The sequence below is a fragment of the Pelecanus crispus genome, chromosome 9 (assembly GCF_030463565.1).
Source record: "Pelecanus crispus isolate bPelCri1 chromosome 9, bPelCri1.pri, whole genome shotgun sequence".
Taxonomy (NCBI): domain Eukaryota; kingdom Metazoa; phylum Chordata; class Aves; order Pelecaniformes; family Pelecanidae; genus Pelecanus; species Pelecanus crispus.
In genome coordinates this window covers 39,528,339-39,595,226 of record NC_134651.1, presented here as the reverse complement: position 1 = coordinate 39,595,226, position 66,888 = coordinate 39,528,339, and the positions used below count along the sequence as shown (strand labels likewise).

Genomic DNA, 66,888 nt, shown 5'->3' with positions numbered 1-66,888 from the left:
GGAAATGCAGTTTGTGGTGCCAGACCCCGGGCTGACCGACCAGAGCAGCTGGGAGGCACGTCTCGGGGCTCCGGGGAGATGTGCTGAGGACGGGGGGAGGCGGGATGGAGACAGCTGTCGCAGCAATGCGGGGTGCGGCAGCGTCGCCGTCGTGGGTCGGGGAGCCCCTGGCCGGGGGGGTCCCGCCCGGGCAGCCCTGCGAGCTGGCTGGAGCCAGGAAATGGAGACTAATCCCTGCCCGCCCTGCTGTGTGCGGAGCAAGAGGGAATCAAAAGCAGCTGAAAATCCCGGATTTCCCTTTCTATTTGGTGGAGGGATGGGGGAACAGGGGAGGAGACGGATAAGCTATGGGGCGCAGCTCCACCTTTTCCCACCACACAGGGCTCGACGCCTCTGCACCCGCAGCCCTTGCCCCTGGGGGGAGCTGACCCTGCCCAGTTATTTTGGGGTCAGCATGAGCCAGGGCCCTGTCTCCAAGCGTCGGGACCCTGGCTGCTGCTGCCCGTCCAGCCTGTCGCATCATGGCACCAGACTCCGTCCAAAACCTACAACAAACCTCGATTTCCAGGGGCCCTCGATCGCTAAACCTACCCACGGCCCCAGCCCTCTTGCTGCGGGCCCGCTCCAGAAAAGAGATTTGCAAAAGGCGGTGAATCTCGGCCGGGGCGAGGAAGAGGGGAAAGGGAAGCTCTCCGGGCGTTTGGCTTTAGCAAAAAGGTGACTGAGTGCGTGCCCCGGCTGGCGTCGCACCTGCGTGCCGCCGGGTTGCGCGCCCACGTGTAATGGAAACACTGACACGGCTCCCTGCCAGCGCGTCGCAAATAGCAATGGGTAATTAACCATCGATATGCATATAATGCTCACTGCTGAGGGAGAAAAAATTGACCTGCAGTGATGCTGGCCGCTCGGGAATGGATTAATGGGCCCATCCTTTCTGCGCCGTGAGAGTCAAAGATGGGAGAAGCTCATCGGGGCTGGGTGCTGCCTCGCTGCTGCAGGAACGCTCGCTGAAGCTGGATGAGACCCTTGGGGAGCAGCGCGTTTCACTCGCCGCCTGGTCCCTGACCCTCCTGCAAATGCTCGGGTCGTGTTTTCTAGCTTTTTTTCCCCTGCAGTGAGTTGGGCAGAAAATTCTTAAACTCTAATTTCCTACCAAAATGAGGTTAATGCCATCATGGCGTCTGTCTGCCTGTGTCCTCTCTCCCCAAATGACTTCTGAACCTGCTGGCCTGCTTCATGCAAATTTGGCTGAGGGCTCACAGATAATTAAGGCTGTGCAAATACGATGAAACGAGATGGTTGAGAGGAGGAAAAGAATCTTGTAAATGCCCCAAAACATCTGTAGCATGAGTTCATGTATTATTAGACACCAGAAAATCCACGTGGGAGATGCTTCTTACAAGCGCTTTAACCACAAAAACATTTTAATTCTCAGTTCATACATTTTTAGGCACCAAAGACCGTCTCGAGACCCAAAACCATAGGAAACGACACAAGTAGTTTCAGTGCTCACGGGATGACCTTTTTATTTTTAATGAAAACTGAAATTCTTCGGCACTCAACGTGATCGCCGGAGCCAAGACTTGAAGGAAAAACAGCATCAATCATGGAACCGAAGGTAAAAAGTCAGGAGGGTCAGCAGCGCCGCGGCCGGACTCAGCGCCACGGTGTGACTCAGCGGCGCTCGCCGAGTTTGTTGATATTTGTGCCACTGTAACCGAGAGATAAATCTGGCCCTCGGCCATCGGCGTACAGTATTGTTTGGAAGAACACTGCTCCTCCATGCCAAAAACCCACAACAAAAAGTATTTTGCTGGCCATTGAGAGAGGCGCTGGGATAACTTCCCCCGCTAAAACAATGCGGAGCGGAAACCTTTTAAAGTGGTAATTACCGAAGGGAAAATAATTTTTCTTTTTTTTTAAACATCCTTCGTCTGAGGGTCTAACAATACCTGGGAATACTAAAAGACTTTTACAATTCCTAATTGACTTTTCAGCCATGTGACTGTTTGTTTCATCTCTGCAGTACCCATCTCGGGGCTGGGCAATGGAACTTTCCCTTTCCAGCCCTTGCCAGCCTCTTCTCCTGACTCTCACGTGGCTGACACCAGTAAGTGTGTACTCAGGCTGTTAAAGCAGAATATTTTCATGTCCACTCACTGCGTCCCAGCCCGGACCCAGGTGCATTTGGCCCAAATGACTTGGCAGGAGCTGCACGGTGTCAGCAAGCACCCGGGCGCGCTGGCTGCTGGTCCAGCTGCTGGACGTCTCTCCTGCCGCGCTCCTCCTGCAGCTCCTCTCCCTCATCCCTGCGGCTGTTCCGGGCCCTCTCGGCTGCTCGCTTTCGATCACATCAGCTCTTTGCTCCGCCGGAGCCTGGCTCCAAGGTTTCACTCCTCACTTCAAATCAAGTCAGCTTTCCTGCAGCTTTCACGGTGGCTTTCCGACGCGTCCAGGTTTTGATGTATGCTTTCCCTGACGTTTGTGCAGCCGAAGGAGATACAGGACCATTGTTGGAACATCCTTTTCCATATCCCCCACTAAGGGGCTTTGTTCCTGTTTAGCTGGATTTCTTATTTTAAGTAACCTCAGTTATTTACTTGCGGTATTAACGCTATGTGTGTGGTACACCTTACTGTTGCTTCACTTATTTCCAGGATCTGGCATTTAAATTGGTTCCACCTTATTCCTATACTGGGGTAACTCTCTGTACTAAACTTAGGCTGCCTGTAAATCTGTTTTATTTTGCTACCTGTAGCTCTTCAGGTCAGCTTGGCACCGCGGCCTGGCGTCCTGCGGCCTGTTTGGGTCGCACATTTAAACTGAGCTTTGGATAGAATTTAATCTTGTGCAACGTATCGACTCTGTGCGCCGCTTCCCTGTGCTTTGTGCTATGGCATCACTTTTCTCTTGGACTTCCTAGCAGCTTCGTGGCCCCGTTCCCCGTTCCCTCCCCTACGTGCGTTCAGACACGTCGTTCCAGTGATAGGGGAACGTATGGTGCTGATCAGGCTCAGGGAGCTGAGTCTGAGCGTGCTGGGGCGGCGTTTCCATCGGTCGCGGTAGTCATGCAGATGCGAATATGCATCCCTGTCCCCAGGGAGGACAAGCAGCGTGGGGTCGGAGCACATCCCCAGCTGTAAGTGCAGGCGCTCGGCGGTGCCCCGTACGTGCTGGTGGGAGCTGTCACCCAGGCAGAGGGCCGGGGGTGAGCCCCTCTCCACCTTCTCTAGCCCAGGAGGGGGGCCAGCAGCGGGATGACAGCCAGAATAAAGCTGCCCTCCCGCTCCCCCGGCTGGAGAGCGAGACCCAAAGGCTGGCCCGAGCTCCCCGTCTGTCTGTCTGCGTGGTGCAGGTGCACGTGTCGCTTCGTGGCTGCAGCAGCGCAGCCCGCCTGCGCCGGCCAGGGAAGGCACAAGTGGGAGCAGGGCTAGAGAACGTGCCGGGAGAGGAGCTGGTGATGAGGACAGGCGCTCTGCCGAGCAAAGTTTCTTCGTTATCCGCTGGGATTTCTCTACTGATTGGTTGCCAGAGCCTCTTGTTTCTGAGAGTCTCCTTTTACACAATTCAGCTGAACGTGTCATTTTGGCTGGTTATCGTTGGTGGAAAAACGCGCTGCCTGCCCTTGAATGTATTTTTGAAAGGTGAGCAGAGCCAGAGTTTTGTTCTGTTTCTTTTCCACCCAGGCTCACAAGCCTGGCCATGGAGAGCACTTGCTGCTGTGCGGGTGATTTGGAAGGGGCTGCGCTAGGCTGAAAGGGGCTTTGGGGAGGGATGGGGCTGCCCTGCCCTACACAAGCAAACGCCCGAGCATCCCAAAGCCGTAGCGGCGGGTGATGCTGCTCCCTGTTTCATAGGCAGTCACCAGCGGGTTGTTGCAGTACGTATTCTGCGTATTTATCGGAGCAGTGCTTTGAACTGAGCCAGTGCTCCCAGTCCGGCCCCAGTAGCACAGTACAAAGGTGCTGGAGGGGGTACCAGCTGCGTGCACAGAAAATCCAGCCCATAACCTCCCTCGCCAAAAGTTGTAGTGAGGGGAATAAGCGGTTCTATGATGCTAAGTTGTGCCCAGTAGATTCCTTGACAGGTCAAGTTTCTTTTGGGAAGCGATGCAGCTGGGAGGCAGATTAACTTTGTGCATCTGCATAGCCCCTGGCCGCTCTGTGTCTGAGCACAGCGGGACGGGGGGCTGGCAGCGCTCGGGGTGCCCTCCGGGAAGCGAGGGGCTCAGGGTGCTGCGCTGGCTGTGGGAAAGGGGCTCCAGCTTTTGGGGGACCCTGCAAGGCTCGGGGTGCTTTGCCAATGAAACTGCCGCTGTCGGACCTTGCCCAACATCAGTGATCACAGATACGTGTTTCCAATATGCAATGAAATCTCACTGGGTAGTTATTTTTCTGGTAGATGAGAAGGGCTGTTTTGATTTCAGAAAGGAGTTTCCCCTATCTTCAGGGGCTACACCCATTCCCGTCTGTCCCTGCCAATTTTTGTGGCTTCATAACCTTTCTCCTCTTTTCTACCAGTGATTTTTCTTTCCCCTACTGTTATGCAGAGGACCCGTGCAAGCAAGGATGGAAATTACAATAACTCTGAGCACCTGGGAGGCTTGAACTCGTCGTACGCTGATCGCTAAGCAACACAGAAAAAATGTTTTTCCTGTTTTGCTTTTGGTTACAAGCACCTTAGGTGGTAGTTGTTAAAAGAGCTGACTGAAACATTCTGGCAGAAAGGTGATAGGGAGATAAAAGCTGCCTTTAAAGACAAACAGCTCAAGAAATAATAGCCTTTACCAGAGGAGCTCTGGCGTGTCTGCAGCGTGTCAGGCTTCAGCAGCTTAATGCCTGCTGAACTCTGCACTCGGGGGAGCGCCGCGGCCAGCAGCGAAGGAGCACGTGGAAAAGGAAAAGGCTGCGACCCAGAGCCGCAGCTCCCGCTCGATGTGGGCATGGTCCGTAACAAAACTCGCTGGGTGTTTTACGATCCTCTCAAAACAGTGGGCTCTGGGCAAGCTTTTGTGTTCATCTTGCTGCATCCCCCTGCCACAGTGCCCTACAAAATGCTGTAAAGTCTCTTGGTGCTTTTCACAAGATGGACCCTGTTGTCTTTGGCTTTCTGGGCGTATCTTAATGTAAGTAGTTATATTTTCCCACTTATTTTTCTGAGTATTTTCTTTCCACTGTAAATGGCTGCGTGGCACTTTGCTGCGAAGGAGTCAAGGCGCCTTTCCCCAGAAATGCCCGCACAAAACATGCTGTGGTCACTTGTTTCTTAGAAAGTGGCTTGGTTTTCCCCCCCTGACCCCTGTGTTGGCCTTGTTCTGCTGAGTTTTTGGAGGTCAGCAAGCTTGAAAAACAAAGGTGTGGGTTCTCACTTGGTGCCCTAATGGAAGATGCTCAAATGCTATGGCCAAGTGGATGGCATAAGAAGTAGGATCGAGGAGAAATATTCCTGCAAGCTCTTGAGTCTTCAAGGTTTGTGGCATAATTGCGTCGCCGTTGCCAAGCTCCAGGAGTCGGCAGTCTCCGCAGGAGATGCTGTAGCCCAGCGGTGCGCAGGGGCTGCAGGAAATGAAACACAGAATAGCTGGATGGAGAGTTTTTAGATCCTAATTGCCCGGGGATTTGGTGTGCTTCCTCTGCTAGGAACTGACAATAATTAGGAGCTTGCCTTGCTGTGTTAGACGTTTGGCGTGCTTCAGAGAGGCTGGAGGAGGGCTGCGTTCCTGAATTAACCCGGCACTTGATCGGTAGCTGCCCATGGGGGGCTGTGGGGAGGAGGGGGTTTTGCAGCTGGAGAACAGGTGCCACGGGCAGAAGGGGCACAAAGTGCAGGAGAGCCCGGGTCAGCCTTCGTCCGTGCCAGCATGGGGAGCTCATAGTGCCTGAACGGCCAGGGAAACGGCCCCCAGAAACAGCCAAAACCTGGAGGCAGAGCGAGCGATCCAACTGCCCTGGATCTGAAATACTTGGCGGAGAATTTCCTAAAATCCACGCTTGCTCTAAGCCGTGGCAAGTGGTGTATGGCTCACCCCTAAAATCTGGTTAAAGAGGGGCATTGATTGCGTTTGCAAGTGAGAATTGGGTCTGTGAGAGACTGAGGGCTGGCTGTGACCTGTTGGTCCCCAAATTTTGGGAGCAACTGCTCCAATCTAACATCTGGATACAGATTGTACTAAATGGAGCGGTGACATCGTTTTCCCTTCTTGCACAGGCTTGGAGGTTTTTTTCCTGGTCCTGAAGTAGAAGAGAGAGTACTGGTTTATTATTATTTCTTATAAAATAATCTTCCAGTTGAGCCTGGGCAGTAGAAATGAAAATCTTTCAAATTAAAATCTGAATGTCCAAAAAGTTTTGATTTAGGACTCAATGCAAGTGTAATGAACAGCCTGACTTTTAGTTAATAATTCTTTTCTATCGGTAGGGCTTTTCCTCCCAAGTGCTTTACAAAGAGCAACAAAAAGGGCTTCCCCAGCCCTTACAATAGGAGGAAGTGTTATCGTCTCCATTTTATAGCGAGCAGCCTGACACAGAGCACTGCTGGGATTTACTCGATGTGCCTTGGGAGTTCGTGCCAGAGCTTGGGACAGAGGCCGGATAATGTTGCAACTCCCACATAAACCAGCCCGGTTCCCATTGGAGGCTGCTGGTTTGGGTCCCGGCTCACTCGCTTGTCGAACGGCGAAAGCTGGTGGTGTGCGATGCTCGAGAGGGGCTCAGCTAGAGGTGCCTGGGGCCGATTCTTGCCTTCTGTGGTCGGGGCTGAGATCAGCTTTTTTCAGTTGTCTGCTCTGGCATCTGTCCCGCTGGAGGCTCACCAAGGCTCAAAGAAAATAGAAAATACGGGTTTTGCGAGGCGGTGCCAGCGCGTGCCCTGGGGCGGTGGCAGGAGCGTTGGGGGTGTTTGCAGGCAACCCATGCCATGCGGGAGGCAGCAACCCCTGTGAAAGCATTCCTGAGCCATGCTTTGGGGTGGGCGGCCTCGCTCGCTCAGCCTATGGCCTGATTGGGGGGGGGGGGGGGGGGGGAAGCCCCAGCAATATAGAGCATAGGAACTGGGTCACCGTGAGTTTTGTCCTGTAGGAAATACGCTGGAAAGCGTTTCTCGGAAGTGGAGCAGTGAGATGAAAGCAAAGGAGGGCAGTCGCTGGGAGGGCTGGAGGATGGAGCTGAGGGGGCTGCTGAAAGGCTGCGGGTACGAGCTTGGACGTGCCGGGGAGAGACGACTCGGGGTCCGCGCTGAGCCCGGTTATTAAGAAACAAACTCGGGTCTGAATCTGCAGGTCCTGACCCAAATGGATTGAGCTAAACCAGGAAACTGGCTTAGAGTTTGCAAAAGCCCCTCTGTGTTACCCGCTCCACGTTATTTACCGTGCAGGGAAGCCTGCGGGCTGGAGACTGCGACAGAGGAGCGTAGATTTGTGATCCGTAGATGCTCCGGTGTTGGCCGTATGGGTTTGTATTTATTCAGCCGAGTGCTGATTGCAGAGTGGCGGAAAGAAACAAAGGAATTTCCCGCAGCACCCGGTTCCTGCTCCTGTCTTTGCTCTTGCGCCTGCTGAAGTCGATGGGACATTTGCAGCTGACGCCAATGCAAAATGCTCAGTGTGTTGTGAAAAGCTTTTGCTGAGTTTGCCAAGTGTAAACTGATATTATTCTTTTTAATGAGTCACTCAATTGTTGATCGTTTTCTTAAATCCCCTGCTCCTGGAGTCACGTGCATATAAAAAAAATTGCATTTTTCAACAATTTCTAGACCTTCAGGGGTGTAGGGGAGAAACCCGAGGGTGTGATCCTGTGTGTTCCCTTTTGGTTCTCTGCTTAGAGGCAAATAAGAAGCCCTGAAAAGTTATTTGTTTCAAATCTCACGGTTTTCAAGAGCCTGGCCTCTGACGGCTGAGTGTTTTGGGGTTAGCTACGCTGAGCAAACATCCTGAACTTGGGCTCCTGACCCCGCTTTGAGTGTTTTGCTTTTCAGACCCAGAAGGTTCCCAGGAGAGGAGAAAGGAAACTGGCTGGCTATTTTTAAACCCTCGCAGTTGCCTTCCTGCCTTATATTATTTATTATCCATTATCAGAAGTGTTTCTCCCCTGAAACCATCTTTAGTGGTCAACCAAGGGACCGGTGAAAATTGCCCATCAAACAGAGAGCTGCATCTTTCCGTAGAGGTCAGACGAAGCTGGAGGGCTTTGAAGGGTTTTGCCAACTGAAAATGCGTAGTGCTGTTATTTATTGTGTGCACTCGAGCAGTGCCAGGCAATTCCAGTGGCGGGCCATGATTACACTGCCCTAAGAGATAAACACTGAAGAAAAGCGCAGCCTCCCTCCCAAAGACCTTACAGCCCAGAGAGGCAACACTGATTTCTGCTAGAGAACCGGGCGCTGCCTCCGATTCCCGTATGTACTGAGTGAAACGATGCGCGCCACCGATCTCATTTCGTAGCGCATCTTGCAGTATCACGGTTTCCGCATGACGTGCCAGCGGGTCTCAGAACACCTCTGTGCGGAGCGTCGTCACATCCTTTCCGCAGCGGAGAAAGCTCCGGTGGCATGACCAGCGCCGTGGGGTGACCTGGGCAGGGATCAGGGCCGTGGCTCCGCACCTGGGCAGTGTTAAAATCCGCATCGCTCCCAAGAGAGCGTCCCGAAGGTGTGGGGCTGCCTTGGGCAGCGCAAGGCCCTGGTGCGGGGCTGGGTCCCCTTTCCCAGGGTGTCCTGGGAAGTCCCCTTGACCCTTTGCGGCTCCAGATAAGCAGGACAGTAGCCCACATTGTCCTTGCTCATCCTCCTGCCGGTACACTTTGACGTTTGAAGCGTATTGCATCCCTGGCAGCTTTGTTAATCCTTTCCTGCCCGGGCAGGAGCTGCTGGTGCCCTCGGCAGAGCTGGACGTGCGAGCCTCGGCTCCATGTTCTCATTGGAAATAAAGCCGCGGGGCTGGAAGGCCCTGGCAGGCTGATGTTATTTCAGCTGCGCAGGGAGCTGAGGCATAAAAGTCTGGGTTTTGGTGTTGTCAGCAAGCAACCGCTCGGACCCTGTGATACGGTTTATCGGCGGCGTGTGAGGAGGGAGGGGGAAGAGCCAGGGGAGGGTGAGAGCACGCTGCGCTCAGCGCAGAGGGACGGTAAATGACAAACCATCATTTTTCTTTGGCTCTGAAAACAAAGTTAAGTTGCAGGGTTTTAACATCATCTTGTAGGCTCAGAGCCATTTAAAGCGGGATCTGCAGTCCTGCTGTCCCCCAGGCCCATTTCTCTTTCCCCGAGTCCCAGCTGGGTGAAGTGCAGGTGCCCTGGTCCCTGCTCCCCGCTTTGCCTGCACATCAGGGGCCTGGCACGGCGAAGGGGTCAGACCCTGCTCCCGGCACCGACTCGCTGCGGGGCCTCGGTCGCATCCCCTCCTCTCCCCAAGCACCGACTCGCTGCAGGGCCTCGGTCGCATCCCCTCCTCTCCCCCGAGCACCGACTCGCCGCGGGGCCTCGGTCGCATCCCCTCCTCTCCCCCGAGCACCGACTCGCCGCGGGGCCTCGGTCGCATCCCCTCCTCTCCCCCGAGCACCGACTCGCCGCGGGGCCTCGGTCGCATCCCCTCATCTCCCCTGGGCACCGACTTGCCGCGGGGCCTCGGTCGCATCCCCTCATCTCCCCCGGGCACCGACTCGGTCGCATCCCCTCATCTCCCCAGGCACCGACTCGCCGCGGGGCCTCGGTCGCATCCCCTCATCTCCCCCGGGGACGGTGCCCGCCGCCCCCACGGCAGCTGTGACCACGTCACCCCGTCAAGTCCAGCTGTGGAGAGCGAAGGGCCAGGCAGCGCTCCGAACGCACACGCGGCACTGTTGGCAGCGGGCTGAGCTCATGTGATGAGATAAAACTTGTCTGTTCGGACAAAAACACGTGCTGTTAATATTCATGCACTTGAATTTAACACCTTTTGTTGTTGGGTTTTGGGTGGTGGCGCGTGAAGCCGGGACTGGGCGCTGGGCGCACACCTGGCGATGGGAGGATCCTCTGCAGAGCCGCTGCCGCCCCGCCTCGTTAAACCCCCGGTGCTCACCCCTTCCCCATCCCGGTGCCCCCCGGAGCTTCGCTCCTGGCAGCTGCGGGGCCCCGCAGCTCGCTCCTCGCTTTTTTTTTTTTTTTTTTGGGAGGGGCCTCGGGGGTTTTTCATAGCTCGGCCGCCTCCCGCGGCTCCGTGCCCCGTCCCCCCGTCCCCTCCCGCGGCGGGGCCGGGCCATGCCGAGCCGGGCCGGCCCCCGGGGCGGGCTGAGAGGCTGCGGCTGGAAATCCAGTGCCTGGTTTTGCAGCCTCGCCCGGCCCCGCGGTGACATCAGGGCTGCTCGGCGGCGGGGGCGGCTGCGGGCTCCCGGCGCCTGCCCCGCTGCTGCGGGCGCTCCCGCCCCGCTCCGCCGCCTCCCGACCCCCGCCGCACCGGGCCCCCGCGGCTTCTCCCTGCCGGGCGGCGGCTCCGCACCGGCCTTTTCCCTCGGCACGCACGCTTTTCCCGGACATCCATCCCTCCGTCCGTCCCTCCTCCTCCAGCCCGGGGGCTCCCGGCGGCGCTGGGGATGCGGCGGCCCTGCCCATGGTGAGCCGCCGGCGCGCCCCGCCGCGCCATGCCGCCGCGCCCGCCCCCGAGAGCATGTTCGAGGGCTGCCGGCGGGCGCGGAGCCTCTGGGGCGGCGTGAGGCTGGAGGTGGCCGGCGAGAGCAGCCCCGTGGTGCTGCACAGCTTCACCCAGCTCGACCCCGACCTGCCGCCGCTGGAGGTGAGCGCGGGGGCGGCGGTGGGTGCGGGCCTCGCTGCTGCCATGAGGTTTTGGGGGGGGTCCCTCTCTAGTTTGGGGTTCTCCGCCTCGCTGGCAGCCTGGGAGAAGCCGGCCCGGAGTTTGGTTAAGGGGGTGGCTGTGGGCAGCCTGCTAGGCGTTCTGCTGTTTCATTTTATTTAATAAACGGCCGCCCCGGCTTGGGTTTTTTTGCCGTGGGTCTCCGTGCCATCGGCTGTGGCAGGCAGGCTGCCAGGCTCTCTGCTGGGAGAAGCCGCGGAACCGGGGAAAGGGGGTAGATTGCTAAAACCGGGGGCTTTTAATATTTCATTTGAGACTTTGGCTGCTGGAGGCAGGAGGCTGCTCGGATCTGAAGCTGCTTGCAAAGGCTTCGGGCTTGTCCAAACCACAAAAGCATCTTCTGGGAAGGTTATGGGTATCGGGAGGACTTTGCTGGAGGATGCGAAATATTTGTGCTGCTTCGGATTCGACCTCGGGCGGTTCAGAGTCAGACCGGTCCCTTGGAGGTCTCGGCCCGAGTGGTTTGTTGATGGCAGTTGGGCGTAGAGGCACCCAAAATAATCTGAGTCAGAGCTGCGCCTTTCGGCACAGATGATGGATGATCGTCTTTCGGAGTGCCAGGAATGTCATTGATTCCGAGCAAATGGTGCTTTAGGAGCAGCTCAGCTGGAGGAAGGTTTTGGCCTTCAGAGGTGCTGCTTTCACGGCAGCGTCCGAGCCCTGCGGGCTGGCCTGCGTGGCGTGCTGGCGGTGCAGGGGTTAATACCAGCAAGGGTCAGCAAGTCTGCCTTTGCTGGGATTTAGAGCCAGCTGCAGATGTGCTTCCCAGCTCTGGATGCTTCCCGCTGGAGCGGGGGGGCGGCGGAGGCGGGGAGAATCACCACTAAAAACCTTCGGAGTTACTGTGCAGATATCCGGGGAGGGCAGCCAGCGTTTCGGGGGGTGAAGGCTGCTTCTCCCAGCCCTACACCCATAACCTGCGATGGAAGGTCGTGGTCAGCCACGGATGGGAAGGGATTATCTCAGGCTCCGGCTGTATCGGTTCACCTCTGGCCTGGTGGCAGGAGCTCATCGGCTCTGCCGAGAGTTCATGAAAGCTCCATCCAGCTTTTTTTTCCCCCTTTCCCCTCCCTGTTTCTCTCTCCTGGGGGTGGGCGTACTGACATTGTTTGGAGTACATCATCTGGTTCGTGTTATGCCTGGCAGGAAGTCCAGCCTCTCCGGCCCTCCGCGCTGGGGAGGCCGAGGGGCCGCGCTTTTGGCAGGGAGAGCAAGAGGAGCGGGGAGGAAAAGAGGGGATGATGCAGCGTGCTGCTCCTTACCCCAGGGGAGAGGCTGCCTGGCATGCGTGAGCCCCCGCGTATCCCAACCGGAGAAGGCTCCGGAGCTCGGGAGAGGGTTTGGCAGCATCTCGGGCGATGGGGCTGCAAAGGAGAAGTCACTGGGGCTGAGGGAGGCTTTGCATGGCCCCCGCTGGCCCTGAGCAAGGCCCCGCTCACCTGGGCACAGCGCAGAGAGACGCCTGCCCACCAGACCTCCTCCGAGGTCGTCTTTGCCCAGATTTCTGCTCCGGGCTGTACGTGGGTCCATGGTGCGTAATGGTCAGAGCGCAGTCCTGGCATCTGATTGCTTGGGCTTTCCTCCCAGCCCTGAGCAACTTGCAGACAAATTCCTCCTTTCTCTGTACCATCCGTTTGCAAGTGATGGTAAGAAAAGGGGCATCCCAGAGTGGTGCACGGTGACCCGCTGCCTCCCGAGAAGCTCGGAGATGCTGGGAGAGCTGCTAACTTCTGCTGGGTTCCCGTGCGAGGGCCTCCACGTTGCTCACTAAGCTGTGCCGGGTGCGTTGCGCCTGCCAGCATTACAGTGCACGACTGGGGAAAGGGAAAAAAAAATAAGAGTGTCAGTGTTGTGACAACTGTCCCAGCAGCAGCCTGGTGTGGTTATAATCCTCGGGTAGAGTTAGTCTGCAAGATGCACACTGGGAGGAGGAGGCAGATTATTTGAATAACAAAACCCCCCAGAGACCTTCAGTGTTTTGCTAACCCCCGTTAATCGCCCCGCAGCGCTGCTGCCGGTCCCCAGGTCCGCGGTAGGAGCCTGGGGCTGCCGCCTCCGCCAAAGGGAGCTGTGCTTCCCGGGCTTGGCGTGTCCCCTGCGTGGGGACAGAGCTGGTTTCGGTGGAGCTGTGCCAACTTATGGGGCGGATAGTCCGGTCCCACAGGGAATAGAGGATCCCTGGAAAGCTGCTGGGCAGGTTGTGGGGAATGCGGATCTTGTTTTCCGCTCCTCGGCTGAGCCCCCGCGGATGTCGGCAGGGCAGACCTTTGCCTGTATCCCGCAGCAACGGCATCGATCACCCAGGCATCGCTCTGAGGTCCTGCTCGAGGTTTCACGGCTACATGTTGCCAAATGTTCTCGCCGTGATTTTTAACCACAGGGAATGGAAAATTTAAACTGACTGTCTCAAGCGAGGGATCGACAGAGCGGCTTTGCAGGCCTTTTCCTTTGACCTTTCCAGTTCCAATCCATCCCAAATCGGCAGCAAGTGTCAATCCTTCCTGTCCAGTGGCAGCCACAAAGTGAATTTGGTGGCCCTCCTCCTGGTCCTTGCTGGACAAGCCTGCCCTAAACACGTCTGCAGCTGACACAGACTGAGACTCTCACGAGGATGACATTGCCAAACCTCTAGACAAGTGGCTGGGCTGACGCATATCAAAACAGCTTGTGTCCTTGCTATTCTGGCTCTATTTGTTTTCTGAACAATCAGATTTTCAGTTGCTAAACACATCCTCAAAAACTTGAATTGCTCAGCCCAGATGCCTTGGAGGTCAGTGCTTGTTCTTTACAGCCGGGAAGGAGGGGCAAAGATATCTCTTAAAAGCCATTTTCTTTTAGCTTCCTATGGTGCTTTTGGAAAAGAGGATCCTTTTCTCCCAGCCTGTTCTCCTCCCCCAGGCACAACCTGATATGCCCCTTGCAATTTGCCAGATGAACATCATCTGTTGGTGTTTCTGGGCTGTACCACCTTCTTGGGTACCTTCTGGCTCCCTTCCAGAAGGGTTTGGAGCTGGCGGTGAAGCCGGGAGCAGGCTGAGATGCTGATTGTTGGTGGCTGCTGTAGGATGGGAATAACAGAGGTGGGAGGGATTTTTTTTATTATTATTTGATATGGTGAGAGAGAAGCTGGAGAGAGCTTTCTAAATGTGTTTGTATAAGGTTCACGTTACTGGGAGGCTGCCGTGCCATGTTTCCATAAGGGTGGGAAACCCTCCGGTACTGGGATCTCGCTGAGGTTTTAGTGGATTTAGTACCTGCAGGCTGTTTATCCGCAGGCTGGGTGGGCAACCCCCCAGGCACCCCCGCGCCCCGGCTTCGCTCCCGGGGCTCCCTGCAATGGGGCAGGCAGGAGGTCCTGTGCTGCGGCTCGGGGTGCTCCGGGCCCCCCAGATCACACCGTTGCTCCGCTACAGCCGTCTGTTTTCTAGCTGTCGAGGTGGGATTACTGGGCAGGGGCAACTACGTGTGGTCTCGGAGGATTTCCATGCTTCCGTGTGCCCGGCTTTGGGGTGGGATGAGCAAAAAGAGCGTCAGGCCAGCTGTGCCTGCAGGGATGGGTCTCGCTCGGCCAGCACCACCATTTCGGAGCTGGGGGGGTTGGCTGTGACCACCTCACAGTTAGGGCCAGAGCACGGCCTGGGTTTGGGGCCGCCTGAGTTGGTCCGGCCATAGGAAGGGCTTTACCACTAGCAGCTCCTCCATCACCCTTTCTGGCTCTCTAAGTGCCAGCCGCTCTGTCCCCGAGGGACGTGTAATTGAAGGAGCAGAGAGCTCATTTAGGTCACTCTAGACCACATTTAAAGGCTGGGTATCCCCCGCTTGTACTTTCTCTAACGCCGTCATCTCCAGGGCTGCCTAGTGACGGCCTTTGAAGCGGATGTGTTCCTTTTATTTAAATACATACTTGCAACGGGGCTGTTTCAGTTCTCAAGTATTTCTTCATCTCCCACGGACCCAGCAAGAGGGGAGAAAAAAATGTCGTTGCTAAGGAGCGGGATTTGGATACAAAGCTGGCCGAGCTGCTGGCGGGGGGCCCGGGGGGCTCCAGCGCAGCTCGTGGCGGGTCAGAGTTTGTGCATTGCTTTGGTGGGGCGGCACCTGCAGGGTCTGGATGGGGGGGGGGGGTCGGGATTTGAAGCATCACTTGGGCCTTGGGGAGAAAGAGTTGAGTTGTAGGACTCATACTCTCCATAGATTAACCTGTTCATCCTGCGCTGTTAGTGTGTGTGGTGCTGGGTTAGACCCAACAGCAGCATCCTCGCCCTGTCCAAAATGTCTGTCCTTTGCTGCGGGGCTCTGTGGGACCTTCATTTGCAGCAAGAAGCGTCTGTAGGCTGAGAGGTGAGGCCAGCATGAGGGCTCTTACGAGGAGGAACTTGGTGCTCGGGGAGACCTGTTAAGCATCGCACTGAAACCGTATCGCAGCCTCCGGCTGGAGCGTGCCTGCCTGGGAGAATGCAGCAGGGGAAGAACTGAGCTGTTCGGCTGCTTCAGTCGTTGGTTTGTGTCGTTCCTGGCCCCACGTGAGGACTCACCCGCGCGTCGCAGCAGCCCCAGCCCGCCTGGCGCGGGGAGCTCCAATAAAGATGCGTTTGGACTTTGCTCCCGAGTCATTAGGGAAAGGGAGCGCTGAGCTCCGGCATGGAGGAATCCCAGCCGCTCCCCGGGAGCTCTGCCGCGCAGGTCGGCCGCCCAAATGGAGACGCGGGGAGGGGATCGGAGCAGGGGCAGAGGTGCAGGGGTGCTGCACGGCGAGCCTGCTCTGAGCGCGCTGCGGGCTAGCGCGGGAGCGGGTTTGCTCGCATATGTAAGCTGGTGTTTGCAGAAGGGCTTTTGTGGATGGGCCTTTTGTTCTCTTAACACCGGGGAACAGCTCTCCCAGAGGCAACAGGAAAGTCCTTTCCTAAATCTCTGCGTGGGCCATGCCGTCACGTGGGCTGCAGGGAGCAAACGCTGGTCTCCTCCAGTGCAACGAAGTGGCAGCTCCGCAGCACCTAAAACCTCTGTCTCTCTCCATGTGATTGTGCTCGTTTTGTTTTACGATGTTATGCAAATAGTCTCTAAAGTCTTTGGTTACGTTCCCGGGGCTGCGTTGGTACAGCTTCTTACAGGGCAGAGCTTTTGCGTTAGGTAACCGCCGCGAGTTTCTCTCTAACATACCTGAGGGTCAGGAGTTACGTGGCAGCTAAATGTCAGTGGCGATTAAGCGCATGCAGAGAGAGGCACATGCGTGGCCCGTTTCACTTGCACAGCATGACAGCAGCGAGTTTGTTTTCATTACACAGTTGGATTTCGACGAGCCCTGCTGCCAAAACCACGCTGGGACGGGGAAGGGCCCCTTCCCGCTCCACACATGGGGAGCTGGGTGCCCGTGCGACGGGGCGGGCACGGCTGCCTGGCGAGCCCCGGGGTCGGCGGAGGCAGGAGGGAGATGGCTCCGGCTGCCAGGCACCAGCCGAGTCCTCGGAGCTGACGGGGGAGGAAAAAAGTTGGTTTGATTTGCAAACAGAGCAGATTGGGGAGGAAACTCATCGGAGGCAACTTCATCTGGAATGCTGAGGCATTATTTTTAGAGCGGCTTTTCTTTCTGCTAACCACACTTCAACAAACAGCAGCTGAGCTGAGGGCCTGTGTGGAAACCTGCTTTTCAAAGGGCTCGCTACCTGTCTTACCAGAACTTTTCATGTGATGGAGCAAAACCACGCAGCCTTTCCCAGCTCTTTGCAGTGGTTGGGTCTCCATGGAGACTCGCAAGCTGAGAGCCTGCGCTAGGCTCCGTGCTCGAGCCAGCGTTTTCGTTTGTGAAATGATGTGTTTGGTTTGGGTTGGCTTTTTAGAGTTGGAACTAACTTCAGGAAACCACCATTTAGCCAAGCTGGGCAAAGCGAAGCACGTTGCCCGAGACTGGCAGGGCAAAAACTCAGCTGTGGGAAGCAAACAAGGATGCCAAAGTGCAGACCTGCGTGTGGTTGGGGGGTTCGGGACCTCACCTTCCAGTTTAGGCCAAAACCCCAGGGATTTTGTTGAAAGACACTTGGCTAAAAGCAGCGGCCTGCTGCCGGCGAGGTCTGGCTCCGTGCATCGGAGCAGCAGCAGAGCCGCTGAGCTGCGGGAGCTGGGACATGGGGGGGTGTGAACTGGGGCTGATGGCGTCACCCCCCTTCCTCCCACGCTGCGACCCCGACGATCGCTGCAGACTTTTCAGAGCGAGGCTCGTGCTTGGTTTGGTTTATCATCTTAAAGCAGCCCGGCTTTTCTCCCAGCATTGCTGTTTGTTTGCTTTTGATTATTTTTTTTTTTTTTTTAATGGATATTTGGTCCCAGCTGCAGCTCTGCTGGGCAGGACCCCTTGGCTGGATCCCCGTGCTGAGCAATGCGGCGGCGGCGGTGCCCGTCGCTGTGATTACTGGGTTTCTAGACAATGTGGTTTACTAGATGCAGTCGCGGTTGCGACAGCAAGAACTGGCATTAAGACGGGCCAGGCTGGTCCCTCCCTCGCAGCGCGCTGGGGGTGACTCAGAGCGTAGCTATGGCTCACGCCAGTGTCATAACAAACACTTATTCCCTGAGGTGCTTCTTCGGGTGGGGGGTATCCCACAAACTCCATCTCTCCCCATCCTCATTCCCATGGATTTCAGCGTGTTCCTCAGCAAAACTCCGCTCTGGGAGCATGGGGCTGTTTGAGGTTTGACCTGTCTTAGTCCAGGCATCGTCAAAGGAAAGGAGGCAGGGAAGGAAGGCGGGCACCTCTGCCCTCTTAGCACTGAGGCTGTCCCATGGTTGTTGTTCACATCAGCTTTTTGGGTATCCCGGGGTTCGTCCCCCAAAATCATTTTAAACGGGAGGGTGAGCTGCAGGGATGCTCAGCTGTGCCTGGTAATCCCAGGGGATGAGCGGGGCAGGGTGGCAGGAACAGACGAGTCAGGGTGGGAGCGTGCCTGTACTGGCTCGCCAGAGTGCCGTGGCCAGGAGGAACAGGCTTACTTGTGCGGTGTTTTACCTGCCGTGAAAGAGCTCTAGTAACGTGAGGGAATGCTCGCCTGCAAATGCCTGCAGTGACCCAGCGCCGGGTTGAAATCCCGATGCCTGGTGTCCCCGAGCAGACGCAGGTGTGCTGCTGCAGACGCCGGTACTCCTTCGTCATCAGCCATCGCTGGGAAAGGGCCGTGTCTTAAGCAGCGGGAGAAAATGTAGTCCCAAAAGTCTGTGCTGAATCGGGGTAGGTGGGAAAGTGGAGCAACCCTGCGTGAAGCTGCCTGCTCTCTCCCTGCTGCCCCCGGGGGTTTGGCTAGCAGCTGGCGGAGGGTTGGCTGCCGGCAGGTCCCGTCTGGCTGATGCTCGGCCAGGGTCCACGGCAGGACCTGCACCCACAAGTGCAGGGCTGAGGGTCCGGGGAGGGAATTCATCCCACCATCCATGCCCCTGCCTGGACACCCGCGTTCCTCGTGCCGCAGCCGCTCTCCACCCTCCAGATGCGCAGGATCTGGCACACCCAGCGCTCCGGGCAGGGCCCGGGTCCAAACCTCGCTGCTTGGGCTCCCAGTGTGCATGTTCAGGCACTTGACAGCAGCTGGATTTTTTTTTTATTGGATTTTTTTTTTTTTTTGAGCTGTTTTCTCCCCAAAGGTGCCAATTAAACTTAAGCTCTCAGTTGCTTCAGCTGTGGAAATCAGACTTAGTTGACTGGGCGTCCTGATTGCAGGCCCCCCAGGTGTCGGCTTGTTGACTCCTGCCTCTGTACCTGCTTATGTAGCACCTACTGCCTCGTTGACACCTATTTAAGTAGTGCTCTCAAGGTGAGATTTTCTTGATTACAAAGCAAAAGTGCTTGCTCTTCCCCCTTCCAGCTTCCCACAGGCACCCCAGGGAGGGGAACCAGGTAGGAGAGGACTATCCAAGAGAAAAACCTCTCCCGGATCAGCCCGCAGCAGCCCTTCCCCGGCGCGAAGGGGATGGCCTGAGATCCGCAGCTGGGATGCGGTGGGACACGCCGGGGCTGCGGGTGTCAGGAGGAGGCTGGGACGAGATGGGCTCAGCCCGGACCTCCACGCAGGGCGGCCCGGGAAGCTCGCCGGCAGCAAATGGAGGTGTCCTACGTCATCCCGGCCGGGGTGGGAGTCGGGCGCGAGGGGCACGGCCGGAGAACAAAGGCTCGCATTTATTCCTCCCGTCCTTTCACCAGCAGCCCCTTGCTGCCTCCCTGCACTGGATTGTTCCTGCATTTTCTCTGCCTCAGCTGTTTACTGGGTCACCCCGATGCAGAGACGCACACAAAGAGCGAGCCGTCCGGCGAGGACGTCCCTGCACCACCGGCACCACGAGCCCCTCTCCGGCCCCGAGGAGCACAGTGGCGACATTGAACCGGGCTGGGAGGGCACCCGAGCCTGCCCTGCTCCGGGGTCAGGGTGGACCGGGGGCATCCGGAGCCCGCCAGGCATCCTCCTGCGCAGGCTGGGGCGATGGGATTTTGGGGAGGGGTCTCAAGAAGTCTGGGCTTGTCGGCTTTGCCCACGCTTCAGTTGCGCCAACTTTAATGGAGGGAATGTAAGTTGATGTAAGGCAGTGTAAACACATGGGTGGACACATTAATTTCACGAGGGCTTGTTTTGGTTCAGTTTATCTAAGCTAAGGATGTGTCTGAGCTAAATCGAAATTACCTTGTTCAAATTGAAACAAAGGGTGATGGCACAGTTACCGTAAGCCAGACAGAGCTGTGGCTTTTGGACAGCCTCCAATTTGTCCATCCCAATCTGCGCACCTTCAAAATCACAGAAGGACAGGACTTCGCGCTCTTTTTCCCTCCGCAAGCTACAGCAGGTGGATTACTGCATAGGCAGTCATTTACAGCTGCTCAGGAATGGGGTGCGGTGAAACTCCCTGGGAATGTTGGTGTGGGGCCGGTGGGATGGTTCAGCGTGGCATGGGGGGCAGAAAGCTGCTTCCTGGGTCTGGGCTGATGTTTTATGCCTGGCAGCTGCTGGAGCCGTCACCGTTGCGTTGCCCTTTCTGCATATCCCGTGTGCCTTGCTCGTGCCGCAGGCGTGTGCCCAGCTGCGATCTTCATTCATGCGGGTCAGGGACATGCTGGGATCAAGGGGGAGGTTTAACAAAAGAAGCTGGTTTTAGAGCAGCTAATACTTCTTAAAATTAAATTTTTGGCTGTCCGGACTGGCATATGGGCTACAAGCTGAGAGCAGGAGAATTATTCAAGGCTTCGTGTCTCTGAGAATGTGAAGACTTTTGGGATAGATGCACTCACTAGCTTGTAAATGCTGATGCACGCAAGGGACAAGCATCACGCTGGGGCTGCAACAGCGAACGAATCTGTGTCTTCTGGTTAACATGTGTTAAGACATGACTGACATTTCAGGAATGAGCATGCCAGTGGGTTTCAAGGTACGTCAGCTCCGAATGCCAACCTAATCACCATCCCTTTCCAAATACATATGGCAGTTCTTGCTGCCGCAGAAATAACGTACTTGGTGCAAAAGGGCCCTGTTCAGCAGTGGAATCAATAGAGTAACATTAGATCAGGCTTGAACTGTAATCTCTTCTGGACGCACACCCTGTTTTTCTTCGCATTTGAACAAGGCATTGTAGAGCTGTCATGTTGCATGTGACTTACAGGTGCTGCTGTGCACACACCAGAAAATAATCTGGTTTTGAACTTGTTTCTGTTAAGTTTTTTGCAGATTTTTCTGTTCCATCTTGGTGAAATACAGACCTCTGTTCTGAGCTGAAATGACTTACTGTGAACCACTCAATCTTTATTTACCCTTACAGAGCAATACGTATTAATTTTTTTTTTTATACACCAGTTGTCAGCAGTCATGTCGTTCTGGTTTCACTTCCAGCGATTGCCCTCCGGGCTCTAGGTGAGTTTGTAGCGGAGCAGTTGCTCTGTAAGCGAAGGCCAGCTGTGTCCCTCGTATGCAAGCCTGACTCTGCGTAGGCGTTGGCGCTGAGCGTGGATGCTGCCAAAACGCACGCCGAAGCGATCACGAACACAGAGCGAAGGACTGTGGAGCAAGAGCTAGAACTGCTGTGTCGGCGGGATCTTTTTTCCATCCACTTAGAGAGGAAGCAAAACCTGCTGCACTCAGTTTTCTTCTAACCTTCAGCAGCCTGCAAAGGGAGCCCTTCCAGGCACGTCCCCTGGTAGGAAACCCGAGGGAAGCCCTGCTTTGGTGGTGTTCTCACATAGGATGCAAATATCTAGGTAGAGGTGGTCTTCATATACTCCCGGGTGTAGGAAACACAGGATTTGGAGTTAAGCAGTCATCTCTGGCTCTGCAAGTTGCAGGCGGAGTTTGCTTTTCCCTGGGGAGTCCCCCTGGCAAGGCTGATCCCCCAGCACCTGCATCACCCCCTGCATCAGGGGGCCTGATCCTCCCCCTTGGAGGCCGGGGGCGATGGAGTGGACGTGGAGCGTCTTCGCGGATCTTTGACTCTTGATTTCCAGACTGTAAAAAGAGGGACAAAGTTTCTGCATGTGGGAAGGCTCTTAGTTTTCTTTGAAAGCAAAACAAAAGCAAATGGGGGAGGAATCCTGTGTATCTGCTCTGTCTCGTTCTGGACCTGAGCGCTGAGCTCCTAATCCTCGCTCCAGCCACTGACTCACTGTGTGCGAGTCACAAGATGCCTTTGTAACCGATCCACCAGCCACTGCTTTCTCTTCTTCCTAAGCCATGAGGGTGGAGAAGGCTGCCTTTGAATATTGTCTCTAACCCCCTGGGTTGCAGACGCAGGATCAGACCTGCCGTCAGTCTCGGGCAGCCCCGGACCCCGAGGGAGGAGGTATAAAATCCCCACAAGAAAAGGGTACAGGGTGATGTGCCGCCCTCCTTCTGCCCCGTCCTGGTGCCTGGGAGCGCATGGCCCGGGGCTGTTCCCCGTGGGTGCTGGCTGCAGCTTTCCCTGCTGAAACACCTGAAGCAGAGCGAAAGCAGAGCTAATGGTGTCAGGAGAGCCCAGCTGCAGAGCCCAGCGGCTGATGGGGTGAGAACAGGCTCTCAGCTGTCGCCACTGTCTTGGTGTCCTGGCAAAAACACCCCCTTTTCACAGTGGGTTTAAGTTTAGCTTCTGGCCCTTTTTCTCTTCTTTTCCTGTTTCTCCCCTTGTTGTTATTTTTTTAATGGGCTGTTGGAATCGGTCCTGGTCTGAGGCAGCTCTGAGCAGGCAGGAAGGAAGGCAGAGAGCATCAAAAACCCAAAGGAAGCATGTCCATCTGCCTGACATCTCTGCCCAGGGAGCAGCGCCCAGGGCAGGGGCTGGGGACAGCCGAGCGGTGGCGGGGGACTCGAGCTCCATCAGCAGCAATGGGAACATGGCTCGGGGAGAACGGAGACGGCAGGAGATCGACCTGCCCATGGCTGGCGAAAACCACTGTACCCCAGTGCCACCACGGTCATTGCTGGGATTGTGTTTGGGAGCAGGAGTGCTCCTGACCCAAAGCACGTGCCGTGGGTCACCGGGGTAGGCAGCTGCCAGCACGGGGCACATTCCCTTTCCCCGAACGCGGAGGATATTTGGCAGCTTCCTTGCCAGGTTGGGGTAGTTTCTGTAGCCTTCCTGAGCGCGGCTGGGGGAAGGAAACTGCTGATGAGTGTGAGGAGTGGACGGGACAACCCCGACCAGCAGAGCCATGGGGGAACATTCACCGCAGGGCTTTTTGCCTGGAAGTCCCCATGAGGAAGGGTGTTGTGCTGCGTGCACTTATTTTGGATGGGTAGGACAGAGGGTACTTCTGCTTTTGCAGTCTTTCTTTGGTTCACGGAACTGCAGTTGTTTCCTTTCACTAGATGGGGGTGGCTTTTTTCCTATTTCCTTTTACATAATGTCATATGCTTCGGTTTACATAAGAGGCCCCAAAAGTTGCCGCTGTTCGTTGCATGAGTTCAGGATTTGCTCCCAGGAGTGAAACGAAAGTTAACTCGGGGCTCGTGTCAAGCGTGGAGGACACAGTCCTTGGTGGAGCAGGTTTCTTTCATTTCTGGAAAGGCCCATGTCCCGTTGCTGGTGGGAAGGTCTTATTCTGAGAAGGGACTGGGGATTGTAAAGACCAAAGCCCCACTTTCTGTTTCTGGCTTTACCAGCTTTCATCAAGTCCTTTCGAACTTGTGCAAACGTGGAGGTTCAACAAGAAACTCTTGGTGATGTCTCTGAGGCTCAGCTTTGCCTTTTCTTGTCTCTCCAGCCACCGAGACTGTTCATTCCCAGCCGGCACAGGTTCCTGGCTTGGGGATGTGCCATGGGCAGGGTTGGCATCTGCATCTCTCTTGTGGCTGGTCACAGCAGTCCTTGGAAATCATGGTGCAAAGAAGCTCTCGGTGCTGTGTTATACCTGCCAGTGGAAGAGGCGTTTCGTGTAGCCCAGCTGAAAGGGAACAGAGTAACATGAACATCTTGATCTTTAAACCAGCTGTTGTCCAGGGAACATTGGTAAAAGCACTTTAAGCAGTTTTGCCTCTTCCATGTGTGCTGAAATTAATACCTTTTTCCAATAACAGTTCATTATTTTGTGTCTTTGGAGGCCAGTGTGCTAACCCAGGGGCACGTGGGACCAGAGCTCTTAAGACCTGGTAATTGTTGGATAATTGTCTGTGTGTAACATGCAGGGATGCTGTCACGCTCACGCTTAATCCTGTGCTTTGCTCCTGTCTTACTAAAACCACCTTTGTGACTGATCTCAAACACTTTCTAAAATGCAGATCCCTAGCCAATATTTTGCTTTGCTGTTTGGCTTTTGCGTTTTCCCCTCCCTTCAGCCGATGAGAAGAGGCGAAGGCAGATTCCCTGCTGCTCTCTGCCTGGCTCCTGCGAGGGTCCCTCACACCACAGCCCTTCCTCCAGGCTCGCAAACCTTGGCTACGTCTTAGAACTCATTATTAAACCTCCGTGTGAAGACGTGGGGTTCGACGCTGTGCCGTGTACTAGAACATTCACCAGAGAGTAGAAGAGTTTATTGCACGGAGCAGGAATTCCTCCCCGGTGTAGTCACAAAGGCTTTGAACTATCGGTGAGGAGCTCATTGCTCACACAGCCTGGGGCTATCTGCAGTTGGAAGAGGCGGTCTCTAAAAGCAGGCAAGCCATCTGGTGCGGACCTCCAGTTTCATATTTCAGGGGATGAACTCCTGCAGAGTTCACTCACGGCTGCTTTTGCAAAAGCCTCCAACTCTGCAGAATTGGGCGTCTGATACCCCTAAGTTAAACATGTGGTTTTTCCTTGTGCCCCTCCATTGAGAGGCCTTTTTCCTGCTGTTTGGAGAGGAGTAGGATTGCACACTGAGCTGGAGAAATCATGGTCAAATGTTCATTTTCTGTGTCTTCCCTTCTTTTGGTGCCCAATTTGAAATACATTGGATCTCACTTTCTGGGGTGCCGAGTCCCTTCCGTATGAGTTTGGTGGAAGGTGCAAATGCCATAACCATCAGCGTGCTCAAAGCTAGTGCTTTCGTAGAAAAGCTTTGCTGAATCTTGTTGCAGCCATTTAAAGCACTGTCTGGGCCTGTTGGCCACGTCTCTTCTAGCAACGCGACGCAAGTCAGCGGAAGGGATGTTCACCTGTATCTCTGCCGCAGTGCGGTGCTCAGTTACTTAGGCTGAACCGATGGTGCGGGAGGGTTTGCACATGGGTGCTGGGCTGTGGTTGTGCTAGCTGAGGCCCAGCTCGTGTTCCCTTCTGCTATGAGGGGCAGAAACTCCAGCAGATGTGTAGGGCAGGCAACGGGGAGCAGTAGCTGTTGCAGCAATATGTACCAGCGCTTGTCTGTCAAAGCTCTTTTGAGACCATTTTCATAGAATCATAGAATATCTCAAATTGGAAGGGACCTATAAGGATCATCGAGCCCTACTTCCAAGAGGGAGTCGTTCATCTTTGGTTGAAGATGTTCATCTTTGATTGACTCGTTGGAAGTCCTGGAGGGAACTAGTGTGAGTGCCAGGCTTAGGATTGCAGAATTCTCGGTGGCCAGCACGTATGTGAGCCACAGTTCAAGGTTTTGCGTCTCTCCCAACCCTGCTTCTGCCTCGTGTCTCCTCATCTGCGAAGGGAGAAACGTGCATTTGGTGCAGGTGTTGGAGTGGGACTTCACTGGCTCCGTCCTGCTGCTGCTTTTTGCTTCGTTGGTTTTTAACCAACATGCGCGGAATGCACAATCAGCATCTTGGAGAAGCAGTGGTAGGAAAGAGGAAGCTCATGCAGAATATAAATAGCCAAATTTTAAAATGTACCAGTGTAGCAGCTTGCCTGGCTCTTGGCATGAGCCTGGCTGAAGACCACTGGGAAGCTGTGTACTGGTTTCAAAGGGGGAACTTTGGGGAATATTGCACAAGTCAGCGAGAAAAAAAATGAATGAACTGACAGTCTTGAATATAGGAACTGAAATTTGCTTTTACGCACGTCAAAATTGGGTGTATCCTCTGCACGTGACACGAAATACAGAGTGAAACCCCTGCACAGTTATGGCAATACTTTCCACTGTAGTTGCACAGAGGCTGCCAATGATTCATGGATTGATCCTGGGACGTTTTGTCCTCCCATATGATTTGATTTCTATATTAATTTAATTGTATCTCAACAAGCACCTCATTTTTCTTGATATTTGTGTCCGGGGTTTACAGCTGCCCAGCCCAATCTGTTTTCTGAGTCTGGTACAGGAGTCTGGTCCTGCTGGACCCAGAGCTTTCCTCCAGCCCAAAGACAGCATAACTGGAAGATACGCAGGGTAGGGCTGATCTGCAAGTTGGGTGATAAAGACTGGGAGAGCTGATGTGAAGCACCGTTGGTAGTGATCCCCCTTCTCTGTTACTGCCCCTTGATTTGTGCACCCAAGAGGCATCTACTGCTGTCGCTTCTGGAGGACAGCACGTATGTGTGCGCACCAGGGTCTGGTGGTCTCCATGGACAAGCTGTTCCTGCAGCTTTTCTTCCTTTTTGTTGGAAACGGCATCTAGAGGTGGAAGAAGGACGACTCTGCTGACCTGGGTAGCATCACTGCAGGTGGCTGATCTAGAGTGGACGTGGGGCTTTAGCAGTGCCGGCAGCTCTCTCCTGGGGTTGTGCCGGTGCCCCTGATTCCCAGCGATGGTGACTCTGCTTGTGGGGTTGGGGGGCACTCACCTGGCACAGGAGCACCTCATTCCTGTGAGCTTTTAGTGGAGAGATGGAGAGGTGATGGGGGAGAAGCCCAGCTTGCTTGGCTGCCGGTGGCCTTAGCTGCGTACCGTAGAATCATAGAATCATAGAATCGTTTAGGTTGGAAAAGACCTTTAAGATCATCTAGTCCAACCATTAACCTACACTACCAAGTCTACTCTAAGCCAATCAAGGGTAGACTAGACTAAACCGTGTCCCGAAGTGCCACATCTACCTGTTTTTTGAACACTTCCAGGGATGGTGACTCCACCAGCTCACCTTCTCCTCGCTGGCACGCTTTAATGGCTTCGTCTTCCTCACGCCAGGGCCAATGTCATGGGTGGCCGCTCTGGCGGGGCTCCCAGCGTGGACGTGACACTGCAGAGGAGCGGGGAGTCAGGGTGGGCTCAGAAGCTTGTTCGTGCCCCTCTTGGTGTTCAGGCTGGGTGGTGCGAACCATTGGGGCTGGGGCTGCCAGCCTGCCCGGGCCGGCAAAGCTGGGGGGAAGCTGGGCTCGGATCTGTGCCACCCGCAGCAGCCAGCCTCGTCAGCCTGGGGGATTTATCGAGGCAGGAGGAAGATGGATTTTCATGTCACGCTGTCTAGGAGGGCGCAGGGTACGCCATGCTGGTGAGCGAGAGCCTTTTCCATTCTTGGAAATTCAGACCTTTTTATACCGGAACATAAATTTATGCTGTAATTTATCCCAGAGCATAGAACAAGAGGGGGACTAACACAGGTGTCCAGGAGGACGTCTGTCTGTCCGCTGCCTTCTGCAGGTGCTGTCAGGGTTGGTCTGGAAGCCAGTGAATCCTGGGAGAGACTTCTGATGTTCACAGCACAGCTGAGGTTAGGAGCCTCTCATCCCCTCGAGCTTCAGCAAACCAAACCTCTTGATAGTCTGGCATGAAGTGAGAGAAGAGCAGGTTCAGCAGAAAGCGAGGAAGAAGTCCGATAACCCTGCCCAGGGGGATTTTCTGTCCTCATTCATTACAACCATGAATGAGAGGCTTTTTAAAGTTTTCCCCCTGCTCTTTGAGCTGGCTGTGGTTCCCTGCTTTAATTCCTTGCTAATAACAAGCACTTGAGTTGAGCAAGGTGTGATGACAGCGCAGTGACCGCTGCTGTAATGGTGGTTAAAGAGCATGTTAGGTGCACGTCCGATACGTCAGCTCAGGGTCACGTTCGGCACTTTCTGCTCGGTGTCTCTCGAGATGTGCGGCATCGTCTGAGGCTGGGGCCCTGGGTACGGCTGTTCTCATGTTCACGGGGAGCGATTTGGGAGGAGGACTTTTTGCAGGGAGCAGCAAGCGCTCCTGGGGCTCCATCCCGGGTTGCCCCATGGCAGCTTCCAGCTTCCTCCCTGGCAAGCCCTGCATTTTTGCCATTACTCGGGGTTTTTTGTACTCCTGAGAGGCAGATTGCAGGGAAAGCCGCGGGCTGGCTCTGGCTGGCAGTGTGATACGCAGGGAGGACTTCTCCCCGAGCCCCTGCACCCCAGCGTGTGGTCACCTCCCCCTGCTAACCGGCTTACCGCTTTCAGGCATTTTCCCCATCTGCTGAGCAGTGGGTTTTGCCGCGTGGTACACCGTGTCCCGCCATTTGGCATGGGACACGGAGGGCGGGAGAGATCCCTGCGGTGTTTAAAAGGATCTGGATAAATCCTCTTAAGAAAGGTGCTGACTCAGCAGAGGGTGGTGAGAGAGGAGGAGGAGGAGGAGGGAACCAAATTGTCCTTGTGGGGACGGAGCCGCCGCCGAGTCCCACGCTGGCACATGGGGCTGGGGATGCTGGGGCAGGTGCGTGCCTGGGGACCTGCCCCAAGAAGCATCCCCTCTTTCCTTGCCGAATTTTAGGTGGTCTCCATCTCCCCAGAGCAGAAACGTGAGCCTCATAGCTGGGTCAGGCTGTGGCCCGGAGGTGCCTGTCCCCAGGGGTGCAGGGACCTGTCCCAGCTGTGCCCGAGCCCACCCTGGTGCCACTCCCTGGTGTTTCCTCCAGCTTTGAGCTCCCCCCTTGAGTTTCTGCCTTGTGTGCGTGGCCAGCGCTGCGGAAGCTCGTGGGCTGCTTGGTTTCACGGTTATTATTTATTACCGAAGGTGCGCCGAGGTGCTCAGTTCCCACAGGGGCAGATTACTGAGATTACGGTCAGACCAAGTGGCAGTGTCACCTTATGGGAAAGGCAAAGGCTTGGGGAGGGGGACGCAGCCGGGGCTGGGTCCGAAAGTGTGCTGCCACCCCCCCCCCCCACTGCCTGGTGAGGGGTCCCCGCTCTGCCCGGCACCTGGCACTGGTGCAGCCTCAGTTTGCAGAAGGGCTGAGATGCAGAGGCAGGGGACATGGAGCAGACCGAGAGCAACTTCCTAAAGTCTTGCCTCTGCCTGTGTGCAGGCTCAGGTGGGCCCAGGGTTAAGCTGGCCAGGAGGGCTGGTGTCGCCCGGTTTGCATTTCTGAGCAGGCGAGGGAGACTCTTGCCGCCTGCCGGCTGTTGCCTTTGGCTTGCTGAGATGCCTCGTACGAGCCCGCAAGAGCATCTCTGCCACGCTTCACCCTCCTTATCTCACGGTGTATCTTGTCCTCCCGTGCAGAGCTCCACCCAGGAGATCGGAGAAGAGCTGGAGGATGGTGTGATCTACAGCATATCGCTCCGGAAAGTGCAGCTCCATCACACAGCCAACAAAGGGCAGCGATGGCTGGGGGTAAGCTGGGGGCTCCGCCAGCCTCCTCCCACGGGGTGTTTTCAGATGTTTCTCTGCCAGAGACATGGTGACCAGATGTCAGGGCTTGGCAGGGTCGAGACCAGCCCATGTCCTGCCCTGTTCTTGCTCATCCGTGCACTCCTGTCCAGGGGGCTCTTTCCGAGCCTTGTCTGGGAATTATGTATTTATTTGGGAGCGGGGTGTGGGAGCACCCGCTGCCCTCTGCCCTGCAGCAAGGGGCACGGGGGAAACAATCTGAAGGCCCATTTTGCAAAATAGGGGAACCCTGATTTGCACCTAGATGTTGGCAACCTAGATGTTGGCAACCTAGATGTTGGCAACCAATCCCTTTCCTGGGATTTCCCAAATGCTCAAGTCTTCTCAGCTGAGTTGCTGGTATTTGGTGTTGGACAAGACCCGGCTTCCCTTTCCCCAGGCCCATCACGAGAGCCCCAGACACTGTAGGGTGGCCGTGGTCTCAGGCTAGACCCAAAAGCAGCTTGCGAAGTTGGTGGGACCGCATTGTGCTTGAACGTGTCTGCCTTCATCCAGCCCACTGACTTGTACTCTTGCCCCGGCAGTTTGAGAATGAGTCGGCCTTAAACCTCTACGAGACGTGTAAGGTGCGGACAATAAAAGCTGGGACCTTGGAGAAGCTGGTGGAGTACCTGGTCTCAGCCTTCAAGGGCAATGACTCCACCTATGTCACCATCTTCCTGTGCACTTACCGGGCCTTTGCCACCACCAAGCAAGTGCTGGACCTACTGCTTAACAGGTGAGGCTGCCCTGAGCCCCGAAACGCAGCTGGGGGTGGCCGGTGTCTGAGCCCTCTTGGCCAGGAGAGCCCCAGAATCTTCTGCTGCCATGCCTTGGAGGGCTGATGGGCTTCTCCCAACCCCATCAGCATGAAAGTTTTGGGGCAGGGCAGGGAGGACATGACTACCCAGTGAGCTGGAGCCCTTCCAGCTGGTTCCCTGCTGCGAGGCGGCCAGTGCTTCCCTCTCCCCATAACGCAGGGGCTGTGGCGGAGTAGGGGGAGCAGGGCAGTGCATGAGAGGTTCATCCCAACCCCCTGGCAGAACTGGGGGTGATGTGGAGGGAGAAGAGGCAGCCCTGAGACACAGCTGAGTCCAGGATGCTCACTGCCTCCTCGCTGTGCCCCACCAGGTACGGCAAACTCCATGTGCAGGCGAATGGGGACCATGCCAGGCACGCTGTGGATGAGAGGATGGAGCTGAAGAAGTAAGTCTGACTCTGCTGTGGGTGAACAAGATGGGTGGCTCTGGTGATAGCTCTTTGGCTCTCGTACAAAGGCACGCATTGTCCCAGGGGTGCTCCTGGTGCCTGGGGCTCACAGGGGGGTGCACACAGGTTTCTCCTGGCACCCAGTTCTCACACCGGTTTGCCTGTATTTCCCCCCTCCCTGCAGCACTATCTCCTCCATCCTGGGTGCCTGGCTGGACCAATACTCGGAGGACTTCCGCAAGCCCCCGGACTTCGCCTGCCTCAAGCAGCTCATCTCCTACGTGTGCCACAACATCCCCGGCTCGGACCTGGAGCGCCGAGCCCGCATCCTGCTGGCCCAGTTCCAGCAGCAAGAGCAGAGCGAGTCCGAGGCAGAAGGTGGGGTCCTTTCCCGGCTTGTGGGGGGTCCTTTGGGGCTGCAGGTGGAGAGAGTGCTACTGGTTGGCATCGAGGGTCTCCAAAACCTTGGGTCTTGCCACGTGGCTGAACCGCCATAAAGCCTGCCTGCGTTTACGTGGAGGCATACTGGGAAGCTAATCCAACTGCACCAGAAGTGGGATTTCTAAAGGGGATTAGCTAATCTGCCTTTAATCCTCTGCAGACACTTGCATCCAAGTTTAAAATGACTCCTTTTATCTGAGCCTCGTTTCTCGAGGCGTGAAGCCAGATGGGAATTAAGAGCCTGGGAGGAGGGATGTGGGTGTCCGCAGGGGGCTGGCATGGGTCGGCGTGGGCCCCGGCTCGCAGCGGTGCTCAGCTTCGCGCCGTCTCTCACAGCTGTGGACCATGGCGGCTGCACCTTCCAGCTGGTGGAGGAGAACGGGGTCGGGGATGGGAAGCCGGATTTCCTCTCCTTCTCCCCAGAGATGGTGGCAGAACAGTTCACGCTGATGGATGCTGTGAGTATTCATTCAACAGCCAGGTCGCTGGTGCTCTGCCCGTCTACTGCCTGCTGCTCTGGGCACAGGCCTGGCTCTTCCACCTCTTCCTCCTGGCCTGTTCCCTTCCCAGGAACCCCAAAGAGACCCATCTCCATCCCTGTATCTTCCAGGAGCTGTTTAAGAAAGTGGTGCCTTACCACTGCCTGGGCTGCATCTGGTCCCAGCGAGACAAGAAGGGCAAAGAGCACCTGGCTCCCACCATCCGTGCCACGGTCTCGCAGTTCAATAGCGTGGCCAACTGTGTCATTGCCACGTGTCTCGGAGACCGGTCCCTGAAGCCGCAGCAGAGGGCTAAAGTGGTGGAGCGGTGGATTGAAGTGGCTCGGGTAGGACAGCTCGCCATCCCGCTCACCTCCCACCTCGGCCCAAGGGCTGAAGTTTTACTGTGTGCGAATCCCAGCACATCCCTGGGCTTTCTTTAACACTGAGTCCTGTCATCTCCTTGTCTGTCCCCAGGAGTGCCGCATCCTGAAGAACTTCTCCTCCCTCCGAGCCATCCTCTCGGCTCTGCAGTGCAATGCCATTCACCGGCTGAAGAAGACCTGGGATGAAGTCCTACGGTAAGCGGTGCCTGCTGGGCTCCTGCGGCCGTGGGTGGGTTTTAAGGGGGAGGTTGTGCTGTGGCTGTGGCCCTTGAATGTGTAGGTGGGATCATCTCAGCTCCAGCATCACCTCTTGGAGTGTGCCCAAAACCCAGGGATGAGCGTAAGGTGTCAGGGACCTAAGGAGGGTGAGGAAATAAAAGCACCATCAATCACCTCCTCCTCCTTTCCACCCGAAACACCCTGGAATTGCCCCCAAACAGCAAGGCCCTGCTAGAGCTGTGAGCATTGCGGGGGTCCAGCAGGTGAGCAGAAGAAAGCCCAAGAAGGAGACCCCAGGGTGGCATTGCTGACTTCCCCCCATTTCTCTCTGAGCAGGGAGAGCTTCCGCACTTTCCACGAGCTCTCCGAGATCTTCTCCGATGAGAACAACCACTCGCTGAGCCGGGAGCTTCTCATCAAGGTATGGGGAAGCGGCACCCGCGTCGCCCTGTCTCTGGCAGGGAGCTCGGGCTGATGCTGGCAGAAGTTTCCACGGTGGTTCAGCCACCAGGCTAAAGCCCTGGCAGTGCTGCCGGGGTTGCAGGCGCGGGTGCAGGCAGGGCCTGCTGAGTCTGAGGAGCAGGCAGGGGTTTTGGACCAGGCTGGGCTTTCTGCTTCTCCCAAAAGTCGTCATTGCTTGAAGCTTGCAGAGCAATTCAGTAAGCAGAGATAAGCAGTGGGATAGGATCCAGTGCACCAGGCGACGGCTTCTCCCCAGAGGCTGCTGCATTTTAACAGCCCGGTGCAAAGTCCTCTTGATTTCAGGTGGGGTTTTAGGGTTTGTGAAAGGCTGCAGCAAAAATGTCCTCCCTCCCCGTGGAGCCTCTCTGCAGCTTCCCAGCCTAGCTCCAGTCTGGGGGCTGAGAGGACACAAAATGCAAAGGGGAACAAAACATCCCATTGAGGAGCTATTTATACAGAGCTGGAAATGGGAGCAGCAGTTTCTATTCACTAAGCCTTTCCTCCCTGTGAGCCACGAAAAAGCTCAGCTGTGGTTTCCTCCTCTTCCCCTCATCCCTCTCTCCCTCTACAAGGAAAGTTGTACCGATAAAAGCAGGGGTGAATTCTAGCTCATCTATTAGCGCAGTTTCCCACCTGTGCTGATCCCCACCTCTCCCCACCATCCAGGAGGGCACGTCCAAATTTGCCACCTTGGAGATCAACCCAAAGAGGGCTCAGAAGCGGCAGCAGCAGCAGCGAGAGATGGTGAGTCTGGCACGGCTGCCCCCGTGCCCCCGTCCCCAGCGGCTGCCCGGGCTGGTCCCAGCTCTGATCACCCCGCTGTCCCCGCAGGGCGTGATGCAGGGCACCATTCCCTACCTTGGCACCTTCCTCACGGACCTGGTGATGCTCGACACCGCCATGAAGGATTTCCTGGACGTATGTACCTCCTCTGTCTCTATCCTCTCCTTCCGCCACACAGCCGCCCCAGAGCCTGGGCTGATAAATGGAGGGCTGGTCCCCCACGCGTCCTATATGGGACACTGCACCCTCTGCATCCTATATCCGACATAGCATCTTCTGCATCCTATATCCAACGTTGCACCCTCTGCATCCTATATCCAATGTTGCACCCTGTGCGTCCTATATCTGACTGTCATGGTTTAGCCCCCCTATATCTGACGTAGCACCCTGTGCATCCTATATCTGACTGTCATGGTTTAGCCCCAGCCAGCAACTAAGCACCACTCGCTCACTCCCCCTACCCCAATGGGATGGGGGAGAGAATCGGAAGAGTAAGAGTGAGAAAGAAACACTCCTGGGTTGAGATAAGAACAGTTTAATAATTGAAATAAAGTAAAATAGTAGTAGTAGTAGTAATAATAACAATTTAATAATAACAGTAATAATGATATACAAAGCAAGTGATGCACAATGCAATTGCTCACCACCTGCCAACCGATACCCAGCCAGTTCCCGAGCAGCGATCGCTGCTCCCCGGCCAACCCCCCCCCAGTTTCTATACTGAGCATGACATCACATGGTATGGACTAGCCCTTGGGCCAGTTTGGATCAACTATCCTGGCTGTGCCCCCTCCCAGTTCTTTGTGCGCCTGGCAGAGCATGGGAAGCTGAAAAGTCCTTGACTAGCATAAGCAGTACTCAGCAACAACTAAACCATCAGTGTGTTATCAACATTCTTCTCAAACTAAATCCAAAACAGAGCACTATGCCAGCTACTAGGAAGAAAATTAACTCTATCCCAGCTGAAACCAGGACACCAACGTTGCACGCTGCACATCCATCTGTGTTGTCTGATATCCGATGTTGCGCGCTGCGCATCCATCTCTGTCAGCCCGTGGAAAAGGGCCGCTCTCACGCTGCCCCTCGGCAGGGACGCCCGCACTGCAGTGGCAGCGAGCCGGGGGGAGGGAGGGATGGGAGCAATTTCTTTCTGCCTGCTCCACACTGACATTCAGCTCTTTTTTTTTTTTTTTTTTTTTTTCTTCCCAGGGTGGTCTGATCAACTTTGAGAAGAGAAGGAAGGTGAGAGCTTTACCCTGGCAGCAGCACAGCAGGGTGGAGGGAGGAGGCTGACTTGGTGCAAGCCCAGGCTGTGCCAGTCACTTTGAGTTGATCCCTCTCCTTTTTTGCTGTTGTGTTCTTCATTTTTGGGGAGAGGGGTTCTGGTCCTTTGTTTCTGTCTCCGTGTGTGGGGCTGGGCTGTTTGTGGAGGAGGCTGGGGCTGGCAAACAGATCTGGTCTCACCGCCTCCGTTTGCTCCAGGAGTTCGAAGTCATCGCCCAGATCAAGCTGCTGCAGTCAGCCTGCAACAACTACAGCTTCACACAGGAGGATCAGTTCGTGGACTGGTTCCACAGCCTGGAGCGGCTCAGCGAGGCCGAGAGGTGAGCACGAGTGGAGGCCGGGGCCGGGGGGTCCCACCGCACGTCTCCAGCTGCCCTGAGCTCCACTCCCTGCTCTGCCTCCCTTGCCCGGCCAGCAGGGAGCTTGCCGCGGCCGTGGCAGCGCAGAGAGCTCAAACCCTCTCTCCCTTCCCAGCTACGGGCTGTCCTGTGAGATTGAGCCACTGTCAGAGTCAGCCAGCAACACGTTGAAGGCGAAGAAAAACACGGGCATCATCAAGCGATGGAGCGAGTGAGTCTGGTCGTCCCCGGCGGGATGCAGGGTGGAGGCGGTGGCCAGCGCAGGGCAACTCCGGCTGAGGATTGCTGGGCACCGGGCTGGGGTGGCCGCCGTCCTGCCAGCCAAACGCACCCTCACTCGGCTCAATTCTCACCTGCCCCGCGTCTCTCCTGGCAGCCGGCAGCCGCCGAGCACCGAGCCCTGCGCCAGCGGCAGCTCCCACTCGAAATCCTTCGACCAGCTCAAGTGCGGGCAGTACCTGTGCAGTGGGGACGCCACCGACTCCGTGAGCGTCACCTCCGCCGGCTCCAGCAGCTCCGACGTGGAGGAGATCAACATCAGCTTCATCCCCGAGTCCCCCGACTGCCAGGAGAAGAAGGTACGGGGCAGCTCGCGGGGTCCGGGCCTCCGGAGGCAGGTGCGGCCATCGTGCGGGGGCTGCCCCACCTCTGCCCCGGCGCTGGGGCGGGGGGAATGGGTGGGGGTCCCGGGGGCTGTTTCTGACCCGCCGGGGCTAAGGAGGCCCCTGCCCTTTGCTGCTCCGGCAGCGTGGCAGGGCTCTCGTGCCTCCGGCGGCTGTAGTCGTGTCGGTCCCCCATTGTCGCAGGTCAGTGAGATCCCTCTGGCCTCCCTCCCCCAGCGCTGGTACGCCCCGTCTGTGGCCGACGGAGAAGCTAAAACCACTGTGTCCTCCGCATCCCCTCTCCTCCCTGCCCTCCAGTTCTGGGAATCCACCTCCCTTTCCTCCCTGGACACATCGGGCATCGGCTCAGGCTCCAGCAGTGCCTCGTCCTCTTCCGTCTCCTCCACGCCGGTGACGGCCTCCCGCACCCACAAGCGCTCGGTCTCCGGCATCTCCAGCTACTCCTCCCTCTCGCTGCCCCTCTACAATCAGCAGGTCGACGACTGCTGCATCATCCGCGTCAGCCTGGCTGTGGACAACGGCAACATGTACAAGAGCATCCTGGTCAGTACAGGGCACCCGCGGCGACGCCGCACGTGGGCATGGCCCGTTTTGGGAGGAGACGGTGGTGGGAGGTTTTGCAGCGTTTTGCACCCCCCGGGTTAATAACACTCTGTGCTCACAGGTGACGAGCCAGGATAAGACCCCGGTCGTTATTCGCAAAGCCATGGCCAAACACAACTTGGATGGGGACCGGCCTGAAGACTACGAGCTCGTTCAGATCATCTCAGAGGAGAGAGGTGTGTGCTGGGGTGTGGGGGGCTTTCCTGGGGGCTGCGTCGCCGGCCGGCCATGCAGCCCTGCAGCCTGGGCAGCACCGGGTCAGGGCTGGGCTGGGAGGTGACAGCAAGAGGGGTCCCAGCACCCGGGAACAACTCTCAGCCCCACTCCAGGCCCCTGACTGACCCCCATCCTTGGTCACTTCCAGAGCTGAAGATCCCTGACAACGCCAACGTCTTCTACGCCATGAACTCTGCGGCCAACTACGACTTCGTGCTCAAGAAGCGGGGCTTCTCCAAGGGGGTGAAGATCAAGCACGGCTCCAGCTCCACCCTGCCCAGGATGAAGCAGAAAGGCCTGAAGATCGCCAAAGGCATCTTCTAGCCTCAGCCCCACTGCCACCCATCACCGACGGGGCCTTGGGGGCAGGCTGCTCTGAGCCCGGCCCCGGGCAGCCCTTGTGCCGCCCGGCACGGCGAGAGGAGCGACCCTCACCCGCGGGGGACGGCCGTGCGTCCCCCTGCCGCACCGAGAGCTGGGGCGCTTTGGCAACCAGTGTCGGCCTCCGCCTCTCTGTGCACAAGCTCCCGTGTCAATCAGGTCTTTTTTTTCTACACAGGAAGGCAGCAAGGGGGATAGCTCTTTTTTTTTCCCCTCTTTTTTTTTTTTTTTTTTTTAACCTTCCACGGTGCGACACTAGTCCAGCTGCCGGCCAGCCCAGAGCTGGAGCCCGCCTCTGCCGTAGGTGCCTTGTGTCCGAGCGAGCCGGGGAGCGGTGACTCGCAGAGGGGCCATTTGCAAGGAGCAGAGCACGAGCCGTCACCCCGGGGCTGCGAAACCTCCCACGTGGTGGGCTGCTCTCCTTCCCAGCTTTCCTGGCATCGTTTTACCTCCACGTCCTTCCTTCCCCGGGATAACTGGCATTGCCACCGCCACGCATCTCTGCCTGTCCTTCCCTTGGGAGAAGCCACGGACACACCGGGCTGGGAGGCGAGGTGGAGAGGTCAGAGCCCCGTGGAAAAGGGCTGTGTCCGTGCTGCGACGGAGCGGGCGCCTCATGCTCTTTGACGACTGGAAGCCTGCGTGGTCTCGCTCCTCTCCCCGATCCAGCGCATCCTCCAGCTGGACTGCGACGGCCCGTGTTCAAACTTGCACCAAAGATCAAACGCCAGTGTCTCTTCTACCGGCGGGGGAAGCTTTGCGCTGTGCCCCCAGCGCTGCCAGCCTAATGAGGAGGAGGAGGAGAGCGAATTTCTGTCCGAACTTGTGTAAATAGAGACCTTGGGTCTGCGCAGGCGGGCGAGGAGCCGGAGAGGTCTGGATGCTCCGGCTGCCACCGCCCAATCTGCAGAAAGTGCCACTCACCTTGGGCTTTAACCGGACTTCTTCGAACGTTGACCATGGGAGAAGCAGCAATGAGACTTTTTTTGTATAAAACAAAAAAGTTTACCGATTTTTTTTTTTTTTTTCCAATATTTATTGGTTGTAAATAGAAGAGACGAACTTGTACATTTTACTAATCCAGCCTCCCCCTGCCCTGCAGCCCAGTCCCTCTCTGCTCCCCACCTTCCCACCCTGGTATTTAAGGCTGCTGGGAGGGATGTTGGCGGCAGCAGCCGGCCACCCCCTTCCTTCTTTCTCTACCACTAGGCACTCGAGCAGGGGCAAAGATGCTTGTTTTAATCACTGTAGGAAACACTAACCGAAGGGGGCCCTCTTTTTGCTCCTGGCTCCATCTCTTCCTTACGCGCTTCCTTCCAGCACATCCTCTCCCTTTCCCGTCTGTCCGGGTGGGTGCAGCGCCTTCCCCGGCTCCAGGAGTGGGGCCTCGCTGCACAGCCACGCTCGGGGGGGCAGGAGCGGGGCTGCGGGCCCCTGGCACCAGGTGGGGAAGAGGCTGCTTGGGTGTGAGCGTGGCTGGCACCGAGCTCTCCCAGCCCCGTGCCCCCTCGGGTGGCATCGCCCATCGCTGCACATGATGGGAGCCGCTGGCTCCCTGACGCAGGGGCAGCCTCCTGCCTCCCACCCTGCCCAGAGCCTGGCTCCTGCCCTCGGGCATCAGCACCCCAGGGTCTTCCCTCTGCTTCGTGCCTGCCAGCTCCTGCCCAGCCCGGGGCTGTGCTGGCCCCTGCCACCCCCTTCCCCTCCCACTGGTGTCCCCCTGCAGCCCGCTGTCACCGGAGGGACTGGCTGTACCATATGTATTTTGTACCACTTCAATGAAGGAGCACACTGCCTGGTGTGACTTGTATACAGCAATGTAATTAGTCTTTGCAATAAAATACTGATGCTCAAGATGTCTCTGCCCCAAGGCAGGGGTTGTCCTGTCCTTCTTCCCCAAAATGCTGGCATCTTCCTGGAGAAAAACAAGCGGACCCGACTGTGGAGGAGGTGGTAGTCATGCCTGTCGTTTGTACCTTACGTTAACGCTGCTGAGTTGTGCTTTGTTTTCTGCTTGAATTAAGATACAGGCTTTTTGTTTTGAGGGCCCAGTGCCTGATTTTTCCAATGAAGCCTACTCATTTGAACCTGCGAGTTGTTGGGACTGGTGTATTTTTCCAGTTGCATAAATGCAATGTCCAATTTACTGGTTTTACTCCTTTTGATATAAGCAATGGCTTTAAGAGCAACTGCAATGGTTCATTCTTACGGTGTAGAGACAGTGGGCTGCCTTGGTTTGAGGCATGAGTCCTCTTGTGCTCAAGGGCTCATTTCCTAACACAGCCAGCGTGTTTATTTTCTATTTTATAATTGCACAGACAGCAGTGCAGATTACTTGGATGGTGTGGTGATTCTGAGTGTGGGTATTAAAGATGCAGCGGCACTATCCAGAATTTCTCTGTGCCTTTGGCTACGTAGATTAGTTTAAAGCCTGAGCTTTTGGAAATGAAAGGATTGTATTATACAGGCATAGTTGGTAATGCCATTACCTGCTCAGGCAGAATTAAACAGCCAAAACACTGCAGTCTTCCCAGAGAAATTCTGAAAACAGCTGAAAAATAAATGAACTCTGGCACAAGTGATTTCTGGCTGCTTTGGCCTCCTGTTGATAGAAAGCTTGGCTTCAGGTGTTTCTTCCTAGCATTTCTAAGAGTGTTTATTCTTGGTACCCAATACCTGAGCACATATTCTTACCTGGCAGTGGTAGGTATGTACACCGCATCTCTCCTTTTTTTTTTTTCTTCCCTTAATTCCCTGTTGCATTGCTGTGGCCCAGCCCCTCATGCCTCTGGATTCCCACGTTGCCAGGACCTTACCCTGGCTGGAGGTGCCCCCAGACAGACCGAGCCATGCATAGCCGCCCCCAAAGTCTTAAAGCCCTAAGAAGTGCTTTTGTACTTACAGTTGGAGCCTGCGCTACCCAGAGGGATGAGCATAGGGCAAGGCGGAGCATAGGGCAAGGCGCAGGATCTCCCAGCGACCATGGCGAGTGCACACCTCAGGAGCCAGTCCCCAAATGCACAGGCTGTGTGTAAACACACACACATACGTGTGTCCAGGAGCACAGCTACATGTCACTGTGTGAGAGCCCTGCAGATGCTGCTTTTTGTGGGCTGGAGGCCAAACCTAAGGAAATAGCTCGCTCTAACAAAACTCCAGAGAACATAAAAAAAAAAATGCTGAAGCCTTGAGAAGCCTCACACAAGTGCAGGAGGCTGAAATCATATTAAACTATACATTAGAGCATATTATCAGCCGCTAATGAGAAACCTTGCATGCGTAACACACTGGGGAATGCACAGCGCTCAGCAAAGGGCAGCAGATCCTTAATTTCTGTGACCCCCTCCAGCCAGCAATGGCATCCTAATGAGTGGCCAAGCTCTGTGGACCTGAAGCTCTGCCCCACTGCCTGCCTCCTTCCGTCCTTGCAAACTACTGGGGGAGTCAAAACAGAATTGAGAAGTGCACCAGCTAGTGAGGACAACATACACTACATCCCACAGAAGGGAATTAGTGCTAAAAACCATTCTTCCCTGCTGGCTTTATTTGCAAGATGGCCAGCGAGGCTCGGTGCTGAACTCACGGCACAGTATTTTCATTCCCCTCAGACAAGCAAGAAGGGCAGCACCTGTCTTAGGGGCCCCAGTACCACTCCAGTGCTCCCCCAGCACCTCCTCAGTTGCCTTTTCTGTTTTCCACATGGCCACCAGCTCAGCCAAGGTGCACTTCCCACACATGCAGAGATTTGGGAATGCAACTTCTCCTCTTTTCTGCTGTATTACCAGCTGCTCTGGAGGCCGGGCTCTTTCCTGGGAGTTTGTTGAGCTTGCTTGAGGGCTTATTAGCCACCAATTAGGAAAATACAGGCACTGGCTCCCAAACATCCAGAATGACACCCAGCTGCAGGCACAGCAATCAGTGCAGAGAGATCATCAGCATCTTAGTGCACGTTCTGCCTTCACACGTCCTGGGCATGGTGGCTGAACCCTCAGCACCCGAGGAACAAGAGCAGAGATGATTCTGTCCAGCAGCAGCCAGACTGTTCACTGAGTTCACACATAGTCCAGAATTTCTGTCTCCATTTCATTTTCACTCCCATCAGAAGGCTTGAAGTCCTCTTCCTCCTCCTCTTCATCATCCTCATCCTCCCCAGACTCATATGCCAGCTGCTCTTTGCCATCTTCACTGCTTGTTGTACTTGAGAAAAGAGCTTAATTGGGAAGAAAGACAGACACTGTGATGCCTCTCTCAGTGAAACCTGGGGGCATTTGCAGTAGAGTTCAGAAAACAAGTGAGAGGAAGGCAGAAGCCAGAGGGGCACAGCTAATATTGCACATCTGAACAGAATTTGATCAAGCCCAAAGCAATCTGTTTTCATACTCCAGGGATCCTATCAGAACAGCAGCAGCTCTGCAGTGCTCTGCCTCCTCTCCTAGCTTATTCTCACCTAATTCACTGGGATACTGCTTTGGCCCAGCATCCTGTAAAAAGTAATTTCCTCACTTCTTGTTCAATTAATAACATCAATAAAAAGTAAAATGCCTCCAACAGATACATCCGTAAGAATAAGATCTTGATTATCACCGGGCAAAGACATTTAAATCCTGAAGGTGGTGATACTGGGGAGATGAACCAGAAAACCTTTACTCGCAGCCATTCCTAACCCCAGCCCCACATTCATGCTGTAGAACAGCCTCAGCTCACACACACTGTAGTGAGCTAGAAGCAAAGAACATCACATGTAGCACAAAGGAGGAGGCAAATACAGGAACGCTACTGCCCCAGTGCTGGCTGCAACATCCTTGTTCAGCCCACAACGTCTCAGCACCATCAGGAAGGTAGTAATACACTGTAGCAGCAGGCACTAAGGTAGCAATACGCTTTGATGTTCAAAAGCATCCTTACCAGGTCTTGTGGATCTGATTATCTGCTTTATCATCAGAGACATGGTATCTCGCAGATCATCGCTAGTCTTTGGAAGGCACCACCCATCCCGCTCTGTGCATTCTGACTCTGTGCCATCATTCCGACGGATGATTTTCTGTAGGCTAAAAAGCAGCAAAAGGGAGGGGAAACGTTAGCCTTCTACATTCAGATATAGGCTTCAAATGAGACAGACTATGGCTTACTTCCATTTTACTTCATTGTGTTGGACTAGCATATATGGTTATCCACGTAATTGTCATATGGGAAAGGGAGTTCATGTGTGAAAAGTCTGCTCTATTTTTATTCAGAAGTTAAACACCTCTTTAAGTGGCTGATCAAGGAGAGAGGGGGGAATGTACTAGATATAAACACTAGGCTTTGAAATCTAGCTCTAACAGAAGACTCAGCTGCCAGCGTGCATACCTTTCCACATTCAAGTCACAGAGCTGGTAGAACATCTGCCGATAGGGGGGTAACGCTCCTTCTCGGAAAATGTAGATGGATTCCTAAGAGGAGAAAAGAAGGAAAGGATTAATGTGCATTTTATGGCATAACAGGAGAACTCTGGCATAACTGAAAAGTACTTCTGATGGGCTGATTCAAGAACAAGGCACTTCCAACACAAATCGGTTCCAAGGCATAAGTCTGCATATGGCAAAAGATAAAGCTGAATGAGGAATGCAGCAAAAATTTCACTGCAGCCAACAGCACAGCTGTGCAGAGGACGCACTTCATCTCTTCAAACTGCAGGTCTGTCTGCAGCCTGTTACTGCATAACAGTGGATCATAGGCTTCATTCTAGCAAACAGGGCAGAAGAAGAGACTCCTGTTTAAATATTTATTTTGCCCTGCTGGATTTTGCAGGACGACCTGATAAACACATGGTGATTTTTTTGCACTTCACTGCCCATAAAGTTCCGATTTTATCAATTGAAACAAAATGCTCATCACATCTAAGACAAGGGCTGAGAGTACCTCTTGCAGCATGTAAGAAATACATTCAGTGCACAGCAGGTGAAGTTCTGTAGTTACATGTACAACTAGCAGCTTTCCAGGTAAACCTGAGGACATCAACTCACTCACAGCTGTCCCCTTAATGACTGACAAAACAGGAAACACCCCTTTATTCACTAAGCTATTTTAAGATTCTGGTAAAAGAGAGTAATGCTTACCTTCAGTTTATACCTGCTGGAGACAGGATTTTTTGCACTGGATGCACCAGACGTACCAAGCCCCTGTTTCAGATCATGTACGCTGACTGTATGACTTACTGAAAGCCAAAAAAAAGTGAGTCCTTATTAGGGACATCTTTTACTCTATGGCATTGTACTGTCACTTCTCTGCGTTGATTCAACTTTGCTGGCCAGCAAAAACCAGACCAACCCAGCAACTGAGCATGTGTTGCTCATTCTTCAGAGACAGTCACAGGAAAGGCGGTGAGCTTGGTTGCTTTTTCTGCAGTGCATTTGTTCATAATTTTAACCTTTTCTACCCTCCCTTGACAAAGAGATGAGAACAACTCCCCCCTTACTCTGCACCATCACTGAACAGAAGTGAATGCTGAATTCCCACAGTATTGCTTGCAGAACTCTCTTCTGCTTACTAATAGATACTGTGGCTCAGCCAGACATGCATCCAGGACTCTCACAACACTTCCCAGCAGGAGACTCTTCTACTGGCTTTAACAGCAGCGCCATATTACAACCAGAAATAAAACTCCAGTTTTGGCTCAGCTGGAACACGGGAAGATCCTTCGCTACCTGTGACTAGGATGGGGTAAACAAAAAACCAGAAGAGCCAGATGGCCCTTCTGCTGGCACGGCATACCTGGCTTCTTGAGAGTGATGGGCAGACTGTAGTTATACGTGCTGCGTTTTGCTTTCACGGGCATATCATTAGAGGCGTAACCTAGAGGTGAAAAAAGAAAAAAAAGAATGAAACAAGGGCAAGCACTCTGCAGAACACCCCTAGCTCGGAAACAGAGGTGCTGGACTGGTGTGTGAAAGGCAGGGTGCTCTTTGGGACATGCTGGCTCTAGCAAGATCGGGAGAGGAGAGCTGTCAGGTCAACAAAACCATTTAACCAGGACAGAGGGGGAGATGTGATCTGATGGTAATGACTGGATGCCAGCTCTGACATAGACTTACTAGGTCACCTCAGAAAGTCCTTTCCCTCAGCTTGCCCTCTGCAAAATCAGAGCACGGGAACCCTATGTCCCAAGGTCTGAGACCGAGCGTCCTGCACAAGATGTTGAGGTCCTTGAGGAAAAGCTACTATGTAAGCAACAGAACCGACTGCTCAGTGCCTCCCCTGAGCGAGAGGGAAGATGGTCTGCTACATCCACTTGGGCTTTGAACACATGGAGGAGGAAAGTCAGCAGCTGTCTGTTGGGTTTGGAATGTGCCAAATGAGGAAAGACGTATTGCATACTATGAAATAAAGTATTAAAGGAGTTTACAGAAGCACTACTGTAAGCAATGAACTCAAAAGGTGTCATCTTCATCAGAGCAGAAATATGGCAAAAGAGTTTGAAAAACAAGTAAAGAGAAAAGTACTACCAGGATTAACCAGAAAGCAGAGAGAGCGTCTCTGTGGTTTGGGCCCTTTTACCATATTTCATTCCACAGCGAATTCGGAAGTCCAATACTTGATAAATCTTTGCTTCAGGGTGTTTTCTGGGGTCATACCCAAACCTAACCCATAAGCTTCTCCAAGGACCTGTTAACTGCATAAACACACATGGGGGGAAGATGGTTACAAAAAAACAGTACAGTGTTGCAGAGTTTCTTAGAAAATTATCGTATTTCCCCTCGTTGCCCAAAAATTATTTCTTTTACCAGCTTCTTCCTCACGTGCCACACCAGTATTTATATACTGAAACTCGGGCAATCATTGCATCGAAGCCCAAATATTTGTGTGCTTTTACAAACTAACCTGCAAGGTCACAATAAAGTGTTTGTTTAGAAAAATTCAGCTATTGTTGTCAGTCAATTTGAGTGTCTGACTGAACTGCAAAGCCAATTAGAACCAATGAAGCGAACAGGTACTGTATCCTCCATGGTTTTAACTTCTGTTCAAAAGCAAGGCTTTCCTTCCCTCTTTCTCTTTACATAATGTTAGGCTCAGGCACTTAGTGGTGGGACCTCAGAAACTGTAAAGAACCAGGAACACCCAGCTGATGCTCCCTTGCTCTGCTCCCAGCAGCCTCAGACAGGCACACGGACAGATGTACAGACTTACCATGTAATAGGCCAAATATGGCAACAGAAGCTTCAGCTTGTCCGGGTGGACACTGATATTGGCTTTTACTGCATTCCGAGACCAGACAGGACGGACTTCAAAGAGCTAAAATAAGACAGAAACAACCATGGAAACAGTGAGAAGTGGTTACTAATGGCAATTCAGCTTTCCAAGTGGACTTTCTTCTGTATCAGGGCCTTTGGCCATCAGTATGAGCTATCAGAACAGTAATGTAAGAACTAGCGGCACAAAAAGGAACTTAACATGAGTTGGCTGCAAAGACATATTCAAATCTTGACATGCATAATTGAACTGAAGACAGCAGTATCAGTGGCGTCTACTGATACTTGCTGAATCAGTCAGTTACAATTACGAAGAATTTCTGGGGAAGTCAGAGATAATGGCTGCACGCAGTTTTTTCCTACATATCATGCTGCAGTATAGCGCTCAAGTCAGGAATGAGGCACGTACCTTTCTCAGCTCTTCCTCCACCTTTTTATCCACAGGATTGGTGCACACTTTCTTCCAGGTCTGTACGGCAGCATCCAGGGGTTTAGCTGGGATTTCTTCATCATCAAAGTTCACAAAGATAGCGTTGTGTGGGCGACGGGCCCTGCTGAGGCCAATCAGGTTCTCACCAGACACCTGGGGATTGTTGTATCCCTCCCTAGGAAAGAGGGAAAGGATCAGGTTTGCTTTCTGCCTGTGGCACACACGGACTCAGAGCCTTCTTGGGAACATGTGAAAATGGAAGTTTGTGCTCCAGATTTTGGAAGAAAAGGCACTCAGCCATGTGAGCAATGGGATGGTTCACCTTTGGCCCCGCCTCCCTATGGATTCTGGAATCCCATACTGGTACCACAAAAGATATTCTGACACCATTGAGGAAAGAAAATGTAAAGTAAAAAACCCTGCAAAGCTACATCCAGTTGCACAATGACAGAGGTCCCCCGTACTATCCCACAGAAAACCCCCAGGCAGTTGGCTACTGATTTGTATTTGCAGCACAAAAGCCTTCACCCTCTGCATTTGCTCTCCTGTAGTTACTGCAGCTCACCAGGGTACAGGGTCAGGCCAAGATGAAGTGCAGTTAAGGTTTGTTTGGGTTTTTTTCAAAGTTGCGATGAAGGACTATGGTGAGAAAATGAAAGGTGTTTCTGTGGGAGATCTCACAGATTGTCCTTCTGGCAAAACCAGCCAGGGACCAGGAAGGAACAGGTCTGGTGAGCGTGGTCACAGGAACATATGGCATCGACTCCTGCCCGCTCCCCCTCGGTTCCAGCCCGCTGGAAGCAGGTGGAAAGCCAGGCTCGCTGCATCCCACGCTGCGTGTAGCGTGCTGGGGGAGGCAGTCATCTTCACCGCATCACCAGGTCCCCTCACCTGGCAAGTCCTCGAGCAGACTTTTGCTGAGGTTTTTGCTGCCCAGGCAGTGTCTCGAGCGTGCCTGCCTCTGCTGTGCCAAATCAAGAGCGATAAAACAGAACAAGGCAGCAGCTTAAACAGGTGAAATACATCAACGATGTATTTAGTGCTGCTCTTATGCTTCAAGAGCACAGGTCTTATAACAACACTGAAGTCACAATGGAGTAGAGGCATCTTCAAGTGATGAAAAAAGGAAATCTTGAGGATTTGTCTGTTAGAAAAATATACCAAACCAGCAAAATGTTTCACTACCTGTCTGCTCAAGAACCAACACAGCTGTTTACCATGTTACAAGAAAAGGCACTAACCGGTGTTGAATATCTGGCCGATAAAAATAGTCAACAGGAGTGTCCAGGCGTGAGAAAATTGGTGGCGGGATGTAGAGAGGTAATTCTCTATTGAAAAACTCTTCCTTCTCTGGTTTGAGCATTAGGACTTTGTCATACATGGAGGTTTGCTTGCCATCAGGACCAGAGTGCATTGCCAGGTACTGGAAATCAGACATGCCTGTGAAAAACAAAAGTGAGAGAAACATGGTGAAGTGCGTTGTGAATATCGCAGTATTTCTCACAACACTCAACGCTCAGGAGCAGGAGTGCAACAAGCTTATGCAAAGGTTTATACAGCAAGGAGACCCAATTGTCCTTGCAGTCCTAAGCTCTTCGAGAGAAACACTTCCCCTTCCCATCAGATGGACTCGTCCTTAAGCCACATGGACACAACTCCAAGCATTACCTTGAAATTTGTAAACGGTGGTGACAGTCCCAACAATTTCCATTTCGAACTGCACTTCCGGCTGCATTTCTTCTTCGGTGCCCAGCTGCTTTGTCTTCTTGGTCCTCCTCTTCACCCTGAGCAGCACGGTGGAGGTGGGGAAGCGGTTGGCACACACGGGATGGCAGTACGGGTCCTTGGGGCGGAAATACAGCTCCAGCCTTTTGGCAGGGTCCGCGTAGATCTGGGGCACCAAGGGACACAGACCCGCGTCAGCCCGGGCCCTGCCAGCACCGCACCCGCGCAGCCCCGCACCCGCGCAGCCCCGCACCAGGCCCCGGCTCCGCACCCTCTCGCCCTGCGGCCTCCCCCCACCTTTCCCCTCAGACGCCTCAGGGACGCCAACCCCTGCTCGCCCCCCACGCCGCAGCACAGCAGCCGCTCACAGCCCGCCCAGCACCTCCCCTCCCCTCTCTCCTGGGCACCAGCGGCCCGGGCCAGCGGCATCACCCCAAAAACACGCGGGGAGCCCACAGCGGGGACCTGCCGCGCCACAGCCTCCCGGACACGGCCGGGAGCCCGCAGCTGGCGGCCCCCGGCCCCGCTCCCGCCTCCAGCCCCCGCCCCAGGGCCGCGGCCGGGCTCCCCGCCCCAACCCCCTCTGCCCGCACAAACCCCGCCCGCCCCACGCCCCCGCGGCCCCCCTCACCCGCGACACCCCCTGCTCTCCTCCCAGCGTCCGCAGCATGGCCCCGACGTCCCGCACCAGCCCCGGGTACTCCACGCACACCAACCGCGGCCCGCGGGGCAGCTCCAGCACGCCCGAGCCCCGCTCCCCCCACCGCCGCCCCGCCGCCATCGCTCCCCCGCCCCGCTCCCTCCCGACACCCGCCCCGGCCGCCCCGCGGGCCGCGGCACAAAGGTTCCGCCGCAGGACGGGGCCTACGCGGGGCCTGCCCGGGACCCCCGGCCTCGGGGCTGCGGCTCCCCAGACCAGCCCGCTCTGCCGAACAGGGGCCTGCGCCAATGGACCGCTGCGGAATAACCTCCCCCCCGCGTTTCTTTTCCCCTCGAAGTGCTCAGCTGATTTCTGCGCACACATGGCAACGGTGCACCCATCGCTGTGCGTGCGTCTGGTACAACTGTGATTATCTCAGAGCTCCTTGTTACCAGCGTGCATGGCGATGGCAATGCGGGCAGATCCACGGGCCAGGATTGGGCCCGCGCTGCCGGGGGTCCCGCGGGCAACCAGGACAAACAAACCCCAAGCCAAACGGCGGGCAGAGCAGGCTGGGCCACGGCTCCCAGCTGGCAGCAGCTTCCCCGGGACATTGCTGTGCTATGGGTCAGGGGAACACGCTTTGCCCGGTGACTGGACGTCCCTTGCTGCCCGACCTTCATGTCAGGGAGAAAAGCCTGTCACGGCAAAGACACGGAGAAGCTGGAATCGCTCGGTTACAAGCAAGACTTTAATGAATTAGGCCTATCTTTTTAAAAGGTGTTTTTTCTTAACTCCACAGCAGTTCCTCAGCCTGAGAGATGTTGGCAACCTGCGGCAGACTCTGATACACCAAGTGCCAGAAGTTCACATACGGGGCTTTCAGATTCTGCTGCACAGAGTTCTGGTTTATCTTGTTGTTGATTTCCAGGTAGGAACTGCTTTCCTTGGTGTAGGGTGGCCAGATCACGGGCACCTCTGAATTCCCTTTGTTGGGATCACTGGGGAAAAAAGGAGACATAGAAGTCCAGTTTTATCAGGGCAGCCTGCGGATGCAGCCAGGTTTGTGGTGTTTGGCAGGGACCCATCTGCTCCAGTGAGGCTTTAAGTGAGTGCAAAGAGAGAGTTTGACACTGGGACAAGCAATAGCAATTCTGCCTGCTAGGAGCAATTTGCCGACCCGCCGTCTCCTCCCTTGGTCGCCGCCAGCATCGTCCTAGGCTGCAGACAGGGACTTAACTCCTGTCTGAATGCCAGGATTCAGAAACAAACCTCATCATGAAGTTTAAGCAGAGTTCACAAGTTCAGACAGAGGAAACCCCACTTTTGGGAATTGCTCCTCAGCAGTTAATAGGCAAAAGCAGCAGCTTGAAGTGCTGCAGCAAGCCCTAAATGTGGGACCTGAATCACTCACCCCGTCCTGGCAAAATTGGTCCAGTAAGCAATCATGGCCTTGGAGACAGTCCTGTGCTTGGGCAGGTAGCCCAGGGGGGTGGCGAAGGGTTTCCCAAACACGTACTGCAGGTCATCAGCATGGTCTGCCCCTACCCAGGGTGGGTAGACGGGCATTCGGGATGGCTGGGAGAACAAGTAGCTGTATGTCTTGGCATTCCTGGGGAAGAAAAATAGACTTGCTAAGCAGCTGCAAGTGAAGAGCGGAGAAACGGGTGCAGATTCATAACCACGCTCCAAATACCGGCAGAGCCAGACCTTCAGCCTTGGAAGATGCTCACGTGCATCTAAGAGGTGCTCTCAGTAGAACACCTCCTTCTGTCTGGTAATTCTTATCTCCCATTTCTCATCCTCACCCTAAGCCTCGCATCACAACTGCCATGTCTCATGGCATCAAACATTGCCAGGGTGAAGTCTGTAGTTTTTAAGAAGAAAAAACTGTTTTAATGGGAATTTAAAACAAGTTCCTAGCATGACTACCTGGCAGCATTAGAGAAATAGCGTCTCTACGAGCCACGTGCAAGTGCGCACTCAGTACCAAGAAGCCCGCCTCCTGCAAGTTCAGCCCTCTTAACGTGCTCCCCAGCCCCCTGTGCTGGAAACGCAGCGTTTCGGCTCCCAGGAGAGCTCTGGGCTCCTGCCAGGGCTGAGCTGCTCACCGGGCATTCTGCGCGTGCAGACTCAGTGTCCACTGTGTGGGAATCAGGAAGATGTAGTCAGTAACCAGCTCCACCACTGTCTTCTTCATGACCTCCTGGTTCGGGTTGTCGCCCCACGCTTGCGTGTAGATATCATATGTTGCATTGGCACCAGCCTCGCCCCTGTCCACAGTGAGTCCTTTGACCAAGTGATAGACCTCGTCCCTGAAAAAAGTAGTATCAACTCATTACAAACCGGCAGCTTCAAGTGGGGCAGGGCTCATGGAAATGGATCCCGGCTCCCGTTGACGTTCACACCCAACCCTCTGGCTAGCAACAGTTTGGCAGAGTAAAAGCCAGTGATTTCATTGCAGGACTTCGATGGCGGGCATGTGCTTCCCAGCTTTCTCAGCAGAACAGCTTGGGGCCAAATTGGCCGCAGGCTCCTTTTGTCTGCCAAGAGCAGCCTTACGGGGCGGGCACCCAGTGTGTCTGGCACATACCTGCTCTGGACAGAGAGCATCAGAGCTGCCAAGCCCATCGCTGGTGCCGAGGTCAGGAGCACCTTAAAGGTACATGGGGAGGCTTCCCCACCAGCTGGTCCTTTCTCCAGAAGCCTCTGGACTTGGCAACATATGCCCTAGGAACCCCGGCTTGGAGTGACATCCTGCTTTGAAGCTAGTGCCCTGTCCACTCAGGTCTAAGCCCTTGGAGTTTGGGGGCTACATTAAAGACCAGGTTCCTCCCGTTCAGCGCTTTAAGAGCATCCTTCACTTACGCAGTGATCTTCACAAGTGGGCGGTTGATAGCAGGTAAATCAATGCCAGCAAAGATGTGTCCATCCATGTTATTGACCCCAGCGATGTAGTCGATGTCAGCAGCATTGGCAAACAGGTTCTCTGGCATGTCTGGGAGGAAGTCTCCATCGACAACAGGAGTGAGGGCGAGCGTGTGAACGAGGGGAACTGCAGCAGGAGACAAAACCGCAGTCTGTTAGGAGCTGAGAAGAGAGAGATGTGTGGCCTGGCATATCCCATGGCTCAAGGAACGGTGGAAGAAATAGGCTGAGGGGAATGAGAGCTTGGGTGGTGACTTCTGTGTGACCACAGGATCACGTTCAGTAAGCCTCATGCCTGGAGGCGGGGGAGAGGAACAAAAGATCTGCCAGCCAAGTTGCCAGGACAGCCAGCTCAGGCCACTCTCTGTCCTGAGCAAGGCTAAATACTGGGGCTGCTTAATAGCAGCATGAGCAGAGCATGAGCAAGTGGAGGAGAGTCTTCTTGGGAAAGAAATTCTCATAGGCAGCAAAAGCAGAAGTGTTCCCTATGTGCTATGAGAGTCCTACACTCCACCCGGCGACCCAAATGAAAATAGCAGTGTTGTGGTCAATTATTTTTTTGTTTGTAAGCTGTGCTCCAGAATTGCTCTTGCTGCTTTCACAGAACAGAAAGCCCAAACAACTGTTCTGAGCTAAGGCTAAAGCTAAGCTAAGGCATGGCCCTTGGATAGTTCCTCTGCCACCACTGCCATTGCACGATGAACAGTGTTCATTCAGTGCAACATGCCCCTGCCTGCGGAAGGGCAACTGCAAGATCTGTCATTATTGTCCCCTTTCTGAAGGACCCAAGCACTGCTTCAACACTCCTGGCACTCCCAGCATCCCGTCAAAGGCATGGTGAGCCCTGTGTGGGTGGGGGACGCAGCACGGCCCAGGGGACTTACTGGGCAGGTTGATCAGCTGCAGGTGGTAGGCCAGCGTCAAAGCTTTGGGGTTGGAGACGCGCAGGCAGGTGGCCAAGGCGGTGGTGTTGTCTATAGGGCAGCCCACTTTTTGTCCAAGCTGCAGGACGAGAGAGAGAAAGCTCTCAGCATTACCCTCTGAAGCCAGGCTTCATCACCAGCTTCACAGAAGCAGAGCTTGGTTTTCATCTCAAAGCAGCGTGTTTCCAAAGCTCTGTGTTTGCTAGCGTGGCTCCTGCTGATGGCCTTGTTAGTTACGCTCTTCTCTAGGGAACCCCTTTTTTGCGTTTCCATTCCCTCAAGCAAGACTCGCACGTTACCTTTTTAGCCCAGGCGAGCGGGTCCTTCTGGATGGCCCAGCTGCACAGACCCACGCCGCTCTGGCTGATGGCTCTCTTGAACAGGCCTTTGCTCTTTGGGGACAACGTCTGTGGTGCAAAATAGAAACCAGGGGGGTTCAGGTACAAAATCCTGAAGAGGCCATTGCCGGCCACACCCAGACGATCCCCTTGCAGCTTGTGCGCCAGGCCCAGGGAAGCTGACAGCTCTCATCCTATTTAACAGTTTCAGCAGTTAAAGTTAAAAGGTGACATGGTGAGAAGAGGAGAGAAGAGGAGCAGAATAGGGAGACATGGCAAGTAAATGCTATTTCACCAGAAGTCCCAAAAGCAAGGTGGGGCAGATCAAACCAAAGAAGGAGGAGCGGCTACAAAGCAGAGAGGCTGAGCATTGCTGGCCCCGGGCGGGAGAGGACCTTAATCAGGCGGTGTGTGCGGAGGAAAGCGGTGGAGTGCCAAGGGGACCACCTCTGCCGTTTATGGGGAAGAGAAGTGGCTCTGGTGGGGTCCGACAAGGACAACGCACCTGCAGGGAGACACTGGCAGCACCGGCTGATTCCCCAAAGATGGTGATGTTATCTGGGTCACCCCCAAAGGCCTTGATATTCCTCTTCACCCAGGCAATAGCCATGTGCTGGTCCTTCAGCCCATAGTTCCCTGAGCAACACAGAGCACCCACCATTGAGCAAGGGCACGGCAAAGCCGATAAGCTGGAGACCCGTGACAGGGTCCCCTGAAGAGGCAGCAGCCTCGATACCTGGCAAGTTTGCATCTCCGGTGCTCAGAAAGCCCAGGGGCCCCACGCGGTAGCCGACGGTCACCACGATCACGTTGCCCCGCACGGCGATCTCCTCGCCATCGTAGAGGTAGTTATTGAGGAAGTTGGCTCCCTGGCTCCCTCCTACAAGGAAGCCGCCGCCGTAGATCCAGATCATCACTGGCAGGTTGGTAGAGACTGGGAGATGGGGAAGAAAAGCAGTGTGAGCCACAGCATGGCCACAAGGTGCTGCCCATCCATCCCCATACCCACTCGCTGAGCATCGCTCCCCCTGGGCACGAACGGACACGATGCTTTGCAATAGCCTACAGCCAAGAAAGTCCACGCTTGGTAGAACAGGCTGAATCTCCCAACAGCCTGCAGCTCGGGGACATTGGCTGACGTGGCTCCCACCTTTCCCTCTGAAAATCAGCGCTCCTGCAGTTGCCCACTATGGGAACATAGCTGCCGAGAGATGCTCCAGAGCAATTTGTCCACAAAAGGCAACTGAGAATCTCCTCCTCAGGTCTCTGCCAAGTACATACCATCTCTCCTCCCTTGAGGGACCCAGATGTTCAGATAGAGACAGTCCTCGCTCCCGCGGACATCAGTTTGTGCAAGCGTCATCTGCAGGCAGCGATTTTTGAATTTTTTTGTCTGCAGCGTTCCTGAGAGGAGAGAAGGCAGACAACAGGTCCTACTTAGAAGCATCAACCCCATCCTTTGGTTGCAAGCTCTCTGCCCATCCATCTCCTCCTCTGCGAGTCCAGTGCAGAGGCAGCAAAGCCTCCCCTGCTCCTGTGACCGCTCTCAGGGAGTGACAGAGTGGGATCCTTTCCCACGTGAACGCGCTCTGGACAGCCAAGGCATGGTGAGGGGAGATGCAGGCACCATGCTTCGGTTTTGTTACTTCATGTGGTTACTTGAGTTGCTTGGGAACACTCAGACACAGACTCTCCTACCCACCATGAGACCAAGAGCTTTTTCTTGGCACTGCTTAGTAGATGAAAGTTGGCAACAACATCTTTGCCTTGTCAGTTATGGACTAAGGAGCGAGAAGCGAAAATAAAGCCCCAAAACCAAAGGCATTCAAAAGCTGGATCTTACCATCCCAGCCAGGATGAGGTTGGGGGTCTTCCAGGGTCTTTGGAGGGGCAGCAAAGGGGATCCCTCTGAAGATGTCGACGTAGTTCTCAAAGAGTCCCAGCTTTTTATTCTCGCCTTCCACAAAACCGCCCTCGGTGTGCACCACACCCAGCTACACGTGGTACCATTGACAACAGAAAATCCATTGCACTCCTTCATGCCTCTGGCTTCCCCTGCTGCCAGCGTCCACACCTTGCCCTATCCGGTCACCCCACCGGCACCCACCCACAGCCCCCCTTCCCCAGATGTCCCTCTCGACCCTTGTGGAAAGCCCACAGGCTGCTGCCGCTGGAGATGTGCCCGTGCAGGTGGCCTGCAGGCTGCCCTTGGGAGCAAACCAGGCAGCAGCAATTCCCCTGCACTCCCAAAGATAAATGGCAGAAGGTGAGGACCTTCAGCCTTAAGATGTAAACCAGCAAATGCCTTGCAAAGCCCCAAGAACTGCTTTTGTACTTACGGTTGCAGCCCATGCTACCCCCAGGGACGAGCACAGGGCAAGGCACAGGATCTCCCAGCGAGCCATGCTGAGTGCACACCTGAGGAGCCAGTCCCCAGATGGAGGCGTACATATATTTAGCTAGGAGTGCAGCTGTGCGTCAATGCCGTGACCCCTCTTGGCCCCAGGGTAAACCAGGGGAGCCTCTACACACTTGTCCTTCAGTAGGCTGAGGCCAAACCATGGCTGAGGTAGATGGGCGTCACTGTGTGAGAGCCCTGCAGATGCTGCTTTTGTGGGCTGGAGGCCAAACCTAAGGAAATAGCTCGCTCTAACAAAATTCCAGAGAACATAAAAAGTGCTGAAGCCTTGAGAAGTCTCACACAAGTGCAGGAGGCTGAAATCATATTAAACCATCCATTAGAGCATATTATCGGACACTAATGAGAAACCTTGCCCCTCGTAGCACACTGGGGAATGCACAGCGCTCCGCAAATGCCAGCAGATCCTTAATTTCTGTGACTGGGAACTAACCATCCAGCTGGCAATGGCATCCTCATGAGTGGCCAAGCGTTCTTCCCTGCTGGCTTTATTTGCAAGATGGCCAGCGAGGCTCGGTGCTGAACTCACGGCACAGTATTTTCATTCCCCTCAGACAAGCAGAAGGGCAGCACCTGTCTTAGGGGCCCCAGTACCACTCCAGTGCTCCCCCAGCACCTCCTCAGGCGCCTTTTCTGTTTTCCACATGGCCACCAGCTCAGCCAAGGTGCACTTCCCACACATGCAGAGATTTGGGAATGCAACTTCTCCTCTTTTCTGCTGTATTACCAGCTGCTCTGGAGGCCGGGCTCTTTCCTGGGAGTTTGTTGAGCTTGCTTGAGGGCTTATTAGCCACCAATTAGGAAAATACAGGCACTGGCTCCCAAACATCCAGAATGACACCCAGCTGCAGGCACAGCAATCAGTGCAGAGAGATCATCAGCATCTTAGTGCACGTTCTGCCTTCACACGTCCTGGGCATGGTGGCTGAACCCTCAGCACCCGAGGAACAAGAGCAGAGATGATTCTGTCCAGCAGCAGCCAGACTGTTCACTGAGTTCACACATAGTCCAGAATTTCTGTCTCCATTTCATTTTCACTCCCATCAGAAAGCTTGAAGTCCTCTTCCTCCTCTTCTTCGTCATCCTCACCCTCTCCAGACTCACACACCAGCTGCTCTTTGCCATCTTCACTGCTTGTTTAACCAAAGACAGCCCTTCTGCAGGCACAGCATACCTGGCTTCTTGACAGTGATGGGCAGACTGTAGTTATACGTGCTTTGTTTTGCTTTCATGGGCATATCATTAGGGGTGTAACCTAGAGGTGAAAAAAGAAAAAAAAGAATGAAACGAGGGCAAGCACTCTGCAGAACACCCCTAGCTCAGAAACAGAGGTGCTGGACTGGTGTGTGAAAGGCAGGGTGCTCTTTGGGATATGCTGGCTCTAGCAAGGTCGGGAAAGGAGAGCTGTCAGGTCAACAAAACTCTTTAACCTGGGAAGAGGGGGAGATGTGATCTCATAGTAATGACTGGATGCCAGCTCTGGCATGGACTTACTAGGTCACCTCAGAAAGTGCTTTCCCTCAGCTTGCCCTCTGCAAAATCAGAGCATGGGAACCCTATGTCCCAAGGTCTGAGACCGAGCGTCCTGCACAAGATGCAGAGAACCAGGAACGCCCAGCTGATGCTCCCTTGCTCTGCCTCCCAGCAGCCTCAGACAGGCACACAGACAGATGTACAGGCTTGCCATGTAATAGGCCAAATGCAGCAACAGAAGCTTCAGCTTGTCAAGGTCAACACTGATAATGGCTTTTACTGCATTCCAAGACTAGGCAGAACGGACTTCAAAGAGCTAAAGTAAGACAGAAACAACCATGGAACTGAACACAACGGTCTCACTGGCATCTACTGAGACTTGTTATATCAGTCAGACTTCAGATTTGCCCGTCATTATCCTCAGAAAAACAGACAATGTCTGTCCAGCAGCCAGTCTACTCTCCAAAAGGGCTGGACAGCTCTGCAGAAGGCAAATTGCAAAATTCATTTTCAGAACACGGGCAACCCTAAGGAAGACAATTTCAGAGCCCTGGGTGGTACTTCAGAAATGTGCTGCTCACTCACTTTCCTGACAGGACATTGTCAGGCCTTGACAAATTTTTATCCCATCCACCATTTCAATGGGAGCAGCAGCTGTTCAGGACACAAAATATTCCTGTATCCCTGGCAAAATATGCCAGTACATACAGCCCTACTCATTTGATAGATTAGACAACAGAAAAAGCAAATACGTATTTTGCTAAGGGCACAAAGGACACCTGATAGCAAACTGGAGTGGAACCCAAAGGCCTGGATTCGGGTTCATGGCCTAATATCACAGGCCCGTATCTCACTCTTTAACAAGCTTAAACAGGAAACACAATCACAAAACCTTCAGAAAAAACAGCAGCCGTTACAACCACAACAATTTTCAGCAAGATCAGTGTGCCACAGTATAGCGCTTAGCCCAGCTCAGGAATAAGACACGTGCCTTTCTCAGCTCTTCCTCCACCTTTTTATCCACAGGATTGGTGCACACTTTCTTCCAGGTCTGTACGGCAGCATCCAGGGGTTTAGCTGGGATTTCTTCATCATCAAAGTTCACAAAGATAGCGTTATGCGGGCGACGGGCCCTGCTGAGGCCAATCAGGTTCTCACCAGACACCTGGGGATTGTTGTATCCCTCCCTAGGAAAGAGGGAAAGGATCAGGTTTGCTTTCTGCCTGTGGCACACACGGACTCAGAGCCTTCTTGGGAACATGTGAAAATGGAAGTTTGTGCTCCAGATTTTGGAAGAAAAGGCACTCAGCCATGTGAGCAATGGGATGGTTCACCTTTGGCCCCACCTCCCTATGGATTCTGGAATCCCATACTGGTACCACAAAAGACTCTCATGACACCATTGAGGAAAGAAAATGTAAAGTAAAAAACCCTGCAAAGCTACATCCAGTTGCACAATGACAGAGGTCCCCCGTACTATCCCACAGAAAACCCCCAGGCAGTTGGCTACTGATTTGTATGAAATGTATCTGCAGCACAAAAGCCTTCACCCTCTGCATTTGCTCTCCTGTAGTTACTGCAGCTCACCAGGGTACAGGGTCAGGCCAAGATGAAGTGCAGTTAAGGTTTGTTTGGGTTTTTTTCAAAGTTGCGATGAAGGACTATGGTGAGAAAATGAAAGGTGTTTCTGTGGGAGATCTCACAGATTGTTCTTCTGGCAAAACCAGCCAGGGACCAGGAAGGAACAAGTCCGGTGAGCGTGGTCACAGGAACATATGGCATCGACTCCTGCCCGCTTCCCCCTCGGCTCCAGCCCGCTGGAAGCAGGTGGAAAGCCAGGCTCGCTGCATCCCACGCTGCGTGTAGCGTGCTGGGGGAGGCAGTCATCTTCACCGCATCACCAGGTCCCCTCATCTGGCAAGTCCTCGAGCAGACTTTTGCTGAGGTTTTTGCTGCCCAGGCAGTGTCTCAAGCGTGCCTGCCTCTGTTGTGCCAAATCAAGAGCGATAAAACAGAACAAGGCAGCAGCCGGATATTTGTTGTGAATATCGCAGTATTTCTCACAACACTCAACGCTCAGGAGCAGGAGTGCAACAAGCTTATGCAAAGGTTTATACAGCAAGGAGACCCAATTGTCCTTGCAGTCCTAAGCTCTTCGAGGGAAACACTTCCCCTTCCCATCAGATGGACTCGTCCTTAAGCCACATGGACACAACTCCAAGCATTACCTTGAAATTTGTAAACGGTGGTGACAGTCCCAACAATTTCCATTTCGAACTGCACTTCCGGCTGCATTTCTTCTTCGGTGCCCAGCTGCTTTGTCTTCTTGGTCCTCCTCTTCACCCTGAGCAGCACGGTGGAGGTGGGGAAGCGGTTGGCACACACGGGATGGCAGTACGGGTCCTTGGGGCGGAAATACAGCTCCAGCCTTTTGGCAGGGTCCGCGTAGATCTGGGGCACCAAGGGACACAGACCCGCGTCAGCCCGGGCCCTGCCAGCACCGCACCCACGCAGCCCCGCACCCGCGCAGTCCCGCACCAGGCCCCGGCTCCGCACCCTCTCGCCCTGCGGCCTCCCCCCACCTTTCCCCTCAGACGCCTCAGGGACGCCAACCCCTGCTCGCCCCCCACGCCGCAGCACAGCAGCCGCTCACAGCCCGCCCAGCACCTCCCCTCCCCTCTCTCCTGGGCACCAGCGGCCCGGGCCAGCGGCATCACCCCAAAAACACGCGGGGAGCCCACAGCGGGGACCTGCCGCGCCACAGCCTCCCGGACACGGCCGGGAGCCCGCAGCTGGCGGCCCCCGGCCCCGCTCCCGCCTCCAGCCCCCGCCCCAGGGCCGCGGCCGGGCTCCCCGCCCCAACCCCCTCTGCCCGCACAAACCCCGCCCGCCCCACGCCCCCGCGGCCCCCCTCACCCGCGACACCCCCTGCTCCTCCCAGCGTCCGCAGCATGGCCCCGACGTCCCGCACCAGCCCCGGGTACTCCACGCACACCAACCGCGGCCCGCGGGGCAGCTCCAGCACGCCCGAGCCCCGCTCCCCCCACCGCCGCCCCGCCGCCATCGCTCCCCCGCCCCGCTCCCTCCCGACACCCGCCCCGGCCGCCCCGCGGGCCGCGGCACAAAGGTTCCGCCGCAGGACGGGGCCTACGCGGGGCCTGCCCGGGACCCCCGGCCTCGGGGCTGCGGCTCCCCAGACCAGCCCGCTCTGCCGAACAGGGGCCTGCGCCCATGGACCGCTGCGGAATAATCATGGAAGCGCAGAATTGTTCAGGTTGAAAAGACCATTAAGATCATCCAGTCCAACCATTAGCCTAACACTACCAGGTCCACTGCTAAACCAATTAAGGGTAGAATAATAATTTATTTCATGTTTCCTGGCTTGGTGGCTGGACTATTTTTTTAATGAAAGTAAAATTAGAATAGAATCATTAGGGTTGGAAAGGATCTCTAAGATCATCAGTCCAACCATCAACCCAACACCCCCATGCCCACTAAACCATGTCCCAGAGTGCCACGTCTGCCCGTTGTTTGAACACTTCCAGGGATGAGGACTCCCCCACCCCTCTGGGCAGCCTGTTCCAATGCTTGACCTCTCTTTCATTAAAGAAATTTTTCTGAATATCCAGTCTAAACCTCCCCTGACGCAACTTGAGGCCATTTCCTCTTGTCCTAGCGCTAACTACTTGAACACCCACCTCACTGCAACCTCCTTTCAGGCAGCTGCAGAGAGCGATAAGGTCTCCCCTCAGCCTCTTCTTCTCTAGGCTAAACAACCCCAGTTCCCTCAGCCACTCCTCAGAAGGCCTGTGCTCCAGACCCTTCACCAGCTTTGTTGCCCTTCTCTGGACACGCTCCAGCACCTCAATGTCCTTCTTGTAGTGAGGGGCCCAAAACTGGACACTATTCCAGATGCGGCCTCACCAGCACTGAGTACAGGGGGACAATCACCTCCCTGGTCCTGCTGGCCACACTATTCCTGGTACAAGCCAGGATGCTGTTGGCCTTCTTGGCCACCTGGGCACACTGCTGGCGCATGTTCAGCCGGCTGTCGACCAGCACCCCCAGGTCCTTTTCCGCTGGGCAGCTTTCCAGCCACTCTTCCCCAAGCCTGCAGTGTTGCACGGGGCTGTTGTGACCCAAGTGCAAGACCTGGCACTTGGCCTTGTTAAACCTCATACAGTTGGCCTCGGCCCATCGGTCCAGCCTGTCCAGGTCCCTCTGCAGGGCCATCCTACCCTCCAGCAGATCGACACTCCCACCCAGCTTGGTGTCATCTGCAAACCTACTGAGGGTGCACTCAATCCTCTCATCCAGGTCATTGATAAAGATATTAAACAAGACTGGCCCCAAAACTGAGCCCTGGGGAACACAGCTTGTGACTGGTCGCCAACTGGATTTAACTTCGTTCACCACAACTCTCTGGGCTCAGCCATCCAGCCGGTTTTTTACACAGCGAAGAGTACGCCTGCCTAGGCCGTGAGCCGCCAGCTTCTCTAGGAGAATGCTGTGGGAGATGGTGTCAAGGACTTGACTGAAGTCCAGGTAGATGACATCTACAGCCTTTCCCTCATTCACTAGGCAGGTCACCTGGTCATAGAAGGAGATTGGGTTGGTCAAGCAGAACCTGCCTATCACGTACCCATGCTGGCTGGGCCCGATCCCCTGGTTGACCTGCACACACCTGTTGAGCGTACTCAAGATGAACCGCTCCATAATATTCCCCGGTACCAAGGTCAGGCTGACAGGCCTGTAGTTCCCCGGATCCTCCTTCCGGCCCTTCTTGGGGATGAGTGTCATATTGGCAATAACCTCCCCCCCGCGTTTCTTTTCCCCTCGAAGTGCTCAGCTGATTTCTGCGCACACATGGCAACGGTGCACCCATCGCTGTGCGTGCGTCTGGTACAACTGTGATTATCTCAGAGCTCCTTGTTACCAGCGTGCATGGCGATGGCAATGCGGGCAGATCCACGGGCCAGGATTGGGCCCGCGCTGCCGGGGGTCCCACGAGCAACCAGGACAAACAAACCCCAAGCCAAACGGCGGGCAGAGCAGGCTGGGCCACGGCTCCTAGCTGGCAGCAGCTTCCCCGGGACATTGCTGTGCTATGGGTCAGGGGAACACGCTTTGCCCGGTGACTGGACGTCCCTTGCTGCCCGACCTTCATGTCAGGGAGAAAAGCCTGTCACGGCAAAGACACGGAGAAGCTGGAATCGCTCGGTTACAAGCAAGACTTTAATGAATTGGGCCTATCTTTTTAAAAGGTGTTTTTTCTTAACTCCACAGCAGTTCCTCAGCCTGAGAGATGTTGGCAACCTGCGGCAGACTCTGATACACCAAGTGCCAGAAGTTCACGTACCGGGCTTTCAGATTCTGCTGCACAGAGTTCTGGTTTATCTTGTTGTTGATTTCCAGGTAGGAACTGCTTTCCTTGGTGTAGGGTGGCCAGGTAACAGGCACCTCTGAAATCCCCTTGTTGGGATCACTGGGGAAAAAAAGAGACATAGAAGTTCAGTTTTATCAGGGCAACCTGCGGATGCAGCCAGGGTTGTGGTGTTTGGCAGGGATCCGTCTGCTCAAGTGAGGCTTGAAGTGAGTGCAAAGAGAGAGTCTGACATTGGGACAGAGGTCACAAGTACAGACCTCACTTTTGGGAATTGCTCCTCAGCAGTTAATAGGCAAGAGCAGCAGCTTGGAGCGCTGCAGCAAGCCCTAAATGTGGGACCTGAATCACTCACCCTGTCCTGGCAAAATTGGTCCAGTAAGCCATCATGGCCTTGGAGACAGTCCTGTGCTTGGGCAGGTAGCCCAGGGGGGTGGCGAAGGGTTTCCCAAACACGTACTGCAGGTCATCAGTATGGTCTGCCCCTACCCAGGGTGGGTAGATGGGCATTCGGGATGGCTGGGAGAACAAGTAGCTGTATGTCTTGGCATTCCTGGGGAAGAAAAATAGACTTGCTAAGCAGCTGCAAGTGAAGAGCGGAGAAACGGGTGCAGATTCATAACCACGCTCCAAATACCGGCAGAGCCAGACCTTCAGCCTTGGAAGATGCTCACGTGCATCTAAGAGGTGCTCTCAGGAGAACACCTCCTTCTGTCTGGTAATTCTTATCTCCCATTTCTCATCCTCACCCTAAGCCTCGCATCACAACTGCCATGTCTCATGGCATCAAACATTGCCAGGGTGAAGTCTGTAGTTTTTAAGAAGAAAAAACTGTTTTAATGGGAATTTAAAACAAGTTCCTAGCATGACTACCTGGCAGCATTAGAGAAATAGCGTCTCTACGAGCCACGTGCAAGTGCGCACTCAGTACCAAGAAGCCCGCCTCCTGCAAGTTCAGCCCTCTTAACGTGCTCCCCAGCCCCCTGTGCTGGAAACGCAGCGTTTCGGCTCCCAGGAGAGCTCTGGGCTCCTGCCAGGGCTGAGCTGCTCACCGGGCATTCTGCGCGTGCAGACTCAGTGCCCACTGTGTGGGAATCAGGAAGATGTAGTCAGTAATCAGCTCCACCACTGTCTTCTTCATGACCTCCTGGTTCGGGTTGTCACCCCACGCTTGCGTGTAGATGTTGTATGTTGCGTTGGCTCCAGCCTCGCCCCTGTCCACAGTGAGTCCTTTGACCAAGTGATAGACCTCGTCCCTGAAAAGACAAGTAGTATCAACTCATTACAAACCGGCAGCTTCAAGTGGGGCAGGGCTCACGGAAATGGATCCCGGCTCCCGTTGACGTTCACACCCAACCCTCTGGCTAGCAACGGTTTGGCGGAGTAAAAGCCAGTGATTTCATTGCAGGACTTCGATGGCGGGCATGTGCTTCCCAGCTTTCTCAGCAGAACAGCTTGGGGCCAAATTGGCCGCAGGCTCCTTTTGTCTGCCAAGAGCAGCCTTATGGGGCGGGCACCCAGTGTGTCTGGCACATACCTGCTCTGGACAGAGAGCATCAGAGCTGCCAAGCCCATCGCTGGTGCCGAGGTCAGGAGCACCTTAAAGGCACATGGGGAGGCTTCCCCACCAGCTGGTCCTTTCTCCGGAAGCCTCTGGACTTGGCAACATATGCCCTAGGAACCCCGGCTTGGAGTGACATCCTGCTTTGAAGCTAGTGCCCTGTCCACTCAGGTCTAAGCCCTTGGAGTTTGGGGGCTACATTAAAGACCAGGTTCCTCCCGTTCAGCGCTTTAAGAGCATCCTTCACTTACGCAGTGATCTTCACAAGTGGGCGGTTGATAGCAGGTAAATCAATGCCAGCAAAGATGTGTCCATCCATGTTATTGACCCCAGCGATGTAGTCGATGTCAGCAGCATTGGCAAACAGGTTCTCTGGCATGTCTGGGAGGAAGTCTCCATCGACAACAGGAGTGAGGGCGAGCGTGTGAACCAGGGGAACTGCAGCAGGAGGCAAAACCGCAGTCTGTTAGGAGCTGAGAAGAGAGAGATGTGTGGCCTGGCATATCCCATGGCTCAAGGAACAGTGGAAGAAATAGGTTGAGGGGAATGAGAGCTTGGGTGGTGACTTCTGTGTGACCAGAAGTGGCGGGGGAGAGGAACAGATGATCTGCCAGCCAAGTTGCCAGGACAGCCAGCTCAGGCCACTCTCTGTCCTGAGCAAGGCTAAATACTGGGGCTGCTTAATAGCAGCATGAGCAGAGCATGAGCAAGTGGAGGAGAGTCTTCTTGGGAAAGAAATTCTCATAGGCAGCAAAAGCAGAAGTGTTCCCTACGTGCTATGAGAGTCCTACACTCCACCCAGCGACCCAAATGAAAATAGCAGTGTTCTGGTCAATTATTTTTTTGTTTGTAAGCTGTGCTCCAAAATTGCTCTTGCTGCTTTCACAGAACGGAAAGCCCAAACAGCTATTTTGAGCTAAGGCTAAAGCTAAGATAAGGCATGGCCCTTGGATAGTTCCTCTGCCACTGCTGGCAATTGCCCCAGCATCCCGTCAAAGGCATGGTGAGCCTTTTGTGGGTGGGGGACACAACACGGCCCAGGGGACTTACTGGGCAGGTTGATCAGCTGCAGGTGGTAGGCCAGCGTCAAAGTTTTGGGGTTGGAGACGCGCAGGCAGTCGGCCAAGGCGGTGGTGTTGTCTATAGGGCAGCCCACTTTTTGTCCAAGCTGCAGGACGAGAGAGAGAAATCTCTCAGCATTACCCTCTGAAGCCAGGCTTCATCACCAGCTTCACAGAAGCAGAGCTTGGTTTTCATCTCAAAGCAGCGTGTTTCCAAAGCTCTGTGTTTGCTAGCGTGGCTCCTGCTGATGGCCTTGTTAGTTACGCTCTTCTCTAGGGAACCCCTTTTTTGCGTTTCCATTCCCTCAAGCAAGACTCGCACGTTACCTTTTTAGCCCAGGCGAGCGGGTCCTTCTGGATGGCCCAGCTGCACAGACCCACGCCGCTCTGGCTGATGGCTCTCTTGAACAGGCCTTTGCTCTTTGGGGACAACGTCTGTGGTGCAAAATAGAAACCAGGGGGGTTCAGGTACAAAATCCTGAAGAGGCCATTGCCGGCCACACCCAGACGATCCCCTTGCAGCTTGTGCGCCAGGCCCGGGGAAGCTGACAGCTCTCATCCTATTTAACAGTTTCAGCAGTTAAAGTTAAAAGGTGACATGGTGAGAAGAGGAGAGAAGAGGAGCAGAATAGGGAGACATGGCAAGTAAATGCTATTTCACCAGAAGTCCCAAAAGCAAGGTGGGGCAGATCAAACCAAAGAAGGAGGAGCGGCTACAAAGCAGAGAGGCTGAGCATTGCTGGCCCCGGGCGGGAGAGGACCTTAATCAGGCGGTGTGTGCGGAGGAAAGCGGTGGAGTGCCAAGGGGACCACCTCTGCCGTTTATGGGGAAGAGAAGTGGCTCTGGTGGGGTCCGACAAGGACAACGCACCTGCAGGGAGACACTGGCAGCACCGGCTGATTCCCCAAAGATGGTGATGTTATCTGGGTCACCCCCAAAGGCCTTGATATTCCTCTTCACCCAGGCAATAGCCATGTGCTGGTCCTTCAGCCCATAGTTCCCTGAGCAACACAGAGCACCCACCATTGAGCAAGGGCACAGCAAAGCCGATAAGCTGGAGACCCGTGACAGGGTCCCCTGAAGAGGCAGCAGCCTCGATACCTGGCAAGTTTGCATCTCCGGTGCTCAGAAAGCCCAGGGGCCCCACGCGGTAGCCGACGGTCACCACGATCACGTTGCCCCGCACGGCGATCTCCTCGCCATCGTAGAGGTAGTTATTGAGGAAGTTGGCTCCCTGGCTCCCTCCTACAAGGAAGCCGCCGCCGTAGATCCAGATCATCACTGGCAGGTTGGTAGAGACTGGGAGATGGGGAAGAAAAGCAGTGTGAGCCACAGCATGGCCACAAGGTGCTGCCCATCCATCCCCATACCCACTCGCTGAGCATCGCTCCCCCTGGGCACGAACGGACACGATGCTTTGCAATAGCCTACAGCCAAGAAAGTCCACGCTTGGTAGAACAGGCTGAATCTCCCAACAGCCTGCAGCTCGGGGACATTGGCTGACGTGGCTCCCACCTTTCCCTCTGAAAATCAGCGCTCCTGCAGTTGCCCACTATGGGAACATAGCTGCCGAGAGATGCTCCAGAGCAATTTGTCCACAAAAGGCAACTGAGAATCTCCTCCTCAGGTCTCTGCCAAGTACATACCATCTCTCCTCCCTTGAGGGACCCAGATGTTCAGATAGAGACAGTCCTCGCTCCCGCGGACATCAGTTTGTGCAAGCGTCATCTGCAGGCAGCGATTTTTGAATTTTTTTGCCTGCAGCGTTCCTGAGAGGAGAGAAGGCAGACAACAGGTCCTACTTAGAAGCATCAACCCCATCCTTTGGTTGCAAGCTCTCTGCCCATCCATCTCCTCCTCTGCGAGTCCAGTGCAGAGGCAGCAAAGCCTCCCCTGCTCCTGTGACCGCTCTCAGGGAGTGACAGAGTGGGATCCTTTCCCACGTGAACGCGCTCTGGACAGCCGAGGCATGGCGAGGGGAGATGCAGGCACCATGCTTCGGTTTTGTTACTTCATGTGGTTACTTGAGTTGCTTGGGAACACTCAGACACAGACTCTCCTACCCACCATGAGACCAAGAGCTTTTTCTTGGCACTGCTTAGTAGATGAAAGTTGGCAACAACATCTTTGCCTTGTCAGTTATGGACTAAGGAGCGAGAAGCGAAAATAAAGCCCCAAAACCAAAGGCATTCAAAAGCTGGATCTTACCATCCCAGCCAGGATGAGGTTGGGGGTCTTCCAGGGTCTTTGGAGGGGCAGCAAAGGGGATCCCTCTGAAGATGTCGACGTAGTTCTCAAAGAGTCCCAGCTTTTTATTCTCGCCTTCCACAAAACCGCCCTCGGTGTGCACCACACCCAGCTACACGTGGTACCATTGACAACAGAAAATCCATTGCACTCCTTCATGCCTCTGGCTTCCCCTGCTGCCAGCGTCCACACCTTGCCCTATCCGGTCACCCCACCGGCACCCACCCACAGCCCCCCTTCCCCAGATGTCCCTCTCGACCCTTGTGGAAAGCCCACAGGCTGCTGCCGCTGGAGATGTGCCCGTGCAGGTGGCCTGCAGGCTGCCCTTGGGAGCAAACCAGGCAGCAGCAATTCCCCTGCACTCCCAAAGATAAATGGCAGAAGGTGAGGACCTTCAGCCTTAAGATGTAAACCAGGCCAGACCTGACACAGAACTGTGCAGGAACTTCTGCAAAAATGCTGGTGAGAGCCTTTGCCATCTTTAAGGCAGGAAAACACGCTGCCTTGGCTGTCACACGGCCTGCAGGCCCTCTCTCATGGGCTCCAGACCAGACGTAGCAGCAGTTTGCTCATTCACACGGGAACAGGCAAAATGCCTTGCAAAGCCCCAAGAACTGCTTTTGTACTTACGGTTGCAGCCCATGCTACCCCCAGGGACGAGCACAGGGCAAGGCACAGGATCTCCCAGCGAGCCATGCTGAGTGCACACCTGAGGAGCCAGTCCCCAGATGGAGGCGTACATATATTTAGCTAGGAGTGCAGCTGTGCGTCAATGCCGTGACCCCTCTTGGCCCCAGGGTAAACCAGGGGAGCCTCTACACACTTGTCCTTCAGTAGGCTGAGGCCAAACCATGGCTGAGGTAGATGGGCGTCACTGTGTGAGAGCCCTGCAGATGCTGCTTTTGTGGGCTGGAGGCCAAACCTAAGGAAATAGCTCGCTCTAACAAAACTCCAGAGAACATAAAAAGTGCTGAAGCCTTGAGAAGCCTCACACAAGTGCAGGAGGCTGAAATCATATTAAACCATCCATTAGAACATATTATCGGCCACTAATGAGAAACCTTGCACTCGTAACACACTGGGGAGTGCACAATGCTCAGCAGATGCCAGCAGATCCTTAATTTCTGTGACCCCTCCAGCCAGCAATGGCATCCTAATGGGTGGCCAAGCTCTGTGGACCTGAAGCTCTGCCCCACTGCCTGCTTACTTCCGTCCTTGCAAAATACTGGGGGAGTCAAAACAGAATTGAGAAGTGCACCAGCTAGTGAGGACAACATACACTACATCCCACAGAAGGGAATTATTCACTGCCAGAAACCATTCTTCCCTGCTGGCTTTATTTGCAAGATGGCCAGCGAGGCTCGGTGCTGAACT

General features: G+C 54.8%; 5 protein-coding genes across 5 annotated transcripts; 1 reads left to right on the top strand and 4 right to left on the bottom strand.

The window, feature by feature from the left end:
* The first annotated feature begins 10,578 nt into the window (after window positions 1-10,578).
* On the top strand, window positions 10,579-36,100 carry RALGDS (ral guanine nucleotide dissociation stimulator). Its single transcript, XM_075715947.1, has 18 exons — window positions 10,579-10,761; window positions 28,566-28,676; window positions 29,258-29,451; window positions 29,844-29,918; window positions 30,106-30,299; window positions 30,699-30,820; window positions 30,973-31,188; window positions 31,319-31,422; window positions 31,783-31,867; window positions 32,575-32,652; window positions 32,740-32,826; window positions 33,901-33,933; window positions 34,174-34,295; window positions 34,450-34,545; window positions 34,711-34,912; window positions 35,141-35,500; window positions 35,622-35,736; window positions 35,925-36,100. The coding sequence occupies exons 1-18, from the start codon at window positions 10,579-10,581 to the stop codon at window positions 36,098-36,100; spliced, it is 2,553 nt and encodes an 850-aa protein (XP_075572062.1).
* A 3,684-nt stretch (window positions 36,101-39,784) lies between these two features.
* Window positions 39,785-47,321, bottom strand: LOC104029024 (general transcription factor 3C polypeptide 5). Its single transcript, XM_075716430.1, has 11 exons — window positions 47,172-47,321; window positions 46,484-46,706; window positions 46,057-46,255; window positions 44,795-44,990; window positions 44,324-44,428; window positions 43,694-43,808; window positions 42,911-42,991; window positions 42,256-42,353; window positions 41,507-41,589; window positions 41,063-41,205; window positions 39,785-40,367 (listed from the first exon to the last, which is right to left on the bottom strand). Exons 1-11 carry the CDS (start codon window positions 47,319-47,321, stop codon window positions 40,210-40,212), a joined length of 1,551 nt encoding a protein of 516 aa, XP_075572545.1. The 3' UTR covers window positions 39,785-40,209.
* A 616-nt stretch (window positions 47,322-47,937) lies between these two features.
* Window positions 47,938-54,055, bottom strand: CEL (carboxyl ester lipase). The gene is made up of 11 exons (XM_075717137.1): window positions 53,709-54,055; window positions 53,213-53,363; window positions 52,651-52,773; window positions 52,106-52,303; window positions 51,875-52,005; window positions 51,331-51,438; window positions 50,993-51,110; window positions 50,049-50,235; window positions 49,292-49,495; window positions 48,595-48,792; window positions 47,938-48,181 (listed from the first exon to the last, which is right to left on the bottom strand). The coding sequence occupies exons 1-11, from the start codon at window positions 53,772-53,774 to the stop codon at window positions 47,971-47,973; spliced, it is 1,695 nt and encodes a 564-aa protein (XP_075573252.1). The 5' UTR covers window positions 53,775-54,055; the 3' UTR covers window positions 47,938-47,970.
* A 2,202-nt stretch (window positions 54,056-56,257) lies between these two features.
* On the bottom strand, window positions 56,258-60,129 carry LOC142594261 (general transcription factor 3C polypeptide 5-like). Its single transcript, XM_075715958.1, has 4 exons — window positions 60,074-60,129; window positions 58,178-58,244; window positions 57,490-57,712; window positions 56,258-56,448 (listed from the first exon to the last, which is right to left on the bottom strand). The coding sequence occupies exons 1-4, from the start codon at window positions 60,127-60,129 to the stop codon at window positions 56,408-56,410; spliced, it is 387 nt and encodes a 128-aa protein (XP_075572073.1). The 3' UTR covers window positions 56,258-56,407.
* A 349-nt stretch (window positions 60,130-60,478) lies between these two features.
* LOC104026006 (bile salt-activated lipase) lies at window positions 60,479-66,658 on the bottom strand. The gene is made up of 11 exons (XM_075717135.1): window positions 66,145-66,658; window positions 65,476-65,626; window positions 64,914-65,036; window positions 64,369-64,566; window positions 64,138-64,268; window positions 63,594-63,701; window positions 63,256-63,373; window positions 62,457-62,643; window positions 61,697-61,900; window positions 61,000-61,197; window positions 60,479-60,746 (listed from the first exon to the last, which is right to left on the bottom strand). The coding sequence occupies exons 1-11, from the start codon at window positions 66,208-66,210 to the stop codon at window positions 60,536-60,538; spliced, it is 1,695 nt and encodes a 564-aa protein (XP_075573250.1). The 5' UTR covers window positions 66,211-66,658; the 3' UTR covers window positions 60,479-60,535.
* Window positions 66,659-66,888: the final 230 nt, after the last annotated feature.

Excerpts from the sequence above, each read along its gene's own strand:
- RALGDS (XM_075715947.1), top strand. The coding sequence starts at position 10,579 with ATGGTGAGCCGCCGGCGCGCCCCGCCGCGCCATGCCGCCGCGCCCGCC. Across the intron at positions 33,934-34,173 it reads ACTTTGAGAAGAGAAGGAAG|GAGTTCGAAGTCATCGCCCA; the intron begins GTGAGAGCTTTA and ends CGTTTGCTCCAG. Across the intron at positions 35,501-35,621 it reads ACATGTACAAGAGCATCCTG|GTGACGAGCCAGGATAAGAC; the intron begins GTCAGTACAGGG and ends CTGTGCTCACAG.
- LOC104029024 (XM_075716430.1), bottom strand. The coding sequence starts at position 47,321 with ATGGCGGCGGGGCGGCGGTGGGGGGAGCGGGGCTCGGGCGTGCTGGAG. Across the intron at positions 44,429-44,794 it reads TGGAGGAAGAGCTGAGAAAG|CTCTTTGAAGTCCGTCCTGT; the intron begins GTACGTGCCTCA and ends GTCTTATTTTAG. Across the intron at positions 42,992-43,693 it reads TCGCTGTGGAATGAAATATG|GTTACGCCTCTAATGATATG; the intron begins GTAAAAGGGCCC and ends TTTCACCTCTAG.
- LOC104026006 (XM_075717135.1), bottom strand. The coding sequence starts at position 66,210 with ATGGCTCGCTGGGAGATCCTGTGCCTTGCCCTGTGCTCGTCCCTGGGG. Across the intron at positions 63,702-64,137 it reads CTGCCAGTGTCTCCCTGCAG|ACGTTGTCCCCAAAGAGCAA; the intron begins GTGCGTTGTCCT and ends TTTGCACCACAG. Across the intron at positions 62,644-63,255 it reads GCAGCTGATCAACCTGCCCA|TTCCCCTGGTTCACACGCTC; the intron begins GTAAGTCCCCTG and ends CTCCTGCTGCAG.
- CEL (XM_075717137.1), bottom strand. The coding sequence starts at position 53,774 with ATGGCTCGCTGGGAGATCCTGTGCCTTGCCCTGTGCTCGTCCCTGGGG. Across the intron at positions 53,364-53,708 it reads GGGTAGCATGGGCTGCAACC|CTGGGTGTGGTGCACACCGA; the intron begins GTAAGTACAAAA and ends TACCACGTGTAG. Across the intron at positions 48,793-49,291 it reads CTGCACGCGCAGAATGCCCG|GAATGCCAAGACATACAGCT; the intron begins GTGAGCAGCTCA and ends TTTCTTCCCCAG.
- LOC142594261 (XM_075715958.1), bottom strand. The coding sequence starts at position 60,129 with ATGTGTGCGCAGAAATCAGCTGAGCACTTCGAGGGGAAAAGAAACGCG. Across the intron at positions 58,245-60,073 it reads AAAAGAAACGCGGGGGGGAG|TACCCGGGGCTGGTGCGGGA; the intron begins GTTATTGCCAAT and ends GTGTGCGTGGAG. Across the intron at positions 56,449-57,489 it reads CACCGTTTACAAATTTCAAG|GGAGGGATACAACAATCCCC; the intron begins GTAATGCTTGGA and ends CCTCTTTCCTAG.